A 72,089-nucleotide genomic window follows, 5' to 3' on the forward strand; every position below is an offset into this window, starting at 1 on the left:
TTCCAGATGATTTAGATGTTCCTCCCATGACTCGCTAAAAATGACTACATCATCCAAATAAGCCGCTAAGAATGTTTGGAAGGGTTTAAGTAACCTATCCATTAACCTTTGGAAGGTAGCTGGGGCTCCATGTAGGCCAAAAGGTAACACAGTGAAATGATAAAGCCCCGATTGGGTGGAAAAAGCGTTTTTTTCTTTATCCTCTGGAGCCAGAGGAATCTGCCAGAACCCTTTAGTCAAGTCGATTGTGGACATGTATCTTGCTTTCCCTAATTTCTCAAGGACGTCGTCTACTCTAGGAATGGGATAGGTGTCAAACATAGAGATTTCATTTAGTTTCCTAAAATCTATGCAAAATCGTACAGTCCCATCGGGTTTTGGTACTAGCACTACCGGGGAGCACCAGGGACTATGGGAGTGTTCCACTACTCCAAGAGATAACATTTTCTGAACCTCATCCTCTATGATGTGTTTTCTTGCCGCTGGAATACGATAAGGTCGTAAACTGACTATTTGACCCGGAGCGGTCCGTATTTGATGATAAATCAAAGAGGTTTTACTGGGGTTTTCTGAAAAGAATTTTTGGAAGTGATTCAATAGGGAAAGTAACTTCTTCCTCTCATACCTTGTTAAGGACTCATTGATAGCAGGTATATTATTATCCCCAGGCTGACATTGAGGATAACACTCAATGTGTGATTCCTTGCTTGGACATAGATACTGTCCCATCTCTACTACATCATTGGTGTTCTCTGATGATTCCCATTTCTTCAACAGATTTATGTGATAAATTTGTGTCTTCTTAGGGGTAGCCGATAACTCAATCAAGTAAGTAACTGGAGAGACTGCTCGGATTACCCGATAAGGACCTTGCCATCTGGCAAGTAGTTTTTGTTCTGATGTGGGACGCATAATGAGAACTTGGTCCCCTGTCGATAGAACTCTCAACTTACTCCCTTTATCATAATAGTGTTTTTGGGTTATTTGTGCCTGTTCAATATTTTCTCGTACCTGTTCCCACAGCCTTTGTAAATGGGATTTTAAGTTGTGTATGTATTCCAGCAAGGGTCTACCCCCCTCCTCAGCTTCTTCTTCCCAAGTTTCTATGGCCATCTCCAAAAGGGAGTGGGCTGTCGACCAAACACTAATTCAAATGGGCTATATCCTGTGGATGCCTGTTCATGAGTTCTAATAGCATACAAAACTAAAGGTAATTTTTGATCCCAGTCTCTCCCAGAATCAGTGACTACTTTCTTTAGTAAGGTTTTTATGGTCCGATTGTATCGTTCCACCAGTCCATCCATTTGTGGATGGTAAACAGATGTTCTTATTTGTGCAATTCCTAAAGTCTTACACACTTGTCTCATGAGATTAGACATGAATGGGGTCCCTTGATCTGTGAGTATTTCATGGGGAAATCCTATTCGGGTGAAAACTGTTATCATTGCTTGGGCAACTGCTTTTGTGGTCATGCTGGTCAGGGGAATGGCCTCTGGATATCGGGTGGCATAGTCGACGATCACCAATATGTATGCGTGCCCCTTAGAAGACGGCACTAATTGTCCTATTAAATCCATTCCTACCCTACTGAATGGTATATCTATGATGGGAAGGGGCAAGAGTGGTGCTTTCCTGGGCTTACTACGATCTGTTAATTGACACCGGGGACACTGGGAACAGTACCTCCTGATATGGGCGAAAACCCCTGGCCAGTAAAATCGTCTGAGGAGATATTCTTCAGTTTTTTCTCTCCCGAAATGACCTCCCCCTGGTTGACTGTGAGCTAGGGTTAGGACTTGATTCCTAAAATTTTCAGGAACTATTAACTGATGTTTATGATTCCCGTCCCTGGTAGAGGTCACCCTATATAGTAGATTCTTTTTAACCAGGAAGTAAGGACCCACCTCCTTTGTTTCTGCGGTTTTTGCCGATTTCCATGCTTGAGCGAGCGAGGGATCCTCTCTCTGTTGTTGGTGAAAACTTAGGGGTGCATCATATACTTCTGCTATAAGTCTCTGAGCTTGATTCTGCTTGTCCCGAGACCTGAATTGAACTTTTATCTCTCGTTTTTCTTTACGTGACAGTTTCCTTCGGGGTAAAGGGCCTTCAATATTACTGTCTGAGAAGGGAGCCTCAAACCACCAATCCTGGTGGCTTTTTGGTTTACGAACGTGGTCCAGAAGTTCTGGGAAATGGCTATAGTCCGTACCAATGATACATTCCTCAATCAGTTGGGACATTACTCCCATTGGGTGTGAGTCCTTGTAGTCTTCCCATTCTATGTTTACTCTTGTCACGGGGTATTGTTCCTTATCCCCGTGAATACAACAAATCGTGACCCAGCTACTGGATTCCTTATCGAATGGTCTTATTAAGTCTTCACGAACTACGGATTGGCTGCAACCTGAGTCAATTAGTGCGCAGACAGATCGGCCATTTAGTTTAAGGGTTTGTTTAAATTTAAGGTCTCCCTGTCCTGTACAAAGTACGCGTCTCCTAGTTACTCCTATTTCCATAGGTTCACTTCCCTCTAATTTCCGTGGACACATACGAGCTATGTGCCCCCATTCCCCACAATTATAGCACTGTGGTCCCTTTAAGGGAGGACCTTCTGGTACTCGGCGAGGACCCGGGTCTTCTAGGGGAAATTTTGATAAAGGTTTTGGAGGGGCTATGACTGGTTTTATGTGAGGTCGTGGTGGCATACTTCTCACATCGGTAGATCGATGGTATGCACAGGCTAGTTCAATGGCCATCTCGGTATCCACCTTTGGATGTTGTCGAATCCAATTCTTTGTTGATGTGGGTAAAGAGTCTAGATACTGTTCGAGAACAATAGTCTGTATAACCTCTTCTCTGCTATTCCCAATGGGACCCAGCCATTTCAAAGCTAGATCTTTTACGCGGAAGTAGAAAGTCCGAGGGTCCTCATTTGGTCCCCACTTTACTTTCCGGAATTTAACTCGATAATATTCGCTGTCGTGGCCTACTCGCTCTAAGATGCTGGTCTTGATATCTTTATATGGTGTTGTTCCCCCGGGATTAGCTGCCTGATAAGCAGCTTGGAGGAGACCTGTAAGTAAGGGTGCCACATATCGACCCCACCTATCCTCCGGCCATTGGGCTGAAGAAGCAACCCTTTCAAAGTTAGTGAAAAAAAATTCCGGGTCTTCCCCCTCCTGATATTTTTGCAATACGGAACTGGGTACATTGGGATGCACTTTGCTAGCGGCGATTGTTTCCGTTAGCTTTTTCATTGCCGTTTCATGGACCAATTGGTTGTTTGCTAATATCGTTGCTTGGCTCTTCAAGGCTGACTGTAAAGCTTCCCTGTCTTCTTTCGCCTCTCGTTGGTGGGCTTCCCAAACTAACTGCAGATGGCGTTGGCCTTCTGCTAGTTGTTTAATCATATCTTCTAGGGACGGATTGTCACTCATTCTGTTATACCGTTCGGTTACCCGTGGGATCCTTCTTTACAATATCCCACTTCTAACACCACTGTAGTAGGTCGAACGGTATAATAAAAACCCACGGAAAGTAAGTATAGGTTCAGGGAAAAGGGTTTATTGGTATTTTATGAAAATGTCTCTAAGTGTCTCTTTCCTCTCTTTTAGGGTTCATTACAGTCTCTTGTTCCTTCTTTTCTTTTATTGTCTTGTCTCTGTTTCTTCCAGAGGAGTGTTCTTCTCGTCTGGTGGCAGCCTCCAATGGATGGTACCGTGGTGACAAAATAAAGGAAAAACGCTAAGGTAAGTGGGGTGTTTAAATGTGTTACCGAGATTAAAGCAAAGGGGAGGAGGGCCAGGGGTGAGAATGGTGAGTGAGGGTCCAGTGAATAAACTTCTAATAGTGCACTTTTGTGACTTTTGTGTTTTTTTTGTGCGCACTAACAGTCCCTTCACCCTCCCTCTGTCTTTATCTCCTTTCCCAGTGCCCTCTTAATTATAACAACCTCTTTTGTCCCACAAGGACCGTACCTTGGTAAGCCACGACCCTCCTAGGTCGTGGCTGGAGCTGGGGTGTTCCTTCGGGGTGTTTTCCTGCGCCGTCCTCTCCTCCTTTTCTCTCCGTGTTCTTCCCTCTCTCTGTCCGCCGTCGTCCTCCTGTTCCTCGTTCTCCTCCTTCCTCTGTCCTCCGTTGTCCTCTCGCTCTCTGCTCTCCTTCTCCTCCTTTCTCTGTCCTCCGTTATCCTCTCGCTCTCCGTTCTTCTTCTCCTCGTTTCCTCCTCCTCCATCGGCGTCCGGAAGTCCCTTTTCAAAGGGAACTCCCTGCCTTGTTGCCGCCGCGGCCCGGAACCCCTCCTGGGTTCCCTTGGCAAGGGGAGGACGCCACTCGTCCGTCGACGGCGTTCCCACGGCAACGTGGGAACGCGGTAGTGATGTGTCGGGAAGGTCCGACACGTCACTTCCGGGTACAGCGCGGCTCGTGAACGGGTGAGCCCGTTCACAGCGTTCAACTCACACGAGTCTATAACCAGCAAACACAACACATAACAGACATATCAAAACTTACTGGAGTGGTCGGGGTCCTCAAATGATGCCACCTCTCCCACGGTGTAGGGTGGTGATCCACCTGTAAGGTATGGAAGGAAGAAATGTGCTCAGAATCTGTGCACAGCGCAACAATTTAATAAACATATACAATGTGTAGGCTGAATAAGGAAATGAGAGCCATTCAGACATGATGGTACTGCATCTGAAATATCACGGCCAACTTGTACATAGCATGGGTTTCCTGTGACAGTTACACACATATCTGCACACATACATTGGCCCTAACTATCATGTGGTTGCAAACTTGCCCCGTAATTGGTGAGCAGAAACAATTATGGAGTGTAATCGTCTCATCATGTGCATCCAAGAGAGACATCCAAAGCCTGGTTACTTGAGGACTGCATTACCAGTCAAACATGCCTTGTGGCCATGACACTTTAATGACACATAGGTACAATGTACATAGGGAGGGGCAGGGACTTTTGTAAGCCCCCCTGTTGTTACATTTGATTCAATTGATGTGGCCCAGCTATGCTGATTTGCACCAACTATGGAGATGTGAAGCCATGTGCATACACTTGGACTGCCATCCATATTTGGAATGTGGCACAACTAACTCCAAAAAACATTCTAAGATGTTAGCTGAGGGCACCTTACACCTTTTCACGATGTTTTCAAATCCAGATCTGACATGTATCCAAAAAGATCAAGGAACACAATAATCCTAAACATTCATAGTACTTCCGTGAGCGCTTTCCTTCCACACTCACCAGACTCACATGAGACATATGTCTGAGCCACTTTGCTATTATCAATTGACATGAAGGCAGCACTCATTTTCTGCATCATGTAGTGATTCTAAAGTCAGTCTAGCTATTGCGTCAACAAAGATAGCCAAAATGTTGGTACAACTTTACTTGTCTGTCAATAGTACCCTATATAGACATGATTGGCTCATATTTTCTTTGCTTTTCTGACAAAAAGGCTGCACCAATTTACTTCATGGAAAAGTATCTTGTAAGTTTGCTGAGCACGTGCTACCTGACAGCTAGCAATTGTGATCCTTGCCATAGTGCATCAATTATCCCTTTATGTTTCCCCAGCATTACACACAGTCAGCAAGTTAGCTGGCAGACATAGTACTAATCCTCTTATGTCACTACAGAGCATTTAATCATGCACATTTACATGATTCGTACTCACCAACAGTGCAACCAATCATGATTCCCAGGTGGTCCAAGAGATCCTGCTCCCTGGTGATGAGGTCAGCCCACCGGTGCTTCCGCTGGTGGTCACTCCTCTGGCTGGCATAAACATGCTGCAGGTGATGCAGCACCTTTCCCCACCGGATTCTGAACGCCTCTGTTGGATACCCCTGTATCACCCTGCCCCCTGCCTGGATCATGAGTGGAAAGAAGTGGCGCACCAGCCAGATGAAGCCCCCCAACTCCTCTTCACCGATCCTGCCAAGACGTGGCCTACCAGACCTACTGTAAAAGTGAAAGGGAATAGGGGTAAAAGAAATAGTAAGGGGAAAAGGGGGAAAGTAGGGGTACAAATACAGATGAAAAGTAATCTTAACCACTAAAAGAGCCCAACTATCCCCAAACTAACACTACCCACAACAGAATCCCACAAACAACAAGAACACAAGATAAATGGACAAATGTAGACAAAACACAGTAGTACAGTATACAGCAACAATATTTATTTCACAAATAGACTTTACAGATAGCACACAGGACAAAAAAGCACAAAATGTCAGGACAACACTGTCTACACAGCCACACAGTCTAGAAGGATCATAGACCTCAAAGTGAAAGTGAAAGTACACCCACTGTACAGGATCTGTAAACAGTCCTGCCTTTTTTGCGTTATGTGTAATTTTTTGTCTACCAAAACTATGTTTGCATCATTTTTTTTGACGCACAGAAGTGAAAATTAGCCCGCATCCACATAATAGTACATGGCCTGTACAAATATCTGAATGCGCCCTAATTTTCACTCCTGTGCGTCGAAAAAAATGACGCAAATACAGTTTTGGTAGACAAAAAATGACGCATAACGCTAGGAACGTCAACATTTCAGTGCATTAACTGGTTTTGGGCAATTTTTCTTGTTTTTTTGTTATGTTACATTTGGGACACATCAGAGATAAGCTGATTGAAGACACTATGGTGTTGATGGTGTATGTTCACATGTGTGACATCATACTGCAGCGGACCATGATCTGCTACTCCCTTCACAGTATTTTTACGGTTGGCTGACACAATAGTTGGTCATAAGTGTGGCCTACATATATGTGTTGCAGAAATTGAGCATGTTTTGCATAAGGAGAGGATGGCAATGTGACGCGCATATGTACAATACCTAAATGCCTTTGGCTCAAAGTGTGTGCTTTGGCAAATAATGTATTTGTTGACTAAGTGTGTGTGTATCACATGAAGCATATTTGTACATATGCTTGTATGAATGTGACATCCATGTGTCCAATCCTTAGATGCAAGTCATTGTGGAAATGAGAGAGGGCATGTGTTAGTCATACATGTAACAACACCCGTAAAGTGGACTTCCAAGATTTAGGGTCACGTAGACACCACATGTGACATAGCATGCACCAGATGGATGGCAGAAGCTTGTTCATGTCAATGGTCCACATTTTCTACATTCTATGTCCTAGAGTATTGGTAACAGCTTCCTAGGCACTAGTTGGTGAATCCCACAGTGAGTCATATACATGCATTGAGGAAGTGGGTACCATGTTGTTTGCACAGACAGACAAGGGTGAATCTCAAATGTATGATGGCACCACAGTTGAGGCCATAGAAATTAGCCCCAACTATCAAGTGGCTGTGGTTGACCAGCATACAAGACAGCACATGTCCACATATTTCCACTGATCAATTGCACATAGGTGTCTTGTTCATGTGTGTGGTCCAATGATGATCCTGTATATTGTTTGGGGTGTAATTTGTCACAGTTCGGTCCAGGACTCATCATGAGTCAGTGGCAGCTCTTCCTGTATCTACTGAGTATCCTTGGTTGATCAATGTGAGTAAAGTGGATGTGGACATGTGAACCTACATGGGGATGGTCCCACCCTGTCACTAAAGACGTGTAATGAGACAGTTAACAGGGCAACCTTGGTGTGCTGAGTGAGATAATGTCTCTGGTGTCATGTTCCGGCAGGTGTCATTACAACATTTGTACACAGGTTAGCCTCTGCAATTCCCACTGCATCTGGGAACATCATAGCCTCTGTGCTGATTATTTTCGCAGCTATTCACCACACACAGCCCATCACTATGTTGTGAGCACTGTGATTCTGTGTGTGAACTGTCATGGTCCTGACATTTGTGTATTTTTCATGGACATTATCAGAGGTTGCTGGTTGTGCTGAAAGCCCCGTACCCAATCCCTGCCTGCGGCCCTGGGACACTGTCACACTTTGTCATTCATGCATAAATGCGACCCAGGCAAGGGATGGGCCATGAATTTTGCTTTTCCAAGAGGATGTAATTCAAATGGTACAATTAAAAGGCAGATGATGCTATACAATGTATTTGTGTATGCATTGAAGAAGCCCATGCCCAATACCCCCTGATGAATGAGAGGTTTGCTAACGCAACTGTGGTACATATGTAGACACAGGGATACTTTAGTGTGACGCACAGACAGATGCTAGTCAGGCTGACAGAATGCAATGTGATTCAGGATCCAGCAATTTGACAAGTTACATAAACAGTGGTCTGACTCAGACTGTTTGGAGGGCAAACTAGAGAGCTGACATGTCAAACTGTGTATGTCTTAAGTTTTTGAAGGTGACAAATGAACCCAGTGGCTGTGTTACACGGCTTAATTAGTATCAATGTTTAACAGTGTAATTGACTAAATGGCAACTCCTATGCTGTTACAGGCATCATCAGGGGCAGTGCTTTTTGAAATGGGTGGTGTGCATGGAGGTGATCACAGGTGTGGGCTGCATCTGTTTCTCACCAGTCCTGTAGGTGAGACTTGCATTCTAAGGACCAACAGACATTTTCACACGGGAAGCAATCTACAGGTGCTAACACGGCTTTGAAACTAGAAGACAGTGTATAAATTAACCTGACGTCCATGCAGTCAGATGTTCTATGACAATGGCATACCACAGGAAAGGGTGTAGCACACTCGATTGCTAATGTTGGTCTGTGTGTGTAGAGGAGGGAATATCAGGGTACACGTCTTAGTATTCCAGGGACCTCTTCCGACAGGTGGGTTGTGACCAGGTGCATGGGTGTGTCAGGAGTTATGAAATGGGCTGACATGTACATGGAATGTCATGTGTGCAATGCTGCTCATATGTATGGCACTTGCGCTGTCTATGTTCTGCTTCTATGGGACTCTGGTCACAGATAGTCCTTGCAAATATTGGATGCAGTTGGACTTACTGCTGTAAAGGGTCTGATCAGGCATTCATGTTACTGATGCAAAAGCACATTGACTGCTTCATGTATGAGGCTTGTTTTCCCCTTATTGAGTGATGGTGTCTTAGTTGTGTGCCATATGCTGCGCTGGACCTTGATTTCAACATGTATGTGTGAAACAGTTGTGGTCCTCTGCTATTGGCCTTCAAAGGAGAAATGTACATGATATATGCCATTAACAGTGTGTTTGTATGTAACCATTGTATGTTAGGCATCACATCAGCTCTGGGATGTTCAGTGTCCTACTCAGTATATCAGCAATGCTCCATGAGGCAACACTCTTATTCTGATAAGTAGAGATGAAGGTGTGCAAAAATGAATAGCCAGACCATGTAATAGGTGTTTATTTAAATTAGTTAACTAAAGTGGTGAAGGTGATTATAATCAAAATAAATTGTTGACGATCTGTTGCCGCCTGCGTATACCAGCGGCCATGTTCTGTAGTTCCCCCTCATGTGGCAGGCCAGCGCCCTCCCCTTCCTCCTCTTCAGGCATGTGTGGCTCTGGGTCCAGGAGGGGAATGTTCCTTTTGATGCAAATGTTGTGCAATAGTGCACGTTAGGATGATCCGACAGACCATCTCCAGGGAATATAGGAGGCCACCACCAGTCATGTCGAGGCACCGGAACCTTGACTTGAGGATGCCAAAGGTCCTCTCGACAATGCTGCATGTCCTCCTATATGCGTTGTTGTAGGCACGCTCTGCAGCAGTACTTCGGTTGCCAAATGGTGTCATAATCCATGGCTGGATGCGATACCCCTGATCAGCTGCAAGAGAAAATGATTGGGATCATGTTGATGTAGCTGGCCTTATTGAAATGACCTTTCATGGCAGTAGTTGTCTTGTGTTGTCTGTGACTCTTTTGTGTTCTAATGTAGCATCCTAGGCTTGTAGGATGTACCATCTTCATTGTGTTGTTTCCTTGGCTGAACGAGTGTTTGTCTGCTAACCGGTTGTCAGCAGTATGTTTTGGGATTTGCAGTACAGTGTGCCCTTCCTAGCATTGTGACTTGTGATACAGGTGTCCGTGTGTCTTCACTGGGGGTGAGATGATAGTTCCATACACAGTTAAAATTGACAGTGTGGTTAACACGTTCATATCAATGTACCCTGGACATCCCATACCTTTAGACTTATGCAATGGATTAATGTAAACATAATTGAGACGCTTACAATTTGCAAGGTGACATTTAGGCAACGACACTCATTGATGTCTTAACATTAGGCTGTACAGTAATTTCCGATGTGTGACAGGTTCAATGGTGACCTAAGAAACATGGCTAGCGATGTTACGACCTCAGTGTGTTCCTGTTCACATGTTGCTGTTGTGGTGTATGTGTTGTGTGTCCTAGAAGGTTGCTGTGCAGTGTGTTTATAAGTAGGTTTTTGTGCTTACCAACAAGTAGTCCATTGCCATACCGTCCATCCTGGAAGTGTTCATTGATGGTGCAGTGACGGAAGATGAATGAGTCATGTACACTCCCAGGATATTGAGCCACGATGTTGGTGATCAATCCCTGGTGATCAACTATGGCCTGCACGTTGATGGAATGTATGTGCTTCCTGTTGCGGTAGAGGTGTTCAGTTGCAGCAGGTGGCACAAGGCATACATGTGTTCAGTCGATTGCACCAAGGACTTGTGGGAAGCCACTGATGAGGTAGAACCCCTGTTTTGTTTCCTGCTGCTTCTGCGGTGTGTTAGGGAAGCAGATGTGGCGGGGTGTCAGTCCAATGATGGCATCCAGTACTTTGGGCAAAAAGGCATAGAATGATGGTTGTGATATTCCGGAAACCAGGGCACCAGTTGTTTGAAAAGAGCCACTTGCCAGCATATGAAGTACGGCAAGCAGCTTGGTTTCTGTTGGGATGGTGCGGGTGTCAGCAAAGTGGGGGCCAACTGCGGTTCAATGTTGCGCAGCAGCTGCTGAATGGCCTGCCAGTTCAACCGGTACCTCTGGATGATGTTGTGTTCCCTGAGGCCCTGAAGGGTGGTTCTGGGGCAGAATATCCTCTCCTGCCTTCTGCGCTGCCTTTGGGGTCCCTGCTTGTGTTGTTGTAGCTGCTGTTGTTGCTGCTGGGCTCTGCGTCTGCATGCACGCTGGATTAGTGTCACCTCCATGGCTCCCTGTTGCTGCTCTGCTGTTTGTTCTGTGTGTTCTGATTAAATACAGGTGTGTCTGCCCCATTTTAACGCCTGCCCTGACTCAGGCGTTACATTTTGATGCAAACCGGGCTGTGCGTCATTTTCCGGGTCCACCTCCCGGCAGTGCGTAATTTTTGCCCGAAAGCATAAATCCGACGCACTGTCGTTTAAGCCATTTTTTGGACGGGAATGCCTACCTTGCATCTCATCAACGCAAAGCAGGGTTGCCGCATCCAAAAAATGACTCACACAGCGGAATTATGTCGTCCGCGGGCTCGGGCATCAAAGTTTAAATACGGGGCAACGTTTGCGCTGAATGTCCGTCAAAATTTTTGACGCACATTAGGCACAGACGGAGTATAAATATGCCCCGTAGAATTTCACTCAAACAATTAAACTCTCTCAGGATAATGGAGGTGGATGTCTCCCTACCAAACAGTGTATTTGTTCAATCAAGGTACTAACTGGTTCCTAGTGGAGGCACTGTATTTACCAGTCTGGATGAAACGAGAAAAATCATTTCTAGATAACAAACTCAATAGTGCGTTCCTAACAATGCACCATTTCCACCTCCCATATTCCAAACATCATGAATAATAATAAAAAGGCTATTCTAAGAATTGACTACCATTTGAAAATAAAGATCTGCAACTCTAACTTGTTATCCCTATGGCTGAACCCCAAAATTAAACTTGATAGTCAACCTGTGCTGTTGCCCGACTGGTCAAAGAAAGGAATAAACCTGATCAAACACATCTTTGACTGCAATTTACCACTTTCCTTCTCCACTTTACTGTCATAATTCAGGCTGGATAACATCAACTTTATAATTTTTGGGGGCTAAGAGTCCAGATAGCCAAACATCCAAAACTAAAGAATAATCCCTCTCTCCCTATTCTAATCAGTAACTTGTGCAAAATGGGACATGTAGTATCCACAGTATATAAGTTACTCCTTCCTAAATTTCTCAAAGTCCACAACTGAAACGACCATAAATGGGAGGCAGAACCTTTGAAAAGCAATATAAAATTTGACTGGTAGTGTATCTACAGATGCACATTTACAGATATCACCGATGATATCCCAGACTAAATACATGATCATTCAGAAGTGTTAGTGGACCCCCGAAAAATTTCAAAACATCATACAAGATCCGAAATGCTGGGATTGGGATGTACTCATAGGTGGCATGGCTTACATGTTCTTTTATTGTCCCATCCTCCAGAATTACTTGGATAACATCTTTAAATTCACTAAAAATAGTTGGGTATTACTCCCATTTGTGAATTCTTGTATATACTTCTAGGTCAACTAGAACCTTCAAATAAAGATTAATCTCTTTTAGACCTAATGCTGTCCCTTGCCTGCAAACTGATTCACACTCACTGGAAGAATCCCAGCATAGTCTCATTCCATATGTGATGCAGAAAGCTCACATTTCTTAGAGTGGTGGAAAACACATTGATACAACTCTCTCCTTGTCATCCATGTCATAGACCTATTTGGGGCTCACTAGACACTACTACAATTCAATTCGAGCCAACAAAGGCCCATCTACCTCTCACTAGTGCCTGCTCTATAGGTCCAAAGTCACATATGTCCCTGGGTCTCTTTCATGCACGACTCCCAATAATTAAACCCAAATTATTTCAGTATACTATCAAACACACTTACTTTTTTGGCTTAAATGGACTAATCCAAGAGTTGACTGTTTGTTTCATTGTGTGTATGAGATATTATTAATGTAAGCATACCCAAATGAATCCATTTTACGTTCCCATACTCACTCGCTCACTGTATTGACAATGTACAAATTCAAATGTTTACTGTTCAACAGACTTATGCTGTCCTAATTCAGAGGAAACATGAATTCTTAGACTCCAAACATTGCAATTTCAAATTTTAAGTACTCCATTTTAACAACTCCCCTCTTGTTATCACATTCTTGAAATCATCACTCTTTATTTGCCATAGTAATCATAGGACAGTTGTCATCAGTTTTGGACTCTTGCATCTATATCCTTCTAGCTCCATCATGCCATCATAAAGGTCGCTTTGTAATGCCTCAAATTCGACATAAGTTCTTTTCCTCTTTCTCCCAGTTGTTGTTTTCATGTTCTTTCCACAATTTACCCCACCATTTGATAACATTCTTCCTCAAAGATTAAAGGAGAGAAGCATGCAGGCAGCACCTATTTGTATCACCAACAGAGGAGCGCCACCGCAGTTTTGCATAAAAAAATGTACCGCCGGCTAACGCCATTTCGTAGCGCCATGCAGGCGTCAAATTTATACTTTGACGCACGGTGGCGCAATCAACAGATGGGAGTCATTATTTTTTACTCACACCGCGGCGTAAAGTCGTAAAGGAAAACAACGTTAATGTGGCGGAAATGACTGTGGGTCGATTTACGACACCGCAACCCGGATTTGTGCCTTTTTTTTTACGTAATAGCGTCAAAAAAAAATGAGAACACTGCAAGTGCACCAGAGGAGAGGCAAAATGGATCCCAGATGCCACTACAGACCCCAGGAAGATGACAGCAGACCATGAACCAGCCAGGACGATTCATACAAGAACCAGGACATTTATAGAAAGAAAAGAAAGTGTCGCTTCAGTGCAGAGGAGCAGGAAATCCTGGTTAAAGAGGTGACGGAACACCAGCACCAACTGTTTATCACCTCAAAGTTGCCAATCAGTAGGAGAGAGGCCATATGGCAACAAATTGTTGACAAGATTAACAGTGTGGCTGAAGTACGCAGAACAGTCACCGAGTGTAAGAAACGCTGGCATGACTGCAAACACAAGACCAAGGAAAAAATGGCCAGGAACAGGAAGGCAGCACTGCAGACTGGAGGTGGGAGTCCAGCACACCAGGAGGACCTGGACCACATGGAGGAGATGGTCGCAGCCGTCATCCCTGAGGAGATTGTCACAGGGATTCAAGGGCAGGACAGCGCAGACTACCACGAGACAACGCACATGCAGGGTAAGTCGCATGGGGAATTAATAATACAATAATGTTGACTGTAAGCAGGGGGGGAAATACCTACTACACATTGCATGTAAGTCATCATATACATGGAGTGGCATGGGTAAAGGGGTACTGCAGGGGGGCATGGCCTGCACAAACAGAAGCTGGGGCACAACATTACACTACATCAACAACAGTCCTTTGGGGGCATGCTGTCATGCCAACAATGGAGCAAAGGGAAAGCCTCGACAGGAGGGAAGGCCACTACGTCAAACTTACATCCTGGCACTCGTCAGCCAACATATCTCCTACATTAACTAGGGCCCTATTAGCAATCCTCTAGCCAAAACGACAACTGCAATGTAACTGCCACAACAGTTGACACTACCACCTCTGATCTGTGTGCAGCTATAGTAGCCAATGGCAGTAACCTCCCCATGGAACATACATACCTAAATTAGGGGGTGAGGATGACATCTGCAACAATCTCCTGAAACAAGACAAAGGCCCCAGTACTCGCAAATGTCAATGCCCATAGGTGTCACAAACATCAACCAATGTAAACAACAATAGGAGTGACACAGCACTAAGGACACACCCATGCTGCATATGTCAGGGTCCTTCCCGTGGCTGCTATTCTCAAAAACCAGCAGACCCTCCTTGCTGCAGTACTGCTCTTAAGACCTTCACAGGGAGCAGCGACCGGGATGTCTGACTCCACGTCTTCTAACACTGAGGTGTGTGTTGCCCCTTCACAACCAACAACAACAAGGACGAAGCAGGCAACACACACATCAGAAGAAGAAGACATGGAACAGATCACATTCACACGGAAGAGTACCCAGAAGCACTAGTCCCTGCACCATGGCCTACTTTGACCAAGGTCCTACGTTTTGTCAAATGCCAGTCTTACAACAACTATACTCAATGACTGTTCTGCTAACCACTGTATAACTTGTCAGCATTGCCAGTGAATGTCTCTCTCCTACTAATCGGCAAATTCTGTCCCTCTGCACTGTCTGTAACATCACCCCAGCATGTCAGGAGCATTATCCACACCCCTTCTGTAGGATCACCATGTAAGATTGCACTAGAACGGACTCAGCAAACATGGACAATGTACATATTGCACTACAGCACCTATCAATAAATTGCACTTGCACACCAAGTATGTCTCTGTGTAATTTGACACATCAACTGTGCAGTAGATAAGACAAATATGCCTGTGTGACAATCATGTTGCTTGTCAATACAACTGTCCTGGCATCATGTGGTCAGATACATCTGTGCAGTGGCCAGGATTGCATCATAGCCTGCCCATCCTGAGGAGAATAACTGATGAAGGGAGAAACCACACACCATCATACTGTGTTGTACAGAATAAACAAAGTCAACTAATAGTGGCTGATAAATGTTGTCACCATGCAATACTAACACATTGAACTATGCAGTCCAATCTAAACAAACACTACAAAACACAGCATCAATCAACCTTCCTGAGTAAACATCCAAATAGGTAATCATGCTGAATTTTAGCACAAATGATCAATGTCAGTTATGAAGACAAGAAGACAAGAATGTTAATAAGACCTCATCTTCAAAGATGTCCCTGAACATCACACTGCAGTCCAACCTAAAAATGTCCCCACAATACCAAGTCTGGAAGCACACTTTGTGACGTAGAAAACATACTCATCGACACAAATCCTTTGTGATCCATGTCAACTCCGATTGGTGGTTCTAACAAATGGTGGATACTTACCAAGGTAGCACAGGGGTAGCTGCCATTTTACACCTCAGTTTGTTTTTGTTTGTAGCATAGGACACAAATGTCATAGAACAACACTCATCCACACTGATGGCAAGGCCATGATTAAGTAGCAGTTAACACATAATGCAAAGGGTTATCTATATATTTATTCATAACTAATCACACCAGAGGCAACTAAGGGAAAAGTCATACCTACACTAATCCAACCTGACTACTCATTACCCACAACTGTCCCTAACTAACCTAAGCTAAACTTACTCTTCACATATAACGAATCGATCTAAACATCAACCCCCCACCCACCATTATGAGACAGGACACATGCAGGACAACACATACTAACCTACACACATACTATACTATCCTAAACAATCATATATATATATATTTTTTTTTTTTTAAACACACAGGAACACCAACATTGACCCCCATACACCTTCCCACCCACACACTTAATAAGGAAAAGTAGAAAGAATCAGGACCCCCGACCCTCCTCTCTAACACTAACTAAGCTAACAACCTATACTAACCTAACACTAATCCCCCAAGCCCACTAATCATGATAACAAGGAAAGAGGAGGGAGTGGAGGGAATTATGTCCATTGAATATATCAGTCCTAGAGGTTGGCCCTCCGGAGGGTCCGCCTGATAGACCTGACCCGCTTCTTGATGTAGGCCACATCCTGGCTAAGCTTGTCCACCTTCCTTATAAATTTGTCAATTTTGCGTTCCAAAGCCAGGAATGCTGCAGGGTCGATTGGAGGTGCTGCTGCTGTTTGGGTCCCGGCAGAGGTGCTCTGTGTGCGTGTTGAGCCTAGCCCACTGGACTGTCCTGCACCTGTCACACTGCTGGGGCCTGGGTGGCTGCAGAGGCAGGGACAACTGTCCCCGCTGTGGCTGGGGCCACTTGGGGAGAACCGGTGGTTGTGGTGGTGGTGGCTGTAATGGGCAACCTTGGGCCACCCTGTGGTGAAGCCCACCATGCTCCGGAGGCCCGATCCGACTGGTATTTACAGGCCATCCGTCGGAACCGGATGTGTCGGTACCTCATGGCCGGCCTCTCAAATTCATGCCTCTGTGCGGCACTCATGTTTGCAGCTGTGAAGACAAAGGGCAACTATTTACCATAGGAACTGCATTGTGTGGAATAGCACAAGTGGTCAATCTTACAATACATCTACTGTACTTGTAACAGCTCATATCACCATACAGATCATTGAAAGTCTCAGAGGAAGTACATTGAAAGCCTGCCTACAAAGGTCATCTCACACATAGTACATACAATAATCTACATGATGGGTAACAACTGGCAATAACTTGTCATCAAAGTACTTACAGTTGCAGCTAATAATCATGCTGCACCTCCTCCGCCTATTGCCCGGACTACATATGTCAGTGTATGTGATAACAATCACAAACTTCAAGGTCTGCAATTTGTAATGGGATTTGCTAGTATAGAACTCATGTGCCATAACTGAGTGTGTACACTAGGTTCAAAACCATATTTCATATAATCACAAGTATGTGTAACATACTGGTTGCTTCAGTCCTAGGTACCCTATTCACAAACCCATGCCTGTCTTTGAGGGGGGTGGGAAGAACAACAAACAATCCCAAAATAGATGCACACCCAGGAGTGTATAGAAAGCTCAACATGTTTTTGCCTCCACACACACACCACCAGTAAGGGCTATCAACAAATTGGAGTCAGCTAAACCTTGTCCTATCCAAGGTGCACACATGTCAAAATTTACTGACCTAGGCCAACATCACATACTTCCAGTGAGGCATAATTTTCAACAGACACAGAGGAGCAAGAACACCCATGATCATGAATAGCATGCACACCTAGGCCGTTGCACTGTAGTCCCACACACTTCTAGTACAACTTGTGGAAGTACATGCTCCCGGAAGATCCAACCTACAGTGTACTCAGTACATCGGTTAATAGGGAAGCAGCAGTTTTCAGAAAAGCCATTTGCAGAAGCTATCTGGGAGAATGTCAGTCTGACATGCAGACTCAGTCCGAGACGAGTCCCAGTGCAACTCTTATTGTAACTAGTGTATTCCACATGACTCACCCCATTTCCCATAGCGGGCCCTACAGGAATGGCCTACAAACCCAAGATCAGACAAATGGATAAGCATTGGTCAACTCAAAATAAAGTGATAACTGAAATCCCACTAATGGAACAAGACTAATGATTGGGCAGCGCATCACACCTTGCAATCTGTTCAACACACAGTAGTCCATCACACACCACCAGCAAACACAAAACATACCACACATGTCAACACTCACCGTAGGTGTCGGGGTCCTCAAAACGAGCCACCTCTCCCACTGTGTACGGTGCAGGTTCACCTGTAAAGCATGGAAGGAAGAATATGCTCAGAATCCGTGAACTGACAAACAATTTCAAATACAAATACAATGTGATAATCTGACATGAGTAATGAAACACTTTCAGACATGCTCATACTGCATGGAATAATTCCTGTGCAACATTTACATAGGATGGGTCTCCTGCTACAGTTACACACACTTCTACACACATGCAGTGGCCCGGACTGTCATGTGGTGGCAAACATGCACCTCCATTAGTGTGCAGCAACAATATAGGTGTGTATTCATCTCATCATGTGTATCCAAGAGAGACATCCAAAAGCTGGTTACTTGAGGACTGCATGACCTGTCAAACAGCCTATGTGGTCATGACACATTTGTGACAGTTAGGTACATGGTACAGAGGGCCAGGTACTTTGGCAATACCTCATGTTGTTACAGTTACCTAAATTGATGTGTCCAAACAATGGTGATTGGCACCAAACATGGATGTTTGTACCCTAGTCCATACCTTTGGACTGCCATCCCTAATCGGATTTTGGCACAAGTGTCAATAAATACCTGTCATATATGTTAGCTGAGGGCACCTGAGTCCTTTACAAATATGGTTCATGTTCAGATCTGGCATGTATCAATAAAATGTGAAGGAACACATTTATCCTGAACAGGCATGGCACTTCCGTGAACACTTTCCCTACACACTAACCAGACACACATGAGACATATGTCTGGGCCACATTGCTATCATCAATTGACGTGAAGGCAGCACTCATTTTCAGCATCATGTAGGGTTTCAAATGTCAGTCTAGCTATAGCGTCAACATATGTAGGTATGATGTTACTACATCCATACTTCACTGGCAATTGTGACCTGTAGAGTCCTGATTGCGTCATTAATGTGTCGCTTGTCTGACACAAAGGCGGCACTACTTTACATTCTGCTACAAGCAACCTGTATGTGTGGAAAACATGAGCTGTCTGACTGCTAGCATTTGTCATCCTTCACATAGTGCATCAATTACCCTGTATGTTTCCCTAGCATTACACACAGTCAGCTACTTATCTGGCAGTTTGGGTAGCAATCATCTCATGTCACTACACAGCTTTAAATTGTACACATTTACATGATCTGTACTCACCAACATGGCCACCAATCATGATTCACAGGTGGTCCAGCAGGTCTTGTTCCCTGGAGATCAGGTCAGCCCAGCGGTGCTTCAATTGATGGTCAGTCCGTTGGCTCCCATACAGACGCACCAAGTGATGGCGCACCTTCCCCCACCGGATTTTCGGGCCTCCGTGTGATACCCCTGTATCACCCTACCCCCAGCATCAGTGGGAGGAAATGGCAAACCAGCCATATGAACCCCCCCAATTCCTCCTCACCCATCCTGGAAAGCCGTGGCCTACCAGACATTTAAGCACAGAAAAAGTAGTAGAAAAAAAGAAAAGGGGGAAATGGGGAAAGTTAGAGTGAGGAAATACAAAGAAAACTTAACAAATAGAAGAGCCCAACTATCCCCTATATAACAGTACTCACAACAGACTCCCACAGACAATAAATACAACACTGGACTGGAGAAATTTATACAACACACACTCAGACAGTATTCTACAACAATATATTGATGACAAAACAACAAGTAAGATGGCACTCTGGACACAAAAGCACTAATTCACAGGACAACACTTTGCACACAGCCACACAGTCTAGAATAATCAGAGACTGCAAAGTGAAAGTGAAAGTACACCCACTGTACAGAATCTGTAAACAGGATATCCTTTTACATCACATCCTGCATAACATGGCCGCCGTTTTTTTCCATTATGCGTCATATTTTCACGCATACAGGTTGTGTGTCATATTTTTTGACGCACAGGAGTGCAGATAATTCAGAGTCAAAATATTTTTCATAATTGGTAATTAATATTTGTTTGCGGCATAATTTACAGTTCTAGAGGTGAAAATTAAGCCGCAGCCAAATATGATATCTATTTATGAAAAACATTTTTGACTCTGCATTATTTGCACTCCTGTGCGTCAAAAATTATGCCGCAAAATCTGTATGCGTGAAAATATGACGCATTATGACAAATATGTATTTCATTTGTCCCAATGAGTAATGGAATTTTGCATGACCAAACAGTGCTAAGTGATAAACTTTGGGGTTAGCTATAGCAAATGTCCCTTATAGGATGCATAGAAGGTATTCACAGTGCAATAGTAATGATTGGCCAGAATGGATATTACTCATAATTGCGCACATATGTAGGTAATTGCTGATTGCAACTTTCAAAATATGAAAGAGATACCAGGATGTATTCCTTAGCAAATTTGTGAGCACATGTATCAAGCTATTCCAAATAGCATAAATGCCAATTAGGTAATGCAATTGTCGCCCAAACCTTTTTTGGGGGTAACCATGTGCCAATTTACCAGTTAATGTAGCTAAAATATGTTTCACTATTGACATGTAGGGCACACATGCCCCTTATGCATGTGTGTGCTTCACATGTGCATAAAAAATGTATATTTGGGGTGCAGCAGAGGGGTACTTAGGTCCCCAGCACCCTGAGGTTTGCTGTTCCTGACTTGCAACTTTATCCAAGGTTTTCCCAAATTCAGTAATGCTAAATCGTTGGCAGCAGGCCCATAGATGCAAATTGAGTATTATTCTCTATTTGCTAATCTGTAATCCCATTTGCCCATTTGAAGTTTGCCCTATTAATTCTTTGGAGAATTCTGACATACCATTTAGCATTGATTTAATAGCAAATTCTCAACGTTCCTTATGTCATGATAGCAAATAGGTTGTTGATGTATGTGGCCCTTTATGCATTACCTGATTTAGTGGCATGTTTCATTCTTCCTGCTAGGTTACAACTGGGACACTACTGTGATAGGCTGCTTGCAACCATTTTGTTGATTGGATGGTACATGTACATGTGTGTGGTCCAATGTTGATCCAGTATCAACTGTTAAGGTGTATGTTGTCACTGTGACGTCCAGGTCTCATCATGAGTTATTGGCAGCTAATCGTGTATCTAATGAGTATTGTTTGTAGCTAACTGTGACTAAAGTCATTGAGGACATGGTAACCTACACGTGGATGGTCCCACCCTGTCACTGAAGACGTGTGATGAGACTTTCAACTGGGCAACCGTGGTGTGCTGAGTGAGAGAATGTCTCAGGTGTCTGGATCCGGCATGTGTCATTGCAACATTTGTACTCAAGTTGGCCTCTTTGGATGGGAATGCATCAGGAAACATCATAGCCTCTGTGCAGAAGTAAATGGCTGGTATTCAGCACACACGAGCCATCTCTATTATTTGAACAATGTTACTCAGCGTGTGAACTGTCAGGGTCCTCATATGTGTTGACTTTTCATGGACATTATCTGAGGTTGCTGGTTCTGCTGGAGGCCACGTACACCATCAAAGGCTATGGCCCAGGTACACTGTCACACTTTGTAGTTTAGGCATTAATGAGGCCCAGACAACGGATGGGCCATGATTTAGCTATTCAAGGGCACTGTCACAAATATGATACAAAGAAAAGTCAGATGATGCAATACAATGTATTGGAATATACATTGATGAGGCAAATGACAAATTAGCCTCTGAGGAAAGGGAGGTTTTGGACAGCAAGTGTGGTCCATAGGTGGCCACCAAGTATCTTTAGGGTGACCCACGGACAGGTGCCAGTCAGGCTGACAGGATGCTGTGTCAATCAGGAGCCAGCTCTTTCACAAATTACATGATCAGTGGTCTGACTAGGACTGGTCAGAGGGAGGAGTAGACAGTTGACATGTCACACTGTGTATGTCCTGTGTTGTTTTGAAGGTGACACATGAACCCTGATAAAGTGTTACACAGCAACATTAGTAGCAATGCTTAATGGTGTAATTGCCCAAATGTCTACATCTATGCTGTAGGAGGCATCAGCAGGGACGGGGCATGTCAATTTGGGTGGTGTGCATGGAGGGGATCACTGGTGTGGCCTCCATCAGTGTCTCACAAGTCCTGTCAGATGAGATTTGCTTTAAAATGGCCTACAGTACCTTTCACACGAGAATTAATCTACAGGTGATACAAGGCCTTAAAAACTCCAAGCCAGTGTATTATATGAGCTGAGTTCCATGCAGTGAGATGGTACTATGACAATAATAGGCATAGGAGAGGGTGTGGCACACTGGATGACACTTGTGAGTGTGTGTATGTAGATGAGGGAATCTCAGGGTACACATATCAGCATTCCAGGGACCTCTTCAGACAGGTGGGGTCTGACCAGGCACATGGGTGTGTAAGGTTTTTAGAAAAGGGCTGACATGTAGATGGGATGTGATGTGCTGGATGCTTGTCATATGTGTGGCACTTGTGCTGTGTATGTTCTGCTTATGTGTAACTCTAGTGACAGATAGTCATTGCAAAGATTGTATGTAGTTGGAATTACTGCTGCCAAGAGTCTGGTAATACATTCCTGTTCCTGAAGCAAAAGCATGTCAACTGCCTGATGTATGAGGCCTGTTTTCCCCTAGTTGAGTGATGGTGTTTTAGTTGTGTGCCATCTGCTGCGATGAACCATGTTTCCTACATGTATGTGTGTAATAGGTGTGGTCCTCAGCTATTGCCCTTCAAAGGTGAACTGTACAGGATGTCAGTCATTTACATTGTGTGTGTATGTGACCGTTGTATGATAGGCATTACATTTGCAGTATATTTTTCTGTGTCCTGATTTTTATATCATTAATGCTCCATGAGACGACATTCTTCTTCTGATATTTAGAGCTAAAGGTGTGCAGAAATGAATAGCCAGACCATGATGTGGTGTTTATTATCAGTGTTTATTTACAATAGTTCATTAAGTGGTGATGGTGATAATAATAAAAAAAAATTGTTCACAATGTGTTGGCGCCTACGCACTCCAGCAGCCGTGTTTGGTTGTTCCCCCTCCTGTTGCAGGGCAGCATCCTCCTCTTCCTCGTCTTCAGGCATGTATGGGTCTGGTTCGAGGAGGGGAATGTTCCTTTTGACACAAATGTTGTGCAATATTGCACATGTGAGGATGATCCTACAGTCCATCTCGGGGGAATATAGGAGGCTACCACCAGTGATGTCGAGGCAGCGGAACCTTGACTTGAGGATGCCGAAGGTCCGCTCGACAATGCTGCGTGTCCTCTTATGGGCCTTGTTGTATGCCCGCTCTGCAGCAGTACTCGGGTTGCCAAATGGTGTCATTATCCATGGCTGGATGCCATACCCCTGATCAGCTGAAAGAGAAAAAGTATGGGATCATGTTGATGTAGCTGCCACTATTGAAAAGACCTTTAATGGCAGTAGTTGTCTTGTGTTGTCTGTGACTCTTTTGTGTACTGATGTGACATCCTATACTTGTAGGCTATACCATCTGCATTGTGTTGCTTCCTTGGCTGAGCAATTGTTTGTCTGCTAACCGTTTGTCAGCAGTATGTTTTGGGATTTTCAGTGCAGTGTGCCCTCCATAGCATTGTGACTTGTGATACAGGTGTCCTTGTGTCTTCACTTGGGGTGAGTTGATAGTTCAATGTAGAGTTTAATTTATAAGTGTTGTTAGCAGGTTCATATGAAAGTACCCTGGACATCCCATACCTTTATACTTAGGCAGTGTATTAATGTAAAGGTCATTGGGACACTTACAATTTGCAAGGTGACATTTCGGCTACCACACTCATTAATGTCTTCACATTAGGCTGTACACTTATTTCAGATGTGTGACAGGTTCAATGGTGACTTAAGAAACATGGCAAGTGATGTCAGGACCTCAGTGTGTTCCTGTTCACATGTTGCTGTTGTGGTGTATGTGTTGTGTGTCCTAGAGGTTTGCTGTGCAGTGTATATATAAGTAGGTTTTTGTACTTACCAACAAGTAGTCCATTGCCATACCGTCCATCCTGGAAGTGTTGGTTGATGGTGCAGTGACGGAAGATGAATGAGTCATGGACACTCCCACGATATTTAGCCACGATGTTGGTGATCAATCCCTGGTGATCGACAATGGCCTGCACTTTGATTGAATGTGTGTGCTTTCTGTTGCGGTAGAGGTGTTCAGTTGCAGCAGGTGGCACAAGGCGTACATGTGTGCAGTTGATTGCACCAAGGACGTGTGGGAAGCCACTGATTGCGTAGAACCTCTGTTTAGTTTCCTGCTGCTTCTGCAGTGTGTTAGGGAAGCAGATGTGGCGGGGTGTCAGGCGAATGATGGCATCCAGTACTTTGGGCAGAAATGCGGAGAATGATGGTTGTGATATTCCGCCTACCAGGGCACCAGTTGTTTGAAAAGAGCCACTTGCCAGCATGTGGAGTACGGCAAGCAGCTTTGTTTCTGTTGGTATGGTGTGGGGTGTCACCAAAGTGGGGGCCAACTGCTGTTCAATGTTTCGCAGCAGCTGCTGAATGGCCTGCCAGTTCAACCGGTACCTCTGTATGATGTTGTGTTCTCTGAGGCCCTGAAGGGTGGTTCTTAGGCGGAATATCCTCTCCTGCCTTCTGCGCTGCCTTTGGGGTCCCTGCTGGTGTTGTTGTAGCTGCTGTTGTTGCTGCTGGGCTCTGCATCTGCGTGCACGCTGGATTAGAATGACCTCCATGGCTCCCTGTTGCTGCTCTGCTGCTCTGCTGTTTGTTCTGTGTGTTCTGATTAAATATAGGAGTGTTTGCCCCATTTTAACGCCTGCCCTGACCCAGGCATTAGATTTTGATGCAAATCAGGCTGTGCGTCATTTTCTCGGTCCGCCTCCTGGCCGTGCGTCATTTTTGCCCGAAAGCATAAATACGACGCACTGCCGTTTAAGTCATTTTTTGGACGGGAACGCATACCCTGCATATCATTAACGCAGGGCGGGTTGCCGCATCCAAAAAATGACGCACATGGCGGAATGTTGTCGTCCGCGGGCTCGGGCGTCAAAGTTTAAATACGGGGCAACGTTTGCGCTGATTGGGCGTCAAAATTTTTGACGCACAATCGGCGCAAACGGAGTATAAATATGCCCCTTAGTATTTCACCTCCTGCATTACTTCGGTATTTGCCTACTTTAGCAAATAATTTTCCAATAAAGGCAAATACTGAACCTATTTCTTCTCAGGTGCTGTTCTCCTCCCTTTCCTTTAGCTCATAAGTTACGTTAGTGATATTAGTGATGTAGCTATAAAGCTTGTTATCTACTTTGGAAATTTAGACACACCATTCCCTAGCAACGGTGACTTTAAAGACTCAGCCTCCCTTTGCCAGAAGCAAATCAGCCATGAGGCAGTTTTACATAATCATAGCTCTCATTTCAAGCAGTTCTTTGTTAATCACAGTCATTGTGCACAAGCAGTGCTAGTTGCCAATTTACCCACTACAGTTGATCGTTTCCTAATCTTCACACCATTAAGCGCTATGTTTATTGAAGGTATTATTGAACCAAAATTTTTGCTCATTATCTGTCAAAACTGTGTGGCTTTGTCTCATATATCTGTCAGGTCTTAAGTTTAACTCATTTGTATGGTAAAAGTTTGGGAAATTTAAAACAGCATAACAACTTCCTACACAACTGTATGCCAACTGAAAATAAGATAATTTATCACACACATAATTTATCTCCTTAATGCTTACTTCCAGGTATGCAAACATTCCACTTGTAGCCCAGTAACTATAATCACAGTCACTCCACCCAATGTCTTTTACTGTTTCATTTCCCTCTTGTCTGCGGACCATACATAATCCCTCTCTAATCCATGTCTAAATTTAACTTCAAACGCACATCTTTTTTTCCCCCTTTTACTCTTCCTACACTTTCCCTCACATTACTTTCCTAAATTCCCTGTTCGTCCTTCCTGATTCTGTCATTGAGCTCATCTATGAAACCTCTCTTACCCTGGCTAATCTTGCAAAATAATGCATTGTCTTTGAGATTAGTAAAGTTTGCATTTCTTAGTGATGTAAAGAATTTCATTATACTCATGCTCATTCATTTAGTTGAATCTTTTAGAAAAACAATAAGCATGCTTTGTTGCCGAAACATAGAGGTACATTTTCTAACAGACATTTGTAATTTCGAATAAAGCAATTTTATTTAACTCTGATTGTAGGGCAAATTCATAAAACCATTGCAAGAAAAGGCACAGGAAAATTACAGGTGAAAGTAAGCCCTACCCACCACCACAGAAGCTGGAAGACAGGAAAAAACAAAACAGTTGTTAATACCTGTGACATTCCTATTTTCAGACAACAATAGATAATACACTTATAATTGAACGCACTCTGTGCTCAGAGACCATGAGAAGATATATTCATATGGGTCTCTTTATCAGCAACAATAATATTGGTATATTAACTTGCTTTGGCAAAGCATCTACCTTCAACTGCTAGAGGTCTAGAATCCACCCAGCTACGGAAGCAGCTATGGAAACTACCTAAATTACCAAGACAGTTTTGCAGAATTCCTGCACCAGTTTAATCTCTCACCAAATCAAATAAAGATTAATACCTGTAGCAAAGTTTGTGCCTCTTCCTAGTCCTACCCTATAGTCACTATCCTATCTCGAAAGCCACAATGACTGACTCTATGTTGACTGGGTGTCTAAGGGACCTTAGGTTTCTAATTGTTGTCCTCTATTACTAATTTGTTCTTTGACTTCCTCAAAAATGTCTCTTAAAGTTTTCCTCTGTGTTATGCATTGCAGGTAACAGCTGTCCATCAGGGTCAGTCAAACACATCACCAGTTTAATTACCAGTTTGCATCAAGTAAGTCCAGTCAGGACCTCATATTTTCTATAACTTTTCCCTCCGTCTTTGCTCTGCTAGATTCTGTTAGTTTCAAGTCACTGTCTCTGAATTATGACTGTTCCTGGTTCTCTTATTCTTCTGTCTCTTTAACTTCAATAGTAGTCTCTTGTCTCAGTGTTAACTAGCAGTCTCTTTTGTGTTAGGGCCTGATTTAGATGTTGGCATTAATGGCCCCGCCGTTGACTTTTCAACTGAAAACCCGACCCCTGCTGAGTTGGTCTGCACGCCGAATTTAGATGTTGGCGGTCCAGTAGACAAAAGCCTGCATTCAAACTTCTGTCATCACCATGAAAAATAGCTTGCATTCATGACGCAATAGGAAAAAGTGGCGGACGGCAAAACCCCAGACAGCCTTCCTGCTGTGAAGATTTGGATGCGCCTTACTGCAAAGAAAAACGTGGCAGTCCGACATCCATGTTTGAATTGGCAGGTTGGTGGTTAGGGGATGAAAACTCACCGTTTCTCCACACTCCACTCCCGCCTGCGACTGGACATGACTGGCAAACACCTGCGTTGCTGCTGCCACTGACACACAGAGAAAACTCAACCCCGCCAATTGCTGGACTCCGTGGTAGGGACGCCGCATCAAAAGGGTACATTGGGTGGGCACTGCACAGGAGACAGTGACCACTTAAGACACATACATGTCACAATATTTTTTTTTAGTTACTGTGGCTTGCATATGTCGGGGACACAAGTGGGTCAGATATGAATGGGAGCACACTGGTACACTACACATATCGCACAAATACACAACTGTCATTATGGTGCAGGTATTCATTGGCAAATGAATGCTGGCACCACAATTATGGTAAATTCACACTTGACATGTTGTGCTGCGAGTTGTGTGTGAGTCAGTAGATGTGTATGTGTTTGTGAATTGGCTGGTTGAGGTGGAGGCAATGGCGTTTCAAAAGCCCCTGTGGGTGTGAAGGGCCTGATTTCCAGGGGGCTCCCTCAGCAGAGTATTCTGGCCCAAGAGCTCCCTCATGATTCTGGAGGGGAGGCCCCCCATGTAATGTTCAGGGGGGCACCCTAAAGTGTTGTTACACCACTGGGTGGAGGGAGTTGGAATGGATGCTGTGGTTGTGTTTGAATGTGTGTCACAATTTGGAGCCTCACTCCTTGGTGGCTGATGTCTCTGAGCTCTCAATCTGTTTTTCATCTTGGTGCTTCTCCGCTGCAAGTTGTAGATCTTTAGATAGACCATTGTCCTCCTCCTCAGAGGTGTTAGAAATTGCAAATCAAGGGGGAGTTGGTGCCGGGCCAGCTTTCCCTCTTCATCTGCTTGGTTACCGTGTTTAGGTGGGAGGCGTGTGCCCTGTTTTACAGATCGGCACACTTCACAGTCGTTCTCATCATCAAAATGATTCGGTAAGGCACCCGCCAGCGTTTTTCCAAACATGACTTGCGGATATGTCTCTAGGGTTCAAATCATGGCATGGAGCAGCACTCACAGATGGGGTGGCAGGATCAGAGTGGTGAGAGACAAAATGCACCATATCAGCTAGGCCTTTGCAAATCAAAAGCAGCAAGTCATCTGTAATGTTCACAAGAGCAGCCATTGGAACTGAAGGGATTCTCATGGCTCTCCCCATTAAAACATCATAGAGAGAGAGTCCTTTCCTTCTGCATGGAGTGCTTCTGATGCTCCTGAGTACCAGGGAAAGGGTGGCCAGGGACATTTTAAGGGTTTTGGGGCCCTGTGTCAAACGTATTTTGGGGGATCTTGTTTGTAAAATCTTAGAATTTATGATCTAGTTTCAGTTCTTTATTGCCCTCTTTGGCCAGGTCACTGACAATCCACAGTCACACTCCTCCAAATTCTAAATGTTTAGCAGCTAATATTCAGGGATAGTGACCTGTGTTTTCAATTTTGTAGCACAGCAGCTGCTCACTAATGTTACTGATAATAATCTCTGTGACACCCCCTATTTCTCACATGTGACGTCCTGTTTTGATCAAAAAGAAACTTTTTTAATGGATCTTGAATGAAACAAACAAAACATTTATCTGAAAAATGTCTGTAATAGGCTCTCATACATCACGCGCATTAAAAATATATGAAAGGAAAACGGTATCTAAAACAATCTATTCAAGAATTATTTCAGGTCATCGGGGCAAGAATCTCTGCAGAACAAAGCTGGCTCTGTCTGAAAGCTTGGGGACCTGGGCCAGAGCCCCTTTGCCCATGCCTTAAAATGTCTCTGAGGGTGTTGGGCCATTTGAGAGATGTGAATGTGCATGCTTTGGCCAATTTTGCTTTGATTCTCCCTCTCTATCACTCGTTCTGCTTCCAGCCTGTACATTTAATGGAGTGTCTAGTCAATTTGTGGGGAGGGGCATAGCAACTGCTGGTCGGATACACCTTGACCCAGCAAAAACAAGCAAATGATAACCAATACAGATCTCAATTGCAAGGTGGCATTTCCACAAAGTCAATCTGGAGACGATTTAACGGGGGGATCAGATTTACCTATGTGACTCATGGTCTCCACAACCCTTTTGTCAACATTCTATTTCTGGCACACTATGCACTATTGATAAAGGCTCTTAGCAAAGTTTGGGAATGAGGATTGAACCAGTAACACTTGAACGTGAAGACCATATCATCTCAACCTACATGGGTCGGACCATGCATGTGCCTCGCCATGGTGGGTAGAATAGAAAAGGGTAATACAGGTTTGCCGTCACTTGGCACCCAAATGTCAATAACATCGTTCATACATCGTGCCTTTTCCATTTTTCTTTCTCACTTGGCAGGGTCTTCATGTTGTAACTCCCTCACCCCACTGAAAGTTGGCCCTGTGTTTAATAGCAAGTTCACAATTGCTTCCCCTTCACTACAGGCTTCACTGAAGTGGAATGTGCTGGTCTCAAGAGTGCAATAGTGGACCTTTTCATCTGCATATCAGTTCCCTCGAGTGACAATGTCCTCACAACTCTTGTGCACCACTCATTTCACCACTGCAATGCTTTGTCACTGTTGTAAAGCATTTAACAGGTTCAGGATGTACAAATTATTCACTATTGTTGAGCCATTAGAAATTAATAAACTTTGGTGCGAACACAATTGGCCAAAGTCATGCACAACCCCGAAGCCATACTGGCTATTAGTTTAGACAGTGACTCTCAGTCTGTCAGCAGTACAGAAGGCTCTGGTAAATGCAACCAATTCAGCCCTTGATCCGAGGTAATATAGCACAAGTGGGAAGCTTCCACAACACTGCTCAAGGTACAGACAGAATAGGCCGCTCTTAAAATACCATGTCTGTTTCTTAAACATGAGCCAGCAACATCAAGATCTGATCTGCTTCAGTAAGGAGCACATCCAGTATGTCTGGTCTTGGTTTTGTGCACGACTCCTTTACATCAATACAATTGTGGTCATATTCTCATTCGTCTACATCAGATGGGTAACAAGGTTGCAAGATTGGGAACATTGCAACGCTGTGAAGATATTTTCTGCCACCAGAATGATTCTCTCATAGGGAGTTCAGTGGCTATTGAGGTGCTGTGTATGTGTATGTGTCAAAAGGATCTTAAAGGAAGAGGGCACCATGGATGGACGACCCATCACAGTTCATTCAGTTTTGCAGTTGCTCAAACTAACCACAGCAACCACTTTGAGACTACCAGGTAAAGCTGCAGCTACAGTATCAAGAGTCGCTGAAAGGTAGGTTACCAGCCTTTTGGAATCATCATGAGTCTATGTCAAAACAAATAATGCATACCCATCACATTCACGACAGAACAGAGTAATATCTTTAGTAAAGTCTGGCATTCCAAGAAAAGGGAACGTGTTGTTAATTGTTTCACTCCTTCAAGGTTTCCATGCTCTTGTCATCCTCTGTAACAGGGTCACTGACATTGATGTGCATGAGCCAATGTAGGGGCTTTTGCCACGAGGGAGAAGTTAGGAATCTATTGTTGAGAGTTGCGAACCATGCCCAAAAACATGTGCACATCTCTTTGTGTGGTTGGGAATCTCATCTTAAGAACAACCTCAATGTGCTAATTTGACCTCTTTTTGACAGTAGTGTAATTTATTTCGGGAAACCCTGTGCCCATTTTCAGCAAGGTGGCTGAGCAGGGCTATGATGTTTTGTCTGCATGCTTTTGTTATGTATGCCATGAGTAAGTCATCAATGTATTCCACTAATGTGGAACTGCACAGTAGGTGCAGTGTCTAATGAATATTTTTTTAGGGCGTGATTGAAGTATGAGGGATTCTCTGCATACCCCTGAGGAATGCAACACCCCAAGAGAGTTTTCTCTTGAAACCGGAACACAAAGTGGTACCAGTTCTCTTCGAGGAAAAGGGATGGAAAAGAATGCCTGGCATAAGTCAATTGCAGTGAATCACTCAGCTTCTGAGGGAAAATGGAACAAGATCACAGATGAGTTTGGTACTGTTAGCGTGTTTGACCTTATTAAGTAAACTTACAAGGGGACGCAAATAGGTAAATGAAGCTTTTGACTCGCAATTAAGATGATCCCACCATAACTCCAGTACCTGCAGATCAATAATCAATATTAAATCCACAATATCAATATTCAACAATAATCAATGACATTAATAATCCTTGGAGTCAGTAATTGTCACACACCACGACCTTTCGGTCATTACTAACCACACCTTGGAGTAAAAGTTAGAATATGTGTTTCCCTATATTAACAATGCTAAAGTCACGTAAGTTAATCTCAAAATCTATCACACATTCTAAGGTTACGGTACAAATTAATAACAAGAACAATTGCGTAAACAAGATCACATACATTTAGATTTGGCAGAGAAATTCATCAAACATCATTCCCTATTAGCAGACTTTCATTAGTGAGAATGTTTATCTAACATCAGATTAGCATCAGCATGTTGGGCTTCATGCAAAACAATTTAGTAACACAAATTTGGAAAACATCTAACTATGGATCTCTCCAAACAGTGCAGTTGCTACCTAGAACGAAAAAACAAATAGGCATAACTAACACATGGGTACAATAATACCTCTCCTCAAATGGATCAGCAAGCTAAGATAGTCTTCATCATCAGGGCATCAGTCGGTCAGCAAAGATTCAGGATTCTGCATCAAAGTTCAGAAAATGCAAAGTCTTTAAGCAACTCGAAAGAATAGAGGTAAACCCTCAAGAAGAATAAAGAGAATGGCGTAAGGCAAAAGCACAATGACAAACGCACAAAGGTATGCTAACTTCTTTTCAGTGCAGTCCTCTTAAGTTAAATTCACCAAAACTACTTCCCAAGTCCCTATTGGTCAGCGGATTGCATGTTCACACTTTGTCCAATAAAACTAAAACTTCAAATCTATGAATTATACCACTACTCAGTTCACATGTCACTGATTGGTTTTCTACTGCAATGTCCTCCTAATCCAGCTTGTCAGGTAACAATATTGTTTCAGCTTCTATTCCTGTCAGTGTTTCCATTGTTCTTCTTCTGAGAAAGTCAGTCTAACACGTATTACGTACATTTTGTTACATTTAGCAAGAACAGCATCTTCTAGCAGTCGGTTCTCATGAGAAAGATTCTCAGCTACGAACACATTTCACAATACAATGGAAAATCACAATTTAACTCTGTAGGACAGCCACTCTGTTAAATGTTAAGAAATGCAGCTTGACATGAGGCCTGGCAACTAAGCCAAGACCTCCGCTAAGTTAATGCCTAAAATTAATAAAGCCAGTACACAATACATAGCCCTTTATCTGACACATTACTACATTAGTCAAACATATACTCAACATTTCATATTAATTCACCACGTACACGTCCTGAACATTGGTGGTCACTCATCGTGATCATATTTTCAAATGCGTGCATTATTTTTTCATCGCTATTACATTTTCTATGCAAATCCATTACTCAGAGTACATGAACACTCATTAATAATTTTTATTAAAGTACCTGCACTAGCAGTACTACAGGATAGCATGGAACAACTTTAGATTTATTTATTTTTAATCCTGGACAATCCTCCACTTCTCATGAGCTTTTTGCAAGGTCATGATTGGAGAGTTACTTGACTGCCAATGATATCCTTCAAAATTCCCTGTTCCTGCATGCTCCTGAAATTTGGCGCTGTGCTGACTATGGATTTTGGTGTCAATTTGTCCCTAAGAGTGTCATCAGATGTAATAGTGATTTCTAGTGCATCAACATCTTGAATTAGGCCAATTTCCCTCCATAAGAAGACCCATATTTCTCCCCTGTCTGTTCTCTTTACGTCAGTGAGCAAATCCTCTGTGGTATGAACACGACACAATCAGACTCTTATGACTCCAATTTAAACATGACATCTGCCACCTGGGTTTCTTGCTTGACTCTGTCAGGTTTGCAATATGTGAAACAGTTGCGCTTATGCAAGAAATCTCTCCCAGAGGGACTTACAGGGCTAGAGCTGCAAATAACAAATTGATGCTCATCTCGTATAGACACTATCTTCACTAAGCCAGGAGCTGAAACCAGATTGGTGTGTTGTTGATTTGAGATGCCTTGGAACTCTTTTCCCAAGAGGGGCAGGTTTGGGACCTCAACTGTCCACACAGTTGAATATGTGGCAGCAATATCAATTAGAAAGGACCATTAACTTTTTCCCCTGGGGGGCCACTCTGATCCACTGCCAGAACTGTGCAGTGTACGCCGTTTTCCGACCCCCAAGGCCCCGTAATTGGCCTGTTAAAATCAAATCATGCTCTGGAACATAATGGGGGTTTATGGAACCTGATCCAAAACCTGAATTTGTTGAGTCCTGAAACTCAGTTGCAAATGAGGTTCCAGTTTTGCCTCTGCATGGGCGATATAGGAGCTTGGGACAACCCCGACTTTGGAAATAGGGCTTTCATTTGATCTTTAGGCATTGCATGGTTCCCTCGTGAGTCATGGGGTTGGTACTTGAGTATTAATCTGCATCTATTCAGTATCAACACTCCCTCTTCCAGGTACTGACCTTGTTGCAAATATGTGCATACCATTCACATTCCCTCTCCTTCTTCCATTCACAGATACATTGTGTCTGCATGGTAATCCAACCCCTTGCATGTTCAATCATTTACTTTCATCAAAGTCAAATCCTGCATCAGTCACACTTACATCTCTCACTCCTCCATTTTGTGCCAACTTGGTCTGAATTACATGAACCTTTCTTTCAAGCCATTTTGCTTAGCCTCTTAAGTGTCACTACAGTGTTTAGCATAGTGTAAAATCTCATCTGAGGTCTTTTGCTGCCAACAGAGTACACCCTGCATTGTCTGGGAACTAATCTCAGATCAGAGACCATACACAAAGGATGCAATGAATCCTCCTATGTTCTCACCGAGGGGTCATGTATCCTGCTGCGTTCCCTGTATAAATGCATCAAACACTCAAAAAAGCATGGACTGATTCCATGGGCTCCTGTTGGGCTCTGAATATCATGGGCCAATCCAGTGGCCAGTAACTGTGTTGTATTTAGTCTTCACTTAGAGGATGGGGCATTTGTTTCTGCAATTCTTGGGGGTTCCTGGGCTGACCAGACTATGGCCCTCTTATATTCTGCCATTAAGTCATTTGTGACTTTCGCTTTGAACAACATGTCTAAATCTTCCCACAATACTCACAGTCCTATCTATATGAGTGTACCACTTGAGGGCTTTACCCTTAACTTGTGGGAGTGAATTGTAAAATGCAACAATGCAACTCAATGCCATGGGATCTAAACATAACCTGTTCCCTGAGCTTCCCTTTAGGGGTTCTCCTTCACCGATGCTTCTGTATCCTCTTATTTCTCTCCCCCTATCGTTTCCTTTCTCTGTCCCACCTTGAACCTTTCCTTCTTTGACCATTGCTACCTTAACATCTCTAGATCACTCCACTCTCTGAATCATTTATCAGTTCCATGTTATGTTATTGCGAGAGAACATGGCTGATTGCAGAGGCCCCCTAACTTTTTGCCCCCATTTTCCACTTTTTGCTGGTGTTTTCCTGATTCTGATGGTGCCCTCTGTACTGCTAACCAGTCCCAGGGCCTGTGCTCTGTCTAAAATCAGTATGCAAATTAGGCTAATTATAACTGGCAAAATTAACCTACCTATAAGTCCCTAGTATATGGTAGGGCATGGAGGTTTAGGGACCCCAGCATAAGTAGTGCCCCCATATGTATACTGCTGAGTTGCCCAGTGTCATTTTAAAGGCAGGCCTGCCTTGCTGGCTGCTTTTAAATTAAAGTTACATGCACATTCGACTTTGGAATCAAAAGTAGTTCCAAGGTCTTAAACTACCTTATTTTTGCATATAAGTCACCCCTAAGGTGTGCCCTATGTGCCCCTAGGGCTGGGTGCCATGTAACTATAAGCAGGGACTTTATAAAAATAGTTTTATAAGCCCTAGTGAGGTAAAACAGCCAAATTAGTTTTTCACTCATTGTAGTGAATGGCCTCCATAGACTAGAATGGGGAGACTTTATTTTAATTTTAAAAATCCCCTTAAGTAACAGATACCAGACGTTTGGTATCAAATTAATTGTTATAATAAATCCCACAACTTCCAGTTGTTGGATTAAATATAACTTGTTCAGGTAAAGAGTTTTAAACTTTACCTGAAAAGTTGCCAACGTCAGCCCTGCAGTGTTTTTGCTGCTGTGCTCTGATTTGCCAGCCTCTAGCAGGCTGGCCGGCTGCTTTGATGAGGTGTGAAGTGCCGTGGCTCAGCACAAAGAGATGTGCCTGGGGAAGAGATCTCCCCTCTCCAGATGGTGAAGCACGAAGGGGGAGGGCTGCCAAACTGGTCTTCAAAGGCAGAGAAGGACATTTGGAATAACCCAGCAACACCCTTACATCCTGCAAACCCAGACAATTAGGTGCCCCCTTGATTAGATTAGGAGAGGGCAGGAGAGGGTGTGTTTAGGATTTTTAGCCACACCAGTGGGTGGGCTCAGCCAGATGTAACCTCCAAAAATCATTTTCAGCCATGATGCATTTTGGAGGAATGTTGGTCCCTGGAATTGATTTTTGCCACACTTCCCAGGAAGTGGTCATCACAGGGCAAAGGACCCTGCCCCTGATTGGAGAACCAGGACCCCCCCTCCCCCGTTTTTCACCCAGGATCAAGGATAAAACTGGCAGACCTGCATCCACACCTCAGATCCCTGTCAGACTCCAACAAGGAAGAACTACAGGAGAAGAAGGACTGCCCTGCTGGACCCCTAACCTGCACCTGGACACTGCACTCTGGAGGACTGCACCACCTGCACACTTGGGCTTCACCACTAAAATGACTTTACCTGTATTCTACTGCTTCAAGAAGGGACTCCCTGTTTGCTACAGGTACAAAGGAGCTGCCCAGAGTCCCCTGCATCAAGTCCTGCAAGCAGAGCCCAGTTGACCAGCATCAAGTGGCCATTTGAGGATTCTGACTAGGTGCATTATGGGAATTGTAGTCCCAACTCCCAAGGAGCAACTCAGAGCTTCTGGAACCTTGGATCAAGTTGGGGACACTTCAAGGACACAAAAAGGACCTCTGGAAGAAGATCCAGAAGTCTGGAGACGTTTGGAGCAACTCCATAAGTTGAAGAGGTGCATTGTGGGAGTTGTAGTTCCAGACCCCAAGAGGTACCCTATAGCCTCTGAACCCTTGGCTGGTGCTGTGGACCACTGTCCTGAATCAGACACTTCTGAAAGTAAGTGTGACAGTGTTACCTCGTGGGTGGCCTGAACTCTGGACTTTGGGGCATATTTATACTCCGTTTGCGCCGATTGTGCGTCACAATCAGCGCAAACGTTGCCCCATATTTAAACTTTGACGCCCGAGCCCGCGGACGACAAAATTCCGCCGTGTGCGTAATTTCTTGGATGCGGCAACCCGCCCTGCGTTAATGATATGCAGGGTAGGCGTTCCCGTCCAAAAAACAATGCAAACGGCCGTGCGTCGTATTTATGCTTCCGGGCAAAAATGACTCTCGCCCGGGAGGTGGAGCAAAAAAATGGCGCACCGCCCGATGTGCGTCAAAATTTAACGCCTGGGTCAGGGCAGGCGTTAAAATGGGGCAAACACACCTGTATTTAATCAGAACAAACAGCAGAGCAGCAGAGCAGCAACAGGGAGACATGGAGGTGATTCTTATCCAGCGTGCACGTAGACGCAGAGCCCAGCAGCAACAACAGCAGCTAGAATAACACCAGCAGGGACTCCAAAGGCGGCCCAGAAGGAAGGAGAGGATATTCCGCCCAAGAACAACCCTTCAGGGCCTCAGGGAACATGACATCATACAGAGGTACCGGTTGAACTGGCAGGCAATTCAGCAGCTGCTGTGAAACATTGAACAGCAGTTGGCCCCCACTTTGGTGACACCCCGCACCATACCAACAGAAACAAAGCTGCTTGCCGTACTTCACCTGCTGGCAAGTGGCTCATTTCAAACAACTGGTGCCCTGGTTGGCGGAATTTCACAACCATCATTCTCTGCATTTCTTCCAAAAGTACTGGATGCCATCATTCACCTGACACCCCTCCACATGTGCTTCCCTAACACACTGCAGAAGCAGCAGGAAACTAAACAGCGGTTCTACGCAATCAGTGGCTTCCCACACGTCCTTGGTGCAATCGACTGCACACACATACGCCTTGTGCCACCTGCTGCAACAGAACACTTCTACCGCAACAGGAAGCACACACATTCAATCAACGTGCAGGCCATAGTCGATCACCAGGGATTGATCACCAACATCGTGGCTAAATATCCTGGGAGTGTACATGACTCATTCATCTTCCGTCACTGCACCATCAACCAACACTTCCAGGATGGACAGTATGGCAATGGACTACTTTTTGGTAAGTACAAAAATCTACTTATATACACACTGCACAGCAACCCTCTAGGACACACAACACATACACCACAACAGCAACATCTAGACAGGAACACACTGAGGTCCTGACATCACTAGCCATGTTTCTTAACTCACCATTGAACCTGTCACACATCGGAATTTACTGTACAGCCTAATGTGAAGACATTAATGAGTGTGGTTGTCTAAATGTCACCTTGCAAATTGTAAGTGTCACAATGACCTTTACATTAATACATTGCATAGGTTTCAAGGTATGGGATGTCCAGGATACTTTGATATGAACGTGTTAACAACACTTTCAAATTTAAATGTGCATGGAACTATCATCTCACCCTCAGTGAAGACACACGGACACCTGTATCACAAGTCACAATGCTAGGGAGGGCACACTGTACTGAAAATCCCTAAACATACTGCTGACAAACGGTTAGCAGACAAACACTTGCTCAGCCAAGGAAACAACACAATGCAGATGGTATAGCCTACAAGCATAGGATGTCACATTAGTACACAAAATAGTCACAGACAACACAAGACAACTACTGCCATTAAAGGTCTTTTCAATAGTGCCAGCTACATCTACATGATCCCATTATGTGTTTTTCTTTCAGCTGATCAGGGGTATGGCATCCAGCCATGGCTAATGACACCATTTGGGAACCCGAGTACTGCTGCAGAGCGGGCATACAACGACGCCCATAAGAGGACATGCAGCATTGTCAAGCGGACCTTTGGGATCCTCAAGTCAAGGTTCCGCTGCCTTGACATCACTGGCGGTAGCCTACTATATTCCCCCGAGATGGTCTGTAGGATCATACTCACATGTGCAATATTGCACAACATTTGTGTAAAAAGGAACATTCCCCTCCTCGAACCAGACCCATACATGCCTGAAGACGAAGAAGAGGAGGATGCTGGCCTGCAACAGGAGGGGGAACAACCAAACACGGCTGCTGGAGTGCGTAGGCGCCAACACATTGTAAATAATTTATTTGCAGAATTATCACCATCACCACTTAATGCACTATTGTAAATAAACACTGATAACAAACACCACATCATGGTTTGGCCTATTCATTTCTGCCCACCTTTAGCTTGAAATATCTGAAGAAGAATGTCGTCTCATTGAGCAATAATGATATAACAATCATGACACAAAAAATACACCACAAATGTAATGGCCACCATACAATGGTCAAATACACACACAATGTAAATGACAGACATCCTGTACAGTTCACCTTTGAAGGGCAATAGCTGAGGACCACACATATGACACACATATATGTAGTAAACATGGATCATCGCAGCAGATGGCACACAACTAAAACACCATCACTCAACTAGGGGAAAACAGGCCTCATACATCAGGCAGTTCACATGCTAATGATTCAGGAACAGGAATGCAGTACTAGACTCTTGCCAACAGTAATTCCAACTACTTACTATCATTGCAATGACTATCTGTCACTAGAGTTACACATAAGCAGAACATACACAGCACAAGTGCTACACCTATGACAAGCATCCAGCACATCACATCCCATCTACATGTCAGCCCTTTTCTAAAAACATTACACACACTTGCAGCTGGTCACACCCCACCTGTCTGAAGAGGTCCCTCGAATGCTGATTTGTGTACACTGAGATTCCCTCATCTACACACTCACAAGAGTCATCCAGTGTGCCACACCCTTTCCTATGCCTACCATTGTCATAGTACCATCTCACTGCATGGAACTCAGCTCATATAATACACTGGCTTGGAGTTTTTAAGGCCTGGAATCACCTGTAGATTGATTCTTCTGTGAAAGGTACTGTAGGCTAATTTTCAGCAAATCCCATCTGACAGGACTAGTGAGCCACTGATGGAGGCCACATCAGTGATCCCCTCCATGCACACCACCCAAATGTACATGCCCCGTCCCTGCTGATGCCTCCTACTGCATACATGTTGGAATTTGAGCTATTACATCACTAAGCATTGCTACTAATGTTGCCGTAGAACACTTTATCAGGGTTCATGTGTCACCTTCAAAACAACACAGGACATACACAGTGTGACATGTCAACTGTCTACTGCTCCCTCTGACCAGTCCTAGTCAGAACACTGATCATGTAATTACTGAAAGAACTTGCTCCTGATTGACCCAGCATCCTGTCAGCCTGAATGGCAGCTGTCCGTGGGTCACTCTACAGATACCTGGGGTCCACCTATGGACCACACGTGCTGTCCAAAACCTCTTGTACCTCAGACACTAATTTGTCATTAGCCTCATCAATGTATACTCAAATACATAGTATTGCGTCATCTGACTGTTATTTGTATCCGATTTGTGACAGTGCCCTTGAATAGCCAAATCTTGGCCCTTCCGTTGTCTGGCCCTCATTAATGCCTAAACTACAAAGTGTGACAGTGGACCTGGACCATAGTGTATGATGGTGTAAATGGCCTCCATCAAAACCAGCAACCTCAGATAAAGTCCATGAAAAGTCAACACATATGAGGACCCTAACTGTTCAAACGCTGAGTAACATTGTTCAAATGATAAAGATGAGTTGTGTGTGTTGAATACCAGCCATTTACTTCTGCATCCACAGAGGCCAACTGGAGTACACATGTTGCAATGACACATGCCGGATCCAGACACCTGAGACATTCTCTCACTCAGCACACCAAGGTTGCCCAGTTGAAAGTCTCATTACACGTTTTCAGTGACAGGGTGGGACCATCCATGTGTAGGTGACCATGTCCTCAATGGCTTTTCTCAAATTTTGCTACAAACAATACCCAATGGAAACAAGATTAGCTGCCACTAACTCATGAGGAGACCTGGACATTACAGTGACAACATACACCCTGACAGTTGATACTGGATCAATATTGGACCACACACATGTACATGTACCATCCAATCAACAAAATGTTTGCAAGCAGCCGATCACAGTAGTGTCCCAGTTGTAACCTAGCAGGAAGAATGAAACATGCCACTAAACCAGGTAATGCATAAAGGGCCACACACATCAACAACCTATTTGCTATCATGACATGAGGAACGTTAAGATTTTGCAAAAAATATCAATGCAAAATGGTATGTCAGATTTCTCCAAAGAATCAATAGGGCAAACGTAAAATGGGCAAATGGGATGTCAGAATGGCAAACAGTGAATCATACCCTATTTGCTTCCATGGGCCTGCTGCTGAAGGTTTAGCATTACTGAATTTGGGAAACCCTTGGATAAATTTGCAAGTCTGGAAGAGCAAACCCTAGGGTGCTGGGGGCCTAAGTCCACCTCTGCTGCCCCCTAAATATACATTATTTATGCACATGTGAAGCACACACATGCATAAGGCACATGTGTGCCCTACATGTCAAAAGTAAAACACATTTTAGATACATTAACTCGTAATAAGGACATGGTTACCCCCTAAAAAAGTTTAGGCGACAATTGCACTACCTATTTGGCCTTTATATCATTTTGATCACCTTGATAAATGTGGACACATTTTTGCTAAGGAATACATCCTGGTATCCCATTCATATTTTGAAAATAGCCATCAGCAATTACCCACATATGTGTACAATTATGAGTAATATCCATTCTGGCCAATCATTACCATTGCACTGTGAATACTTTCTATACATCCTATAAGGGACATTTGCCATAGCTAACCCCAAATGTGTATCACTTAGCACCGTTTGGTCATGACAAAATTAATTTCTCAATTTGACAAATGAAAGACATATTTGTCATAATGCGTCATATTTCCACGCATACAGCCTGTGCTTCATAATTTTTGACGCACAGGAGTGCAGATAATGCAGAGTCAAAAAATAATTTCAAAAATAGATATCATAATATCCTGCATAACATGGCCTCCATTTTTTTCCATAATGCGTCATATTTCCACGCATACAGCTTGTGCGTCATAATTTTTGATGCACAGGAGTGCAGATAATGCAGAGTCAAAAATATTTTTCATATTTAGATATCATATTTTCCAGCGGCTTAATTTTCAACTCTAGAACTGTAAAATATGCCTCAAACAAATATATTCGACCAATGAAGAACATTTTTTGGACTCTGCATTATTTGCACTCCTATGCGTCAAAAAATATGACGCACAAGCTGTATGTGTGAAAAAATGACGCATAGCGGAAAAAACGGCAGCCATTTTATGCAGGATGTGATGTAATAGGATATCCTGTTTACAGAATCTGTACAGTGGGTGTACTTTCACTTTCACTTTGCAGTCTCAGATTATTCTAGACTGTGTGGCTGTGTGGAAAGTGTTGTCCTGTGTATTAGTGCTTTTGTGTCCAGTGTACCATCTCAATTGTGCTTTTGTCATCATTGTCTTGTTGATGAATACTGTCTGAGTCTGTGTTGTATTATTTTGTCAAGTCCAGTGTTTTATTTATTGTCTGTGGCAGTCTGTTGTGGGTACTGTAATATAGGGGTTAGTTGGGCTCTTCTTCTTAAGTTTTCTTTGTATTTCACCACTCTACCTTCCCCATTTCCCCCTTTTCCTTTTTCGACAACTTTTTCCCCTTTGTCAGTGCTGACATGTCTGGTAGGCCACGGCTTTCCAGGATGGGTGAGGAGGAATTGGGGGATTTATATGGCTTGTTTGCCATTTCCTCCCACTCATGCTGGAGGCTGGGGGTAGGGTGATACAGGGGTATCACACGGAGGCCCGTAAAGTCCGGTGGGAGAAGGTGCGCCATCACTTGGTCCGTCTATATGGTAGCCAAAGGAATGACCATCAATTGAAGCACCGCTGGGCTGATCTGATATCCAGGGAGCAAGATCTGCTGGACCACCTGGGAATCAGGATTGGTGGCCATGTTGGTGAGTACAGATCAATTACATGTGCACAATTTAAAGCTGTGTGGTGACATGTGATGATTGTTACCCAATCTGCCAGATAAGTAGCTGACTGTGTGTAATGCTAGGGAAACCTACTGGGTAATTGATGCACAATGTGAAGGAAGACAAATGCTAGCAGTCAGGTAGCTCATGTTTTCTACACATACCAGTTGCCTGTAGCAGAATGTAATGTAGTGCTGCCTTTGTGTCAGACAAGTGACACATTAATGGCGCAATTAGGACTCTACAGGTCACAATAGCCAGTGAAAAATGGATGTTGAAACATCATACCTACATATGTAGACGCCATAGCTAGACTGACATTTGTAAACCCTACATGATGCTATAAATGAGTGCTGCCTTCACGTCATTTGAAGTTAGCAATGTTGTCCACACATATGTCACATGTGTGTCTGGTTGGTGTGTATGGAAGATGTTCATGGAAGTGCCATGCCTTGTCGTGATAAATGTGTTCCTTCACATCTAATTGTTACATGCCTGATCTGAGCATGAACCATATTTGTTAAGGACTCAGGTGCCCTCAGCTAACATATTAGACTGGTATTTATTGTCACTTGTGCCCAAATCAGAATAGGGATTGCAGTCCAAAGGTATGGACTAGGGTACAAACATCTACTTTTGGTGCCAATCACTATAGTTAGGACACATCAATGTATGAAACTGTAACAACATGAGGTATTGCCAAAGTACCTGTCCCTCTGTACCATGTACCTATCAGTCACATATGTGTCATGACCACATAGGCTGTTTGAGTTTGAGAGGTCATGCAGGCCTCAAGTAACCAGCTTTTGGATGTCTCTCTTGGATGCACATGATAAGATGTATGCACCCCTATAGTGTTGGTGCATACTAATGGAGGTGCATCTTTGCCACCACATGACTGTCCAGGCCACTGTATGTGTGTAGTAGGGCGTGTAACTGTAGCAGGAGACTCATCCAATGTAAATGTTGCGCATGAATAATTCCATGCAGTATGAGCATGTGTGAAAGGGTTTCATTACTCATGTCATATTCTCACATTGTCTTTGTAATTGCAATTGTTCGTCAGTGCACGGATTCAGAGTATATTCTTCCTTCCTTGCTTTACAGGTGGACCTGCACCGTACACAGTGGGAGAGGTGGCTCATTTTGAGGACCCCGACACCTACAGTGAGTGCTGCATGTGTGGTATTTTTAATGTTTGTTGGTGATGCATGATGGACTACTGTGTGTTCAACATATTTCAAGGTTTCATGCGCTGCCCATTCATTAGTATTGTTCCATTATTTGGATTTCAGTTATCACTTCATTTTGAGTTGACCTCTGCTTATCCATTTCTCAGATTTTGGGTCTGTAGGCCATTCCAGTAGGGCCCGCTATGGGGAATGGGGTGAGTCATGTGGAATACACTGTGTTGGAAAATGGGTTATTGGTAGGGCAGGTAGGTACCTACACCTAGCAACAAGCCACAAACCTCCACAAAAGTACAGTTAGGTCTCAGTAAATTAATCCCAGCTCTACCCTTGGTAGCTTAGCATCGAGCGTCAAGGCTTAACTTAGGAGACAAAGTGTAAAGCATTAAAATATCACAAAACAGTAATTAAATAAAACACAGGAAACAGTTTAAAAATCCAAAACCAATTTATAAAAATAGCTTATATTTTTATCTTTAAAATGACACAAAAACGATTAAAATCGGTTCAGGGGAACCGGAGATATGAATTTTTTAAGTATTATTATTTTCTAGCGCTCAGAAACGAAAAGCGCCAATCGGGTCATCTGGTTGCACCAGGACCGGGGCAAAGTCAAACTTTCAGGCCGACCGCGATGGAGCCCTGCTCGGCTACAAGTCGCGGGAGGCCTCGGTTAAAAAGTTACCTTCTGACTTAGTCTCTTTTTCGATGTTTTTCTTCCCCGGGACGAACCTGCCAGTTGGATCCGACCTCCTGGAGCCCTTGTCCGGATACGCGAAGTCGGTTTCCTCGGTGGTGATTTTTACCTTCGGACTTAGTCGTTTTTTCGAGATGAAAATCCTTCGACCGGGGTAAACCTGGATCTTGATCCGACGTCCGTGGAGCCCTTCTCGGATACGATGGCTGGAAGGTCCCGGTCAACTTTTTACGTTCGGACTTAGTCGTTTTTTCAGATGTTTTTCTTTACCGGGACGAACCACGAAGTCAGGCCGGGTCGCGGTTGAGGCAAGCCGGCTAGAATTTCCGCGTCGGGTCGGTCACTTTATGGAGCTTTTTTCCAAAATTTCTCCAATCTTTTCCAAACTTCTGGGGCTTCACCCAGATGTTCTTTTAAGGTTCTTTTGGGGTCCACAGCTCACCCCAAGGGTCCAGAAGTTCTGTGATGGTCCTTGGGAAGTGCGGACTTCAACTCCCAGAGTGCACCTGGCGCAAACTCCTTTTTGGCCACTGGACAGTGGTCAGCTGGTCACTTTTTCAGGAGTTGGTGCAGGGGACTCTGGTTAGCAATTTTTCACCTGTAGCAAACAGGGAGTCCCTCCTTGAACCAGTGGAAGCCAGGCAAAGTCATTCTTGTGGTGAAGCCCAAGTGTGCAGCTGGTGCAGTCTTTCTGAGTGCAGGGTCCAGGTGCAGGCCAGGGGTCCAGCAGGGCAGTCCTTCTTCTCCTTGTAGTTCTTTCTTCTTGAAATTTGGTGGGGATCTGAGGCGTGGGTGCAGGTCTGCCAGTTTTATCCTTGCTCCTGGGTGAAAAGCAGGGGGGCCCTGGTCCTCCAATCAGGGACAGGGTCGTCCCCCTGTGATGACCACTTCCTGGGAAGTGTGGCAAAAATCCATCCCAGAAGGCAACAGTCTCTAAAAATCCAAAATGGATGAATCTGATTTTTAGAGGAGAGATCTGGCTGAGCCCACCCACTGGTGTGGCTAAAAATCATAAACACACCCCTCTCCTGCCCTCTCCTAATCTAATCAAGGGGGCACCTAGCTGTCTGGGGTTGCAGGATGTGGGGGTGTTGCTGGGTGCTGCAAATGTCCTTCTCTGCCTTTGAAGACGAGTTTGGCAGCCCTCCCCCTTCCTGCTTCCCCATCTGCTGAGGGGAGATTCTCTCCCCCAAGCACATTCCTTTGTGTGAAGTCAGGCCACTTCACACCTCATTAAAGTAGCCTGGCAGAAGCTGCTGCAGGCTGGCCAATCAGAGCACAGCAGCAAAAACAATGCAGAGCTGAAATTGGCAACTTTTTAGGTAAAGTCTAAACTTTTTACCTGCACTAGTTATATTAAATCCAACAACTGGAAGTTGTGGGATTTATTATAACAATCAATTTGATACCAAATTCTTGGTATGTAACATTTAAGGAGACTTTAAAATTTTAAATAAAGTCTGCCCATTCTAGCCTATGAAGGCCATTTACTTCAATGAGGGAAAAACGAATTTGGCTGTTTTTACCTCACCAGGGCTTATAAATCTATTTTTATAAAGTCCCTGCTTATAGTTACATGGCACCCAGCCCTAGGGGCACATAGGGCACACCTTAGGGGTGACTTATATGTAAAAATAAGGTAGTTTAAGACTTTGGAAGTACCTTTAATTCCAAAGTCGAATTTGCATATAACTTTAATTTAAAAGCAGCCAGCAAGGCAGGCTTGCTTTTAAAATGACACTGGGCACCTCAGCAATGCACCTAGGTGTGCACCACCTATGCTGTGGTCCCTAAACCTACATGCCCTACCATATACTAGGGACTTATAGGTAGGTTTACTTAGCCAATTATAATTAGCCTACTTTGCATATCCATTTTACACAGAGCACAGGCCCTGGGACTGGTTAGCAGTACCCAGGGCACCATCAGAGTCAGGAAAACACCAGCATAAAGTGGAAAATGGGGGCAAAAAGTTAGGGGGCCTCTGCAATCAGCCCCAGTTTCTCACACAACCCCCCCCCAGCCCACACGCCCAGGAGACTCAGCCCAACCCTGGGAGAGTCTTCCTGGCTTGTTAGGCGAGGAAGACAGTGAAGAAAACTGGCTGTCCCTTTGCAGGGCCTACTCTGCCTTACATCCCCCTGTCAGGGTCACTCCCTCTGGGTAGTGAAGCCATCCCAACAGTAAAAGGACCCAACTCAAACTGAAACTTCCCTCTAGGGGGGTCTTCCTCCTCTCTCTCTGCCAACTTGGGTAGTGAGGTGCCCACCTCCCCTACTCCTAACTTTGCTAGGGCAAGACCTAGCTTACCCAAAGAGGTCACCCAACACTTGAGCAACCCCACCATGACCAACAGGGTCAGGGGGCCTACTTTGCTATTGGCCTTGGGGTCTGCCTCCCAGGCCAAGTACAGTGCTGCCAGGAAGGCTAGCACCCAGCAGAGGCTACTGACAGCTGTCAGTACCCAGAACCACACCCTAAGCTCTCCACTGACAGGTGGCTGAGCTGGTTTAGGGGCATCTTTGGGGTCCTGGCACCCCTCTTGCTGTCTAGAGTGGGGGGCTACCACCTCCTGTGGCAGACACCCTCCTTCCACTCTCCCTTCTGTCAGTGCAGGGGCAACACCTTGCATCTGGACAGCTGCCTGACTACTCAGGACTTCCTTGGGGTCAGGTGAGGCCTCACCAGTGCCAACTCTGGGCTCCCCCCCTACTGGGGCAGAAGGCCTTTGGCTCCCTGGAACTCTCTTTAAGAGTGGCCTACCCTTCCTTTTCTTCTTTCCTTTTCTTGGGGACCCCTGTCTCCTAACTGTAGGGACTGACTCCCCAGGACTTTGGGTTGGGGGGGCGCCCTGGGCGACCACCCCATCTGTGACCAGACTCACCTCTGGGAGGTCATTGCCCAGGATACAATCTAGGGGAAGGTCAGCACTGACTACCACCCTAATCCAGTCAAGGATACCCTCCCTCTCTAGGGGCACTATGGCTACAGGTTTGGAGGTGACCTCCCCTGTGGCTATCCTGACTTTCTTTGTCTTTCCTGGGACATACATGTCTGGGGTCACTAACCGGTCACTCACTACAGTGTGACTGGCACAGGTGTCTCTCAGGCCAGTGGTAGGGATCCCATTCACTTGAATGTGGTGGAAGTGCCTACTCCCACCCTCAGGGATCACCAGCTTACCATCTGGTCCTGTCTCCCAGCACAATGCTAGGAGGACTTCATCATCTGAGGAGTCCTCCTCTATGGCTACACTGGACAGCCCAGTGCTAACCACCTTCTTTGGACAGGCTGCATCTCCTCTGAAGTGACCTGTCTGCTGACAGTCAAAGCAAGCCCTACTGTCCAAGAGCTTTTTTAACCCGGGGTCTCCCTGTCTCTGCATGTCAGAGTGGGAGTGGGATTTACTCTCCTCCTTCTTAGGGTTCTGGGGTACAGAGGGAGTCTCTGTGGTGGGCTTACCACCTCCCTCCTTAGGTTTTTGGGGACCTGTCCCCCCCTTCTTGGAGTCTCCCCCCTGGGACTTGACAACCACCCTGGTTCTCAACCACTCATCAGCTGCCTCCCCTAGCTCTCTAGGGTTGGTCAGCTTAGAGTCCACTAGATGCTGGCGTAACCTTTCTTGGATACAATTGGTCAAGATGTGCTCTCTCATGATCAGATTGTATAACCCCTCATAAGTATTTACTTTGTTGCCAATAATCCAGCCCTCCAGTGCTTTTACTGAAATGTCCACAAAGTCCACCCAGGACTGGGTGCTTGTCTTTTGGGTGTCCCTAAACTTAAGCCTATACTGCTCTGGGGTTAGACCAAACTTTTTAGTCAAGCAACTCTTCATACTGGGGTATGAGTCTGCATCCTCCCCACTCATGGTTAGGAGCCTATCCCTCCCAGAGTTGGGAACTAACTCCCAAAGGAGTGAACCCCAGTACTGAGGCTTGACTTTCCTCATCTGGAGGGCCCTCTCAAAGGCCCCCAGCCACTTATCTATGTCGTCCCCCTCCACATAGGCAGGAACCACCCCTTTGGGTAATCTGGGGGCAAAACCCCCACCCAGGGACACCTCAGTTTCTTTCTCGCTGCCTCCATCTTTTTTTTCTTTGCTTGCCCACTTTTTCTTTTCTAGGGCAAGCTTATCTGCTTCCAAAGCTATGTAGGCTAGCTGGGCTTCCAGCTCTCTCTCCCTGATGGATGGGTTCTCTCTTCCTGAAAGGACCCTCTTCCTACCACTAGCTTTGGGTCTGCCCCTAGTGACTGTGTCCAGTGAGGACCGTTCCTCCTCTTCCTCACTTGGGGTCTGATGCCCTCCCTCCCCTGAGTGGTTAGAGTTAACATCTTCCTCTTTTTCTTCCTCCTCTGGAGCTTCCTCTGTCTCTACCTCTTGGGCCTCAGCCCATGCTGTCAGGGATTTAATCAGGATTTGCTTCCTGAGATCAGGGGTTGCAGGCAACCCCCTCTCAATACACAACCCCCTAAGCTGGACTACTGTCAGTGTGGGTAGGCTAGCCAGATCAAGCTCCATGGTTCCCTAGTTTTGTGTCAACAAAAACTTTTTGCAAAAATTGGAAACAAGAATTTAGAAAAATTACAAAAATTCAATAATTGAAATTAATCCAAATTAATTTTTAAAAAAAATTTAAAATTACAAATTAAAAACAATTTTTGCACTAGGACAATTTAAAGGATTTTTAATTTGTTTTATCTAAAACTGTAACGTGATATTGAACACAAGTACAGGATCCCGTCGCTGCTTCCAATTATGTTGGAAAATGGGTTATTGGTAGGGCAGGTAGGTACCTACACCTAGCAACAAGCCACAAACCTCCACAAAAGTACAGTTAGGTCTCAGTAAATTAATCCCAGCTCTACCCTTGGTAGCTTAGCATCGAGCGTCAAGGCTTAACTTAGGAGACAAAGTGTAAAGCATTCAAATATCACAAAACAGTAATTAAATAAAACACAGGAAACAGTTTAAAAATCCAAAACCAATTTATAAAAATAGCTTATATTTTTATCTTTAAAATGACACAAAAACGATTAAAATCGGTTCAGGGGAACCGGAGATATGAATTTTTAAAGTATTATTATTTTCTAGCGCTCAGAAACGAAAAGCGCCAATCGGGTCATCTGGTTGCACCAGGACCGGGGCAAAGTCAAACTTTCAGGCCGACCGCGATGGAGCCCTGCTCGGCTACAAGTCGCGGGAGGCCTCGGTTAAAAAGTTACCTTCTGACTTAGTCTCTTTTTCGATGTTTTTCTTCCCCGGGACGAACCTGCCAGTTGGATCCGACCTCCTGGAGCCCTTGTCCGGATACGCGAAGTCGGTTTCCTCGGTGGTGATTTTTACCTTCGGACTTAGTCGTTTTTTCGAGATGAAAATCCTTCGACCGGGGTAAACCTGGATCTTGATCCGACGTCCGTGGAGCCCTTCTCGGATACGATGGCTGGAAGGTCCCGGTCAACTTTTTACGTTCGGACTTAGTCGTTTTTTCAGATGTTTTTCTTTACCGGGACGAACCACGAAGTCAGGCCGGGTCGCGGTTGAGGCAAGCCGGCTAGAATTTCCGCGTCGGGTCGGTCACTTTATGGAGCTTTTTTCCAAAATTTCTCCAATCTTTTCCAAACTTCTGGGGCTTCACCCAGATGTTCTTTTAAGGTTCTTTTGGGGTCCACAGCTCACCCCAAGGGTCCAGAAGTTCTGTGATGGTCCTTGGGAAGTGCGGACTTCAACTCCCAGAGTGCACCTGGCGCAAACTCCTTTTTGGCCACTGGACAGTGGTCAGCTGGTCACTTTTTCAGGAGTTGGTGCAGGGGACTCTGGTTAGCAATTTTTCACCTGTAGCAAACAGGGAGTCCCTCCTTGAACCAGTGGAAGCCAGGCAAAGTCCTTCTTGTGGTGAAGCCCAAGTGTGCAGCTGGTGCAGTCTTTCTGAGTGCAGGGTCCAGGTGCAGGCCAGGGGTCCAGCAGGGCAGTCCTTCTTCTCCTTGTAGTTCTTTCTTCTTGAAATTTGGTGGGGATCTGAGGCGTGGGTGCAGGTCTGCCAGTTTTATCCTTGCTCCTGGGTGAAAAGCAGGGGGGCCCTGGTCCTCCAATCAGGGACAGGGTCGTCCCCCTGTGATGACCACTTCCTGGGAAGTGTGGCAAAAATCCATCCCAGAAGGCAACAGTCTCTAAAAATCCAAAATGGATGAATCTGATTTTTAGAGGAGAGATCTGGCTGAGCCCACCCACTGGTGTGGCTAAAAATCATAAACACACCCCTCTCCTGCCCTCTCCTAATCTAATCAAGGGGGCACCTAGCTGTCTGGGGTTGCAGGATATGGGGGTGTTGCTGGGTGCTGCAAATGTCCTTCTCTGCCTTTGAAGACGAGTTTGGCAGCCCTCCCCCTTCCTGCTTCCCCATCTGCTGAGGGGAGATTCTCTCCCCCAAGCACATTCCTTTGTGTGAAGTCAGGCCACTTCACACCTCATTAAAGTAGCCTGGCAGAAGCTGCTGCAGGCTGGCCAATCAGAGCACAGCAGCAAAAACAATGCAGAGCTGAAATTGGCAACTTTTTAGGTAAAGTCTAAACTTTTTACCTGCACTAGTTATATTAAATCCAACAACTGGAAGTTGTGGGATTTATTATAACAATCAATTTGATACCAAATTCTTGGTATGTAACATTTAAGGAGACTTTAAAATTTTAAATAAAGTCTGCCCATTCTAGCCTATGAAGGCCATTTACTTCAATGAGGGAAAAACGAATTTGGCTGTTTTTACCTCACCAGGGCTTATAAATCTATTTTTATAAAGTCCCTGCTTATAGTTACATGGCACCCAGCCCTAGGGGCACATAGGGCACACCTTAGGGGTGACTTATATGTAAAAATAAGGTAGTTTAAGACTTTGGAAGTACCTTTAATTCCAAAGTCGAATTTGCATATAACTTTAATTTAAAAGCAAGGCAGGCTTGCTTTTAAAATGACACTGGGCACCTCAGCAATGCACCTAGGTGTGCACCACCTATGCTGTGGTCCCTAAACCTACATGCCCTACCATATACTAGGGACTTATAGGTAGGTTTACTTAGCCAATTATAATTAGCCTACTTTGCATATCCATTTTACACAGAGCACAGGCCCTGGGACTGGTTAGCAGTACCCAGGGCACCATCAGAGTCAGGAAAACACCAGCATAAAGTGGAAAATGGGGGCAAAAAGTTAGGGGGCCTCTGCAATCAGCCCCAGTTTCTCACACACTGGTTAATGTAAGAGTTGCTCTGGGACTTGTCTCGGACTGAGTCTGCATTTCAGACTGACATTCTCCCAGATAGCTTCTGCAAATGGCTTGACTGAAATCTGCTGCTTCCCTAGTTAACGATGGACTGAGTACACTGTAGGTTGGATCTTCCGGGTGCATGTACTTCCACAAGTTGCACTAGAAGTGTGTGGGACTAGAGTGCAATGGCGAGGTGTACATGCTATTCATGATCATGGGTGTTCTTGCTCCTCTGTGTCTGTAGAAAAATATGCCTCGCTGGTAGTATGTGATGTTGGCCTAAGTCAGTACATTTTGACATGTGTGGACCTTGGATAGGACAAGGTTTAGCTGACTCCGATTTGTTGCTAGCCCTTCACTGGTGGTGTGTGTGTGGAGGCAAAAACATGTTGAGCTTTCTATACACTCCTGGGTGTGCATTGATTATGGGATTGTTGGATGTTCTTCCCACCCCCCCCCCTCAAAGTCAGCCATGTGTTTGGGAATAGGGTACCTAGGACTGTAGCAACCAGTATGTTACACATACTTCTGACCATTTGAAACTTTGTTTTGAACCTAGTGTACACACTCGGTTATGGCACATGAGTTCTATACTAGCAAATCCAATTACAAATCGCAGATATTGAGGGTTGTGATTGTTATCACATACACTGACATATGTAGTCCAGGCAATAGGCAGAGGAGGTGCAGCCATAATGTCAGCTGCATTAGTAATTTTCATGATGAGAAGTTTAGGCTTATGTCACCCATCATGTAGATACATGTATATGCTATGTGTGAGATGCCCTTTGTATGCAGGCTTCCCATGTACTTCCTCTGAGACTTTCAATGATCTATATGATGATATGAGCTGTTACAACTACAGTAAAAGTAATTTCCAATTGACCCATTGTGCTATTCCACCCAATGCATTTCCTATGGTAAATAGTTGCCCTTTCTCTTCTGCACAGAGGCATGAATTTGAGAGGCGGGCCATGAGGTACCGGCACATCCTGCAGGTGCAGTCGGGGTTCTGACGGATGGCCCGAAAATACCAGGCGGATCGGGCCTCCGGAGCATGGTGGGCCTCACCACAGGGTGGCCCAACGTTGCCCACTACAGCCACCACCACCACAACCACCAGTTCTCCCCAAATGGCCCCAGCAACGGCGGGGACAGTTGTCCCTGCCTCTGCAGCACGACCAGGACCCAGCAATATAAGAGCTGCAGGGCAGTCCAGTGGGCTACAATCAACTCCCACACAGCGCACCTCTGCAAGCACACAGAAAGCAGCAGCACCTCCAATTGACCCTGCAGCATTCTATAGACATAGATCATGTGTGCAACAATTCAGCATGACTTCCCTTCTTGGAAGTATACTCAGAAAGGGTGATTGATGCTGTGATTAGTTGTGTTTGCTTAGATTAGACTGCATAATTTAATGTTTTAGTATTGCATGGTGCCCACATTTATCAGCCACAATTAGTTGACTTTGATTGCTATTGATGGAGCATTATTCTGTCCAACACAGCATGATTGTGTGTGGTTTCTCCCTTCATCAGTTATTCTCCTCAGGATGGTCAGGCTATGATGCAATCCTGGCCACTGCACAGATGTATCTGACTACATGATGTCAGGACAGTTGTATTGACAAGCTACATGGTTGTCACAAAGGCACTTTTGAGTTATCTACTGCACAGTTGATGTGTCAAATTACACAGAGACATATTAGGTGTGCAAGTGCTATTTATTGATAGGTGCTGTAGTGCAAAATGTACATTGTCCATGTTTGCTGAGTCCGTTCTAGTGCATTCTTACATGGTGATCCTACAGAAGGGGTGTGGATGATGCTCCTGACATGCTGGGGTGATGTTACCAACAGTGCAGAGGGACAGGATTTGCCAATTAGCAGGAGAGAGACATTCACTGGCAATGCTGACAAGTTATACAGTGGTTAGCAGAACAGTCATTGAGTATAGTTGTAGTGAGACTGGCAATTGACAAAACGTAGGACCTTGGTCAAAGTAGGCCATGGTGCAGGGACTAGTGCTTCCGGGTACTCTTCCATGTGAATGTGATCTGTTCCATGTCTTCTTCTTCTGATGTGTGTATTGCCTGCTTCGTCCTTGTTGTTGTTGGTTGTGAATGGGCAACACACACCTCAGTGTTAGAAGACGTGGAGTCAGACATCCCGGTCGCTGCTCCCTGTGAAGGTCTTAAGGGCAGTGCTGCAGCAAGGAGGGCCTGCTGGTTTTTGAGAATAGCAGCTACATCACGATGGTAGGCAGCCAGGTCGGCCCTGAGGGAGTCATGATTGCATTCGTGCATGCAGTGGAAAGTTTGGGGTGCGAGGTGTTGTGGCAACTCCCTTACTGCAGTGGTGAATTCCTTGACAGTTTCTTGTAGTCCTTGCAGTATGGATGTTAGGGCTTGCATAGCTGCTGCCTGTTCTGCAGATGACATCATGCACGAGCGCACCCCCTCAAGGCTGGCTGCCATATTTTGCATCCCAACCCGCACCTCCTTGGCCAGCTCCCGCTGTACTCAAACTACAGTTCTTTCAAAGCTGGTGCCAGTGTCGTCAGAGTCCTCAGCTGTGTAGGAGCTGGCAGGTCTTGCAATTGGGGTGGTGGGTGGTTCTTCTGTGATGGCTGCTTGTTCTGTTCTCCTCCTTGTGACTGAAGGTGGGGTCTGGAGGGTTTCAAGGACCTTTTGGATTGTCTCCTGGGGAATGTTTATGGGCTCGTCATCCATGTCATCAGGGAAATCAGGGACAGGCATATCGGCAGGAGATCCATGTTCCTCTTCAATGAAACAGGGTACAATTAGTGTCTGTGTTGTGACAATTTTTACGTAACATGCCAGCCTTTTGATGAATTTACTTTGTGATCTTGTTTGGTATTGGTATCTGCTGTCCTTCATATGGGCATTGTTATAGGCCTATGGCCCACCTGTGTGTCACATGTATGATATTGAGTTATCAGACTTGTCTGCCTAATCGCCTCTAGGTGTTGCTTTGTACCAAATAGAGAATAGCCATCTTTTTGTCCTACTCGACCCTCCGTGTATATCCATTCTTATGGTGAGACCTTTCACTGGCGGTGGGTGTTCTGATTGCCCTGGCAGCACACTTGCCTCTCAGGACCTGCCCCAATCCCTGATTGTTCACATTGACTTAAATGTAATTGACATGTGGCATAGCCTATGCATGGCAATGTTATGATGTGATATGGATGTAGACATTGTTAATGTGTCCTGCTGATGTTGGGTAATGTGTGTTAAATTGGAATGCCCTGATTATCGTATCAATGTCCTATTTGGTCCTCTGACTGTGCAGGTGTATTTAAGTGACCAGTTGCATGTGTCCCCTCCTCAATGCTGTTGTCTGAGCAGTATGACATTTGTGATGTTGCCTTGTTAGCCAGGCACGGGAAGGACCCTGACATATGCAGCATGTGTGTGTCCTTAGTGCTGTGTTGCTCCTATTGCTGTTTACTTTGGCTGATGTATGTGACAACTATGGGCATTGACATATGAGTGTACTGGGGCCTTTGTCTTGTTTCAGGAGATTGTTGCAGATGTCATCCTCACCCCCTAATTTAGGTATGTATGTTCCATGGGGAGGTTACTGCCATTGGCTACTATAGCTGCACAGAGATCAGAGGTGTTAGTGTCAACTGTTGTTGCAGTTACATTGCAGTTGTTGGTTTGGCTAGAGGATTGCTGATAGGGCCCTAGTTAATGTAGGAGATATTTTGGCTGACGAGTGCCAGGATGTAAGTTTGACGTAGTGGCCTTCCCTCCTGTCGAGGCTTTCCCTTAGCTCCATTGTTGTCATGACAGGATGCCCCCATGGGGCTGTTGTTGCTGTTGTGTTATGTTGTGCCCCAGCTTCTGTATGTGCAGGGCATGCCCCCCTGCCATACCCCTTTACCCATGCCACTCCATGTATATGCTGACTTACATGCAATGTGTAGTAGGTATTTCCCCCCCTGCTTACAGTCAACATTATTGTATTTTAAATCCCCATGCAACTTACCCTGCATGTGCGTTGTCTCGTGGTAGTCTGCACTGTCCTGTCCTTGAATCCCTGTGATGATCTCCTCAGGGATGACGGCTGCGACCATCTCCTCCATGTGGTCCAGGGCCTCCTGGTGTGCTGGACTCCCACCTCCAGTCTGCAATGCTGCCTTCCTGTTCCTGGCCATTTTTTCCTTTGTCCTACGTTTGCAGTCATGCCAGCGTTTCTTACACTCAGTGACTGTCCTGCGTACTTCAGCCACACTGTTGATCTTGTCAACAATTTGTTGCCCTATGTCCTCTCTCCTACTGATTGGCAACTTAGAGGTGATGAACAGTTGGTGCTGGTGTTCCGTCACCTCTTTAACCAGAATTTCCTGCTCCTCTGCACTGAAGCGACACTTTATTTTTTTTCTATATATGTCCTGGTTCTTGTATGGATCATCCTGGCTGGTTCCTGGTCTGTTGTCATCTTCCTGGGGTCTGTAGTGGCATCTGGGATCCATTTTGGCTCTCCTCTGCTGAAAGGGCAGTGTTCGCGGGTATTTTTGACGTTATTGCGTCCAAAAAAACGGCGCATATCCGGGTTGCGGTGTCGTAAATCGACCCACAGTCATTTACATCGCGTTAACGTCGTTTTCCTTTACGACTTGACGCCACAATGTGCGTTAAAAAAAATGACTCCCACCTGTTGATTGCGCCGCCGTGCGTCAAAGTATAAATTTGACGCCCGCACGACGCATCGAAATGGCGTTAGCCGGCGGTAAAAGTTTTGACGCAAAACTGCGGCGGCGCAGCTTTGCGTCAAAAAGTATAAATATAGCCCTTTGTCCCTTTTCAGTGTGACATTTTTTAACCCTTTGAGCGCTAGTTGCTTCTATGCGCTAGAAAGCATTAATTCTTTAAAAATTCATATCTCTGGTTCCCCTTATCCGCTTTTATTCATTTTGGTGTAATTTTAAAGATAAAAATATAGAGGGTTATTACAACTTTGGAGGAGGTGTTAATCCGTCACAAATGTGACGGATGTACCACCAGCCGTATTACGAGTTCCATAGTATATAATGGACTCGTAATACGGCTGGTGGTATATCCGTCACGTTACAATCACTTTTGGGATGGATTAACACCTCTTCCAAAGTTGTAATAACCCCCATAATCTATTTTTATAAATTGATTTTGAATTTTTAAACTGTTTCCTGTGTTTTATTTAATTACTGTTTTGTGATATTTGAATGCTTTACGCTTTGTCTCCTAAGTTAAGCCTCGTCGCTCGTTGCCAAGCTACCAAGGGTTGAGCTAGGTTTAATTTACTGATACCTAACTGGACCTAAGTGGAGGTTAGTGTCCTATTGCTTAGTGTAGGTACTTACCTGCCCTTACCAATAACCCATTTTCCAACAGTTATGTTATGTTATTTCTACTTTTTCTACTTGACATAGTGCAACAAATCATACCCAGATATATATCTTGGCACTGAGGAAGCACAGAAACAGCTATAACAGCCAAGTCTTCAAAGATTTTTTTAAACTTGCCAAAGTCCAAGAACTGCATAGATGGAACAGAAGTTGGTTCCAGCTCGAAGGGGTAATAAAGAAGAACGCTGTAACACCTAGGGGGTCATTCTGACCCTGGCGGTCATGGACCGGCAGGGCCAACGACCGCGGAAGCACCGCCAACAGGCTGGCGGTGCTTCCGGGGGCATTCTGACCGCGGCGGTAAAGCCGCGGTCAGAAAAGGGAAGCCAGCGGTTTCCCGCCGGCTTCCCGCTGCCCCAGGGAATCCTCCACGGCGGCGCTGCAAGCAGCGCCGCCATGGGAATTCGGACCCCCTTCCCGCCAGCCTGGTTCTGGCGGTTTTCACCGCCAGAACCTGGCTGGCGGGAACGGGTGTCGTGGGGCCCATGGGGGCCCCTGCAGTGCTCATGCCACTGGCATGGGCACTGCAGGGGCCCCCTAACAGGGCCCCACATAGATTTTCAGTGTCTGCGTGGCAGACACTGAAAATCGCGACGGGTGCAACTGCACCCGTCGCACCCCTTCCACTCCGCCGCCTCCATTCGGAGCCGGCATCCTCGTGGAAGGGGGTTTCCCGCTGGGCGGGCGGGCGGCCTTCTGGCGGTCGCCCGCCAGCCCAGCGGGAAACTCAGAATGACCGCTGCGGTCTTTTGACCGCGGTACGGTCTTCTAGTGCTTCCCGCCAGGCCGGCGGCATCCGCCGCCGGCGGGGGTCAGAATGACCCCCCTAGTCTGGTGGCATGGAAACAAAGAACAGTCAAGAGTGCCTTATCATTTGTTCTAAGGATTCTTGCTGGACAGTACTAGCTCAGTTTGTCCTTTAGATAGAAGGGGGCACCCCCCATCAGAACCTTATGAGTAAGGCAGCAGCTTTTGAAACTGATGCACTTTCTAAACGAAAGCCAGTGCCAAGATCGTAAAGTAGGTGCCAATGGTGAATCTGCTGGCAAACTACAGACCAGGAGAGTAGCTGTATTCTGCACTACCTGAAGCTTGGCCAATAAGGTGTCGTTAGTGGCAATAGGCAAGGCATTACCTTAGTCAAGTTGGCTTATAACCAAGGCATGTATCAAGGTTTTTTTTTAAGCGAATGGTAGCCAGGTGAAAATGTCTAAAGTAGCTGCACATTAGAAAAACAAGCCTGCCTTTTTGTGCTCTTTTCAGTGGTAGACAGTTTGTCGTCATCCAGGCTGCAATCTTTCTCATACACTCCATCAAAAGGAACTTAACCTTTTCCAAACAAGGTAACCAGTTGGGTGTCATCTGCATATGAGATGACATCAAAGACACAGGATTTAACAATCTGGGCACGGGACCTACATAGTTGTTAAAAACCTCAAACTCAGGAATGAGGCACCTCTTTATTCATGGAAATAGAGTGTGATTTAAATGAACCCAGCATGATTGTCTGCATACGACTATCTAGAAAATCTGCAAACCAATAGAAAGATTTGCTACCAACACTGATCTCATGCAGTCTATGAAGCAGAGTTACATGTGAGATGGTGTCAAAGGCTGCTGACAGATCTAGCCGCACAAGCATGGCATGGCAGGTGAGCCCACATCTACAGAGAGGCGAATGGTGTCAGTGACTGCCACCAGCTCTGTCTCCATGCTGTGGTGAGCTCTTAATCCCAACAGAGAGGCATCAAGAATTTTATGGTCCTTGAGGAAAGGCCTGAGCTGTTTGTTAAATAGGCTTTCCAGAATTTTCCCCAAAAATGGGAGCAGAGAGATGGGTCGACAGTTTGAAAGTTAGACATGTTCTTGGAGTCTGCATTTGTTTTGTTTAATATCAGGGAGACCTGTGCAGCTTTCCAAGTTAGTGGGATTTTAGCTGTGTCTTAGGAGAGGTTGAAGAGTGAGAGAATGGTGGACGTGATGAAAGGCACAAGATTAGCGCTAACTCTGGGTGGGCAGAAATCAAGAGGAGAGTCTGATTTTGCTTCAGCCAAAAGCCCAATGAATGGGTCTAACATTCAAGGTTGAAAGTTGACTAGGAGGGGTAAGGATTGAGGTGGAGATAATTCCAAGTCCATTGGATTAATGTGAGCCTGACTGTTGGGAAACTTTTTATAGATTGTTTCTATCTTTCTATATTTCTTCACATGCATTCTCAAGTCTTTTAGCCTCAGTGCCCTTAAATCCCTATCTCCAGCTACCGTTCTAGCATTCCTTCATAGTTTCTTTCTCTGGGCAGATCAAATCCACGCTTGTCCGCTAGTGATTCCATTTTTGCATACACTTCTCATGCCACCATTGCAGTTTCTTTACCTAACAAAATCAATCCACTTTGAGACCCATATTTATACTCTGTTTGCGCCTGTTGTACATCATTTTTTTTACGCAAATCCAGCGCAAACTGAACTCCATATTTAGATTTTCACGCTAGACCCGTCTAGCATAAAAAATATGGAGTTAACGTCATTTTAAAGATGTGTGAAACCGCCTTGCGTCAATGAGATGCAAGGTAGGGATTCCTGTCCAAAAAATGACTCAAAGACCCTAGTGCCATATTTATGCACCTGGGCAAAAATGACGCATGGGGGGAGGCGGACCTGAAAAATTACGCTAACCCAATTTGCATCAAATTCTAACTCCTGGGTCAGGGCAGGCATTAAAATGAGGCAAACACACCACTATTTAAGGAAAACACACACAAGCAACATTACAGACTTACAGAACAACATGGAAGTACTACTGATGCAGCTTGCAAGACAGCGCTGAGCACAGGACCAACAGCAGCAGCAACCACCACCCCAACGTGGCCCACAAAGGCAACGCAGAAGGCAGGAGATGGTCTTCAGGAATAGGACAACCCTCCATGGCCTCGGGGAACAGTACATCATCCGGAGGTATCGACTCAACTGGTAAGCCATACAGCAGCTGCTGCGCCATATTGAGCCACAACTAGCAGCTAACCTGGAGACACCACACAACATACCACTGGTGACCAAGCTGCTAGCTGTCCTGCATATGTTGGCAAGTGGCTCCTTCCAGACAACGGGTGTCCTGGTTGCTGGGGTATCACAGCCCTCATTCTCGGCCTTCCTGCCAAAGGTGTTAGATGCCATAATCTCCCTCACACCCGCCACATCAGCTTCCCCAACACCCAGCATAAGCAGCAGGAGATCAAACAGGGCTTCTATCAAATACTAGACTTCCCGCTTGTGCTCGGTGCAATTGACTACACCCATGTCCAGATCGTCCCACCTGCAGCAACAGGGCATTTATTCCAGAACAGAAAGCACACACATTCCATCAATGTGCTGGCCATACTTGACCACCAGGGATTGTTCACTATCATCTTGGCCAAGTATCCTGGGAGTGTCCATGATGTATTCATTTTTCCCCACAGCACGATCATTCAGCACTTCCAGGATGGACAATACGGCAATGGCCTTCTTGTCGATAAGTCCATAAACCTAGCAATATACACACAGCACAATAACCCTTTAGGACCCACAAAACATACTTACTACATTGACATGTGGACATGATGACACTGAGGTGTGACACTGGTACTTATGTTGTACAGCCTGACACAATGGGATGCACACCTTTGGAAAAATGACGGCTGCCACAAACATTAGCTGCCACTCTAGAGTAACAAGAAACCAATTTCAAAGCCCACAGTTACAATGACATGGCCTGCTCTGGAAGATGAACCATTTACAATTACATTAGGCCACATATTCAATCAGTCACCCTCCCAAGCAGTATGTAGTGTGGAAGGGGTGTGCAATGTTTGTTGCTGCAGGTCTAACACCATGAGACACAAAGCATGATGATGCTGACTCACATGTAGGTGACTTGGAAATACTAAGGCAGTACCAACATCATACATCACTCCTGGAGTGCCGTTGCCAGGTTGCAATAAGGAAGTGGACTGTGCTATGAACACTTATTTATGTGGCACAAATGCAAACTGCACACTGCTGCACACACTGAAAGAGCCAACTGTCCATCAAAATAGCATATGTATAGGGAGATGGCCCTTCCTGCACAGATATCTCCACATCCACAAGGCAGTTAGCCAGGTTCCCTGGAGCAAATTTGGTAGTGTAGGGTCATATTTGTACATGAGCTACTGGCAGAAGGAACAACAAAGGCTTGCCTAGAAACAAGTCACACATGGGGGACAATTGTGCATTGTCAATACTGAACACCTCAGTGCTGCCAACTTATGGAGATGTGTTGTGCATGTCACCTAGACAAATCAAAACGCCTCACTGTTGCATTTCATCTGCAATGACATATGTCTAAATGGATGGGATGTCCAGGCCATGTAGTGCAACCATGTTACCACCACATCTGAATCCATTGTGTGTGTGTAAGTATCATGTCCCCTCCAGGGAAAGCACACTAAAACATGTTGGACATTGCACAACTCATGGTTCATACATACTGACCAACAGTTTGGAAAAAAACATAGATCCCAGGTCAATGAGCCAAATACAAGTTGCCAAGTCAATCAACCCACTGCAGAAAAAACTCACAGAAGCCCAGGATCTCACACAATACCACAAACACATATGAGTCGCAGACAACACAAGATATCAACTGCCATGCTACATGGCATTCCTGTTGCAAGCACTAACAAAATACTCACTCCTATTATCTTTTATAGCAGATTAGGGTTATGGGATCCAGCCATGGATCATGACCCCATTCCCCAACCCAAGCACAGCAGCAAAGCGTGCCTATAATGAAGCACATCGTAGGACACGCACCATTGTGGAAAGGACCTTTGGCATCCTGAAGTTCAGATTCAGGTGCCTGGACATCACAGGAGGCGGCCTCCTATATGCCCCACACATTGTGTGTAAAAGTATACTTACCTGTGTTATCCTGCACAACATTTGTGTGAGGAGGAACATCCCTTTATGTGAGCCGGACCAAGAACTGCCTGAGGAGGAGGAGGAGGAAGGTGGCAGGGAAAATTAGGGGGACCAGCAGAACACAGCTGCACGAATGCGCCGCGGCCAGCAAATTGTACCAAACTTTTTCATTTAATAGTCACTCTACACACCTTGTTAAGATATGTAAATAAACACCTTACTTGATAACACAATCCTGCTCTGGTTTCTTCATTCTCCATCACATGTTCCTTAGGAATATGAGTATTACCTCAGGGAGCATGTTATAAAGAGAAATCTGACTACTTCTGATGCAACATCACATGTGATGCTAATGATTGTACAGAAAACATCAAACACATATAAAAAAAATTATCATCTCTTGAATTTCACATATGAAGGACAAAATCAATGGACCACAGCATATGACTCACATCCACGTTGCCAACATGGTCTACTGTAGCACATGACACACAACAATGACATCTCCAATCATAAGGTAAATAAGCGCCCCATACATGAGGCAGTGGATGTGAAATATCAGTGGAAACAGGAATGTATGAACAGACCCCTGACATTAGTAAGTGTGACACCTGCAATCTCTGCAAGGGGGGCATCATTTGTGAAAATGGATAGCGTGAGTGCCCCAGGAATGACAAACAATGTTCACAACACATGCCCTGTGCAGTCCATCCCTGGAAATAAGTCCTGCCACTGCCATGTGTTACGTCTCTGCCCTCCCATCTCTAGGGGGTACTGTAAATGGACTATCTGTAGCCTGGGAATCATCATTGACACTCACCCAGAGTTCCTTTCTGACTCCAGTTTGCTTCCCTTTTCCACATCGCATGCTATAGAAGAACTAAATTAGCTTCCATGGACTTCAGGTCCCATAATGCACTGCATGGTAGTCAGTAAGACCTGTAATCTTCTGTCCATTGCTGTCTAAGGGAAAAGCCCGGTTGTCCCTTTATACTGGATTCTCTCCTCCAGGACTTGTGAGAGACTGAAGCTGCACACACCTGTGACCTCTCTTGTGCAGCCCAGCCTTGTGACCCTGCCCTGGCCTTGCTGCTGCCTGGAACTGCTTAGAAGCTGCCATCACTGAAGCTCCTCGTCGTGCATTGGAGTACTATTCCTTTGTGTTCCAGACCCCTTTTTGGATTGTGTTACAGTCCTGATTCAGCCTGAACCTGCTCTCTGTTTTACCAGTCCTGTTCCTGCTTGTTCTAGTCAGAGTCTGCTTTCTGTTTCCCAGACCTGTTCCTGCCTTTGCATCAGCCTGAGCCTGTTTCAAGTTCCTAGCTTTGCCTCCTAGTTAGTTTCTTCACTTTCTGTTTCCTCTTGGGTTATCATGTCTGGTAAGTGTCCCATCAGACCTCACCTGTGTAGAAGTGCTTTCCTTTGTACTTGGGTTGGCACCTGGTTTCCAGGAGGCAAATTCAGCCCACATACTTTTGTCTAGTGTTGCATGTAGTCTTTAGTGCCTAACAGTGACAGAGTGCTATATTAGAGGAATTGCCACTGTGTCTCCAGCCGGACCCACAAGGGCAAGTTCTGTGCATGTAAGTACAGTCCTTGTTTGTGCCCTAAGGGTCCAGACACCGAATCACTTCTGCTGCCTCCTTTCAATGGGGCTTGTGTGGTGACTATCTGTAAGATTAATCTGTGCAGAGGCACTGACGTTCCCTGTTGCTGTGGGAAGTTCTGAGCCCTACCCTGTGGACAACCTTAGTAATAACCCCAGTGTGTTTGTCCATTACTGACCCATTCCATATTTGTTCACACTAAGGTTGCTCTGCCTTCACCTTTCTGTTTTCTCTGCCTTACCATAGCTGGCCTTTCCCCTTGTATGCCTTTAGCTACTCTTCTGCTTTGGTACACTACCTCCTTGCAAGATACACTGTGAACTCAACGGGTGCCCCAACAGAGTCCTGACTAGACCCGTCTGAAACCATGACACCATGGAGCCCAATTCTGACACAGGGTACACATACCCACACACTTGAACTGGACACTCCTGTACAATGCAGATCTGAAAATATGTGAACACATGCAGCCAGAGCAGAAGGTCCACCACAGCAATACAAGTAACTTAGGTAATTGTAATGAGTCAAACTGATGTGTACCAAATATTTTATGGGTAGAATTAAGGCACAGTGTTTCAAACACAGTATGTACCAAACATGTACTCATGTCAGACATTTGTGTAGTCCACACACAAGTCACCATGAAGTCGTAATCAACAATTAATGACATATGAGGGGTAACATATCCTACAAAGCACTCATCAGCCACCCTCAATGATACCTGAGTTTAGCTTGTTGTGTGAAATGTAATTTCCCCTAAGTTAAACAACTACACACATCACATGAGTCAACACACATTACAAACACATATCATGACTGTTGTAGATCACTGATTGCCATCAGATGTAGATACCCATTCGGAACTCATTCATACATTTGCATGATGTCCAATGTATTGCATGCCATTCCATCAGAAACACACACATTGTTGTTACAGATCATTCACATCTAAAACACACAGTTGCATGCTCTCCCACATATGGCCAAACACTATACCACGCACTGCACGCCATACCATCCTATCTTCATGTTGATACAGGGTACATGCATGTTAAATATCATAAAATCATGCAATTACAGATAGAGACAACATTTTTGACGCAAATGTGTTGAAAAATCATGCAAACGTAAACTAACCATTGCATGAATTCCACCTGCACACCACACGCATGCGGATATCCATTGAAATTGAAGTCAACAGGTAATGCGTGGTATTTCACCGCACATGTAGGTTATGCATTGAAAATGTTCACGCAAACATCGTATGCGTAAAAAAAATACATGCATGACAGAAAACGGACCACAAAGGGGACAGGAAGAGATATAATAGTCTGTGCTATTTCTAGACTGTGTGGCTGTGTCTTGGTGTTGCTGGTGTCTCGATTGCATTTATTGTATCTTGTGTCTCTTTGTGTCTTTTATGAAATGTATTTGTTTCTTGTACCTGTGTATGTGATGTTGTGTAGTTTGGTGTCTTTCATATTGTATTTGTACTGTTGGGTGTCTGCCTGGGGGTTAGATTAGTTGGGGTTCATAGTTTTGGGCTGTAAGTTTCCTTTATTTTTATTTCTTTTCCTCTTTTTTACACATTCTCAGTTTGGATTTGTTGTTCAGGGACGTCGGGAAGGGCGAGGCTGACCCGCATGGGGGGAGGAGGAGATTGGGGGCTTTGTGTGGCTGGTGTGCCACTTCCTACCCTCGATGCTGGGGATGGGTGGGCGGGTTATACAGGGGTATCACACAGAGGCGTCTGCGGTGTGGAAAGGTGCTCTACCACCTCAAGGGACTCTACCATACAAGCAGGAATGAGCACCAGCTAAAGCATCCCTGGGCTGACATGGTGGCCAGAGAGCAGGATCTGCTGGACCATCTGGGTGTGGTGATCAGTGGCCCTGTTGGTGAGTATCACATTGACAAATGTGTACAGTAGAATACTCCTGAGTGACAGTAGCAGATGTGTTGACATGCTGCATGCAATGTTTGTGGCCAGGTTGAATGCAAGCAGAACAAAGGGTTAGGGTCCCAGTACTGAGATGGAGTCCAAATGTCTATACATGTTCTCAATGCAGGCCTGAGGTTTGTTGAGTCATGTACGACTATCACTTAGGGCCACATGTATGAAACTATTTTTAATAGTCACAAATGGCCTAGTCTTCTGAATTTGTGTGTTTACGTCAAGAAAAAATGTTTACTCCAAAGCACATGCCCAATTTTTCCATTCTGCAATCATATTGCCGAATCACAAAACAGGATTTGCTATTGGCATTTAGGAAGGGGTGTTCCCTTCCTATTTGTGACTCGCAGTCCGCTAATTGTTTGGTGAACGTGAATGCCACCACCAAACAATTGCAGTTACCACCAGTCTCAAGTTGGTGCTAACCCATTCGCAAAAGGGGAGTGGTCCCCATGGGATCCCTTCCTCTTTGTGAATGCACGCCAAAAAGTTTTTCAGAACAGGCAGTGGTCCCACGGACCACTGTCTGCTTTAAAAAAAAAAAAGTAAAAGTTATGATATTTGTTTTTGACATGCTTTCTGTTTATCCTTAATGAAATAAGGCTAAATTTCCAAAAAGAAAATACATCTTTATTTGAAAGAAGTCACGGACATGGTGGTCTGCTGAGCTCAGCAGGCCAGCATCCCTGTGATTGCCACCATTCCCAAGGGGTTTGCAAAATTAGACCTACCTCATGAATATTCATGAGGTAGGTCATTTGCTACCCCATTTGTGGATTGCAAACAGTGTCATTGACAGTGCTGAACATCAGATTATCCTACTCACAAATTGCGAGTTGCTAAGTCTTGCAATGTGCGACTCACAAAACTTGTTCATTGTACATGTGGCCCTTAGACACACATTTCAGGTGCTACAAAACCTGTGCCCATGCATTCTGTCAATGATGATCAGGTAAGACACTCTCAGCATACCACATTTCACTGTATCGGGACAGCAAAGTGGGCAATCCATGTTTAGCTCTACATCGTCATCATTACACACACACAAGATCCCTGACGTTATGTTGGCAAAGGGGGCATATACGGCTTAGGGGACACTGCCAATGGGATATATGTTACATACATACAACTGTGCCACATCTGTCATGGACCACAGAATGCATGATAATTGCAGACTGAAAATTGAGCCACATGTCCATCACACAGTAACGCAGTGTCCCTTGAGGCACAAACCACAATACCTGAGTCAATTGTATTGAAGTGTGCCAGGGAAGTGCCATTGAAATTGTTACCAAAATACAAATCATGCCATGGAATACCATCTGAAATGGATTTGCCACAAATGGTTGTAGTAGGGTTTAGCGCCACATGATATTTAGGCCCAGTGCATGTGTGCAGATGTGTGGCTGTCACTCACTGGAGTGTCAGTGTCAATGTGAGTTTGCAGTGGTATGTCTGTTGTACTGTCTTCATGCAGGATCACCAGCTCACTCAAGTAAAATGTTACACACTGTGATATGTTGTTCACACGTATGTACAGTGATCTGACATTGAGTGTATATTTCCTTTCCATGTCTTACATGTGAACATGCCCCCTATACCATCGGGGAAGTGGCTAGATTTCAAGACCCAGACGTATCCAGTAAGTGTGATTATGTGTGTCCCGTGTAGTGATTGCAGCTGTTGTGTGAGTGACTCTTGTGTGTTGAACTCATTGCAAGATATGATGAGCTGGCACGTGATCTGATATGTTACTCAACTGGATGCGCAATAGGCAGCAGTGTGTGAACAAGGTGGTTACAAGCTACATGTAGGACCACATGTGACTTGGAAGTGCACCAGTTTTAGTATATTGGCACAGGGCCATATCCTCATTCTCACAACACAGTTATGCATCAGTCTTCCACAAAAAATTGTGCATTCCTGTATTGTAATGTACATGTAGGACTGTATGGGTAACTGTCCCCCAGAAGCTAGCCTCATACGTTGTACTCCATTTACATGACACTTATGTGGTATGTAATAGGCGTGCATGCAGGTCAAGGCCAGAGATGTGCTGGTTTCAATGTGGGTGTCTTGGGAATTGTGTTGGCAGATAAGTTGTTGATAGGTGTCCACAACTGGACACATGAATGTAGATGTGAATGACCTATGGATACCTTATTCCTAGGTTGCTGCCCTCCTCATGTGTTCCACTCACTAAATCCATGTACTAGCGGACATGCCTTCATGGTTGTCCTCGACAGTTGTGATGATGTATTGCATGCCCATCACCCCTGAGGCACAGGGGTAGGGGGAACAACATGTATGTAGGTAGATGTGATGGTCACAGTGTAGATGACAGTCATCTCATTCAAGCATGCGTGTGTCTTAAACATCACTGACCCCTTATGATTAGCAAGTGCATACCATCCTGCCAATTACATCTACAAGTCACTGGTGTTGTGTGATTTGAAGTTGACTGAGATGATGAAGATTAGTCGGCCTGGCCTATGTGAAGTAGTTGCTGCCTTTGCAATGTGACACATTGCACTACATCAATGCACAGATCACTTTATTTGGTCCAACTCTTGTTGTGCTTTGCAGTGGTGTAAAAGACATGATGTGCAGGCAGCGTTGCCATTACATTCATCAGGGACATTGTATTATCTGGACTGTGATTTGGACTGCATGTGCAAATCGAGGCAGAGTGTTAGATTATCATCTGTACATGGATCACAAAATGATGACACTGATGTTTGCCTGTCTCATTTTTACAGCTGCCAACATGGATGTTGCGGAAATCAGGTCTTCCCAAAAGCGGGCAGTTCGATATCGACACATCTTGGATGTTGAGTCTGGGTACCAGAAGATGGCATGATGCTATCAAAGAGAGCGAGCCACAGGGGAATTGTGGGCTTTCAGCCAAGGGGGACCGGCATTGGCCACAAAGGTTGTAGCAACCACCACACCTACACAGAGTACCACAGCCACAACCGTCACATCTGTCCTACCTGCTGCACCATCAACCTCTGCACCACAGACTACCACACCTGCTGTAATGGACATGTTGGCAATAGGGGAGCTCCAGAGGGACATGAAAAAGGCCCTCAAAAACCTGGAGAGCTTTCAGACGGATATGGACAAAAACACAAGGAGACTGAAGGCCATCAAAAAGACACTGAGGAGGGCCAACCTGTGAACTCTTGGGCGGTGGTTTTTCATATTATTACATGTTAGCTTGTGGGTTAATGGGTGGGTGTTAATGTTGGGGCTTTTGTGTATTTAATATATATATATATATATATATTATATATATATATTTGTTTAGTATTAGGTAGTATATGTTTAGGTTAGTATATGTTTTTCTGCATGTGTCTCGTCATATAAGGGGGATGGGGCAAATGTTTAGAGTGTGTTGTTAAATGTGGTAAGTAAGCTTAGCATAGGGTAGTTAGGGTCAGTTGTGGGTAATGTATAGTTAGAATAGATTAGGTTAGTATAGGTGTGTTACATAGTTTTAAGTTCAATTCCATTCATAGATAATAAACATTTAGGTACTCCCTTACTGCATGTGTCATCTGCTTGGGCCTCAGGGTCTTTGCATGAGTGTACAGTCCCAATTGTCTGTTGGCCTGTGAATTCTGTCCTGCATCCACATCCCTCTCTTGACATGTTAATTCCCACTTCCAACTGAGCTGTCACATTGGCAGCTACAACAAATCTAAATCTCAAGGCATCTGCCATCCATTGTACCTACCATGCAACATGACTATGGTTCACATGTATTGGACAGGTAGGTGTGCTTTTTAGGCTGTAATTGTTTAGATCCTGTGTTGTGATGTTGGGCACTGTGGGATTTCTGACTGCAGCTGGAAGTTCATGTCAACACTGCTAAACTGAGTAGTGCCAATTTCAGATGAGGTAAAGTATACAAATTTCACGCCAATGTGTTTTACTTGTACTCCCAGCTGACGTTATTGGCTGAGAACTCTTACACAGCCATTCCTGCTGTATGTAGTGGGTGAGACATGTACGTTTTAAAGCAAATGTCACATACACAGTGACTTGCTTGTAGGGGATGTGGTCAGCATTCACGTTCATCTTGTAGATAACTTGTGCGTAGATATCTGCCCCCATTATTACTGCACCCTAGTATTGACACTCCATGACCATAGACATGTTACAGGCATCACAAATCTCCTGAAAAGTAGATGTGTCACATTACACTGAGACAAAGTGGTTGTGTAGGTGCTGTTTATTTTGAAATGCTGTAGTGCAATATTTAAATAGTCTAGGTCTGTGATCCCATTATTGTAAACCATTCTATTGTGATGCAACACAAGTGCAAGGTTGAGGGACATTTCATTGGACATGCTGAGGTGAATTGTCGTTCAGTGCAGGGGAACATGAATTGCCAATAGATTAGTGAGAGACAATTGCAGTCCATAGAGGAAAGGTTAACTGTGTCGGTGAAGAGTGCATGTCACCAACTGTAGCAAAACTGGCATGTTGTCAAGCAAAGGACAAAGGGTAATTCCTGCCCATGTGGCATGGGCTGGTGCTACCGGGTACTCCTACGGGTGAAGAAGATCTGTTCCACATCTTCATCCTCTGATGTGAGTGTCGTCTTCTTTGCCCTTGATGGTTGTGGTGAGTTTGAGTGGGCCACACACACTTCAGTGGTTGGAGAAGTGGACACCAAATTCCCAGCAGCTGCCATCTGTGGGAGGGTTCCCAGGACATCTGGGAGGGTTTCCTGGCTGATGGTTGTCAGCTGGTCATCCAGGTCATCAGGGTATTCCAGGACAGGCAGATCCACAGGAGAGCCATCGTTCTCTGCAATTAGATATTGTACAATTAGTGTGTCTATGTTGTGCCTGTTGTAATGTGACGTCACTAACTTCCTATTGGTGGTACATTGTCATCTTGGTTCACATGCATTGATCCTGTCATTCATGTTTGCAGTCTTTCAGCCCTATGCCCGCCCCACTTGTCACATGTAGTGAAGAGCAGTTTGGGCAATTGTCTACGTCACATCTTCTGAGTGTGGGTTCTGTCCAAATTGTGGCTTGCCACCTTCTTGTTCTCATCAATCCTCCCTCTGCTTCAATTTGCATGGTGAGGCCTTGCAATGATTGTTGGTGTGTTGATGCCACAGCACCACACATGACAATATGGCCCTGTCCCAGTCTATAATTTTTCATATACACCTATGCGGTGCTGAGACCTAGCACCACACCATGCATGTCATTTCCATGATACAATGCACGTGTTACCATTGGTAGTTTCTCATGTTTGTTTATGTTTGTGTATGTGTGTTACATTGCATTGCACTGATGGACCTGGCAGAGTTCCATTTCCTCTTATGACTGTGCAGGTGTGTTTGTCTTCCTACACACATATGTCCTCCCCCTCAATGCAGTTGTCTTAGCACTATGATACCTAAGATGTTGCATGGTGGCATTGCAGCTATTGTGACACAGGCACAGGAGTAAACCCAGGGATGGCCAGCATGAGTATGAGAATACTGATGTGTACATCATTATGTATGTGACAGTGCCTGATGGTTATTGAGTCTATGGACATGACCAATTGACAGGAGTTGCTCTTGGATAGGTGATTGATGGGGATTGATCACATTGTCATACTGAACCCTCATTTCGAGTGTGTTTGTTCCATGGGCACCTAACTGGCATTTCCTAATTGACCAGTGCGCACAGTACAGGTAGTTGTGGCAAATGTTGTCAATGGGGAATGCCGCATGAGCCAATGGCCTGAGGCTGGTCTTTGTTCTCTAGTTTACATTCTGACAATACCAGCTGTCCTGTGACACCAGACCAGTTTTACGTTCTACCCTACACTCCTGATCAGCTGCAGCATTTCCAGCAGCCTTGGCATGGTGGTGTATCCCCATGCAAAGGTTATTGGTGTTGTGTTGATGCTGTGCCCCTGGATGCCTCTGCACAGCCCATGCACCTGGCATGGGCAGTGCAGGGAGTCCCATGACGTGGATCTTTGCCCTTTCCACTGCCTGATTTGCAGGGCTGACATGCATTGAGTAGTAGGTATGTCCCACCCCTTCTTGCACTTGACATTTTGGCATTTTGGTCCCCCATGCAACTTACCCTGCATATGTATTGTTTCCTCGTAGTCTGCGCTGTCCTGTCCTTTGATACCAGTGATGATTTCCTCCGGGATGATCGCTGCAACCATCTCCTCCATCTCGTCAAGGTCCTCTTGTAGTGCTGGACTCCCACCTCCAGTCTGCAGTGGTGCCTTCCTGTTCCTTGCCAGTTTTTCCTTTGTCTTCTGCTTGCAGTCATGCC

The sequence above is a fragment of the Pleurodeles waltl genome, chromosome 9 (genome assembly GCF_031143425.1).
Source record: "Pleurodeles waltl isolate 20211129_DDA chromosome 9, aPleWal1.hap1.20221129, whole genome shotgun sequence".
Classification (NCBI taxonomy): Eukaryota; Metazoa; Chordata; class Amphibia; order Caudata; family Salamandridae; genus Pleurodeles; species Pleurodeles waltl.